At 41.8% G+C, this 72089-nt stretch overlaps 2 protein-coding genes across 2 annotated transcripts; one reads left to right on the top strand and one right to left on the bottom strand.

The window, feature by feature from the left end:
- Window positions 1–18415: 18415 nt before the first annotated feature.
- LOC138748122 (kinetochore protein Spc25-like) lies at window positions 18416–20143 on the top strand. Its single transcript, XM_069907815.1, is given in 2 exon segments — window positions 18416–18897; window positions 19842–20143. Coding segments are annotated over 2 exon segments (678 nt in total). The 3' UTR covers window positions 20038–20143.
- Window positions 20144–41932: 21789 nt separating this feature from the next.
- LOC138748308 (heterogeneous nuclear ribonucleoprotein L-like) lies at window positions 41933–71838 on the bottom strand. Its single transcript, XM_069908243.1, has 13 exons — window positions 71728–71838; window positions 62196–62320; window positions 60881–61118; window positions 59497–59582; window positions 58648–58744; window positions 58220–58292; window positions 53117–53176; window positions 51774–52057; window positions 50873–50994; window positions 49234–49435; window positions 48164–48221; window positions 43017–43112; window positions 41933–42243 (listed from the first exon to the last, which is right to left on the bottom strand). The coding sequence occupies exons 1-13, from the start codon at window positions 71797–71799 to the stop codon at window positions 42185–42187; spliced, it is 1572 nt and encodes a 523-aa protein (XP_069764344.1). The 5' UTR covers window positions 71800–71838; the 3' UTR covers window positions 41933–42184.
- Between the last annotated feature and the right edge of the window lie 251 nt (window positions 71839–72089).

Raw genomic sequence — 72089 nt, 5'->3', positions numbered from 1 at the left:
GCTGTCCTGGGATATTAACTTGCCTCTCCACTGGTCTTGGTCTCGCAGGCGGCTGTTCATAGGGCTTAGGGCAGCTGCTCCAGAAAGATTTGCTCCAAGAGCAGGCAAGGCTTGTGGCCCTCGGATAGAATGAGCATCTCGTTCATTATGGTGGATGGGGCCCTTCCCCCAATTCGTTTATATGCAGCAAACAGGCGGCTCTTTGAGGGTCACGTATTCATCTTGCTCTGGAAGTCACAACCCTTACCGCTGTGTCCTGATCGAGTGCGCTCATGATGTAGAATTAGTGGGTGTCGGTGGTGATGTGACGAAGCTGGAAATGAGCCTCGATCTGCTCAAACCACACATGTGGCTGTGACACTCAGAACATTGGGAGCCTGAGAGAGACTGTGAGGATGCTCGCTGGCTCCGCTTGATCTGTCACCTTCGGGTCCCACTGCTGGCTGCACCTGTCGGGGTCACCAACATACCATTTGCACTATGTGGGCTTGGAGAAGAACGACACACACTGAAGCCTTGGAAAACGAGACTGATTTATTGTTCTGCCCATTGCGTTTATATGGGCCCCAGGGCACCGTGCCATCAGAGCACCGGCCTCAAATTGGCCGGCGTTCTTGCTAGAGCTCCCCGTCTTCCTGCTATGCGGAGGTCACCTAGGATGACGGCTGGTGTCGCCCCCCCCCCCCAGATCCATGTGGTCGCCACATTCGTCGGCCATTTTATGGGCCAGTCCGTGTCTCCGTGTATGGGCTGCTACAGCAGGTCTTATGAGCCTGGAAGTACATTCTTGGATATTTAGCCCTTATCTTTACATGTACAGGGTGTATCTTTATATTTGTTTCATAAAGGACATGTTTGACCTGCTGAGCATCTGCAGACGTTCGTGTTTCATTACATACTGTGCATAATGTGTGAATGTGCTTGTGCACTGTGTTTCAGTGAAACGTTATTCAATCGTATGTAAAAAATCAAATGACAATGAACTTGAAATTCCAGAAACTCACAGAACCTGACTAGGAGGAAACAGCTTCATTGGAAGGGAATTTAACCAGTCACACAGACGTTTCCAGTTTATTTGTTGGTAATTATGGAGAGTCAGAGAAATCTGGTGACTCGGTGGAGAAACTCAGCAGTCCACGCAGCATCCCGGGGAGAGAAAGGCAATGATCATTTCGGGCCTGACCCCAACACTGTTGGGTACTGCCTGAGAGCCCAGCATCAGCAGATATCCTGCCTGCTTCCTGGTCTCTTCATCCAACAAGGATTGTACCATAGGGTTCAGTTTGCGAGGGAGGGAGGGCGAAAGAAAGATACGAGGGATTCAAACTTGGGCACAACAATGCATGAGCGGGGCTGGTCAGATCTGTGTCTGGTCAGCATGACATCTGTTATTAATGCCAGGTACAGGATGGTGAATTTAATTTCCTGCACCAACTATACCTCACACCACAAAAAAATTACCTAAATCTAAACCAGAAATCTCGGAAATGTGCTTTAGGTGTTGAGATTAGAACCTTTATCCATTCAACCTGGTGTGTACAAAGTTGAGGTCCTTCTGAGAGAACCTGGGAGGCATTCTGAAAAAACTATCCGTCCCAAATTCAGTCTGCAAAGGCCGCCTTGGCGGGAGCCAGGAAATGTATTGAGGCCACATGGAAGTCTGACTCCCAACTAAACATTACACGATGGAATTTGGAAATGCAGAGTTGTATTCCCCTGGAGAGAGTCGCGTACAATTTAAGGAGGAAATCTGGCACTCCCCCCAGAATCGCCGATTCGCCATCACATTCATTGGCCATTTTGTGTTCTGGGACCTGTCCTGGTTAGCAGGCCGCTACAATAGAAACTTTTCTTTGTTGTATTAGGGTATGGGAGGGAGGGGAGAAGGTAGAGAAAAAAATAGACTCTGTTGTACACCAGTGTTGAAAGTGATTGTGTGGCTTGTTTGGAATGAGAAGAACTTGTCATATAGGGTTAAGGAGAAGCCCAAGGGAATTTATGTGTAATTGAAGATCAGAGAGGTGATGAGAATGAAGGTGGGGCCACTAAAGAATAAAGGAGGCAACATGTGCCTGGAGGTTGGGGAGGTCCTAAATGAATACTTTGTTTCAGTATTCACAAGAGAAAAGGTCGTTGATCACGGAAAGGTGGAAATAGAACAGGCCTATGTGACTAGTGGGCCGCAGGGATCTGTTCTGGGACCCTGGCTCTCTGTGATTTTTATAAATGACCTGGATCAAGAGGTGGGAGGATGGGTCAATAAGTTTGTGGATGTTGCGAAGGTTAGAGGGGTTGTGGATGGAGCTGAAGGTTGTTGAAGGTTACAAGAGGATATAGACAGGATGCAGAGTTGGGTGGAAAAGTGACAGATGGATTTCAATCCGGATAGGTGTGAGGCGATGAATTTTGGAAGGTCAAACCAGATGGCTGAGTCCAGGGTTAATGATCGGTTACTTAAGAATGTGGATGAACTGAGGGACCTTGGAGTTCAAATCCAAACATCCTTCAATGTTGATTGGATAGTTAAGAAGGCCTGTCGCCACCCCCCCCCACCCCCCACTCCCAGGTGGTGGACAGTCCGCTCAGTTGCAAGCGGTCGTTGTTCTGCGAGGCTGCTGACACCGACGGAGAGGGGAGGTGACTTTGGGCATCTCGCTCTCCATCAGCAAGGCCTCCTCATCTGAAGGCAGAGAGGGCACTGGTCAGTGGGAGAGATCCACATTCCACCCCTTCCCGACTCCGGTCCCGACACCCCTCCCTTTCTCTGTAATCCCCTCTGGTCTCTGACGCCCCTCCGTCTCTGTAACACCCTCCAGTCCCCTACACCTTTCCTATCTCTAACCACCTCTGGTCCCCGATACCCCTCCCTGTCTAATAAAGAATTGACAAACCTTAAAAAAAGAAGGCCTGTCGGATGCTGGGCTTCATTAATAGGGGGATTGAGTTCAGGAGTAGAGTGGTCATGTTATAGCTCTACAAATCTCTGGTAAGACCACATTTAGAGAATTGTGTTCAGTTCTAGTCACCTCATTACAGGAAGGATGTGGAGGCTAAGGAGAGGGTACAGAGGAGATTGACCAGGAGTCAACGCCTAGGGAAATGCTATTACGGAGCCAGTGACCTGCATTTAAATCTAGAGCTGTCTGTAAGGAGTTTGTACGTTCTCCCCATGACCTGCGTGGGTTTCCTCTGGGTGCTCCAGTTTCCTCCCACTCTCCAAAGATGTACTGGTTGGGAGGCATTGGTTTCATGGCCTTTTACTGTGTACCTTGTTAAATTAAATTTTAAAAGATTCACTCTCCCCGTCAATATCCATGTTATCTGTAAATGATGGAAAAATACAGTGAATTGTAACATGAGAGAGAGAAAGAAAGGGGGAAGAATAAGAGAGAGGGAGAGAAAAAAGGGGAGGGAGGGGAGAAATGATGTGAGAAAGGTATATAGTACTAGGGAGAGGGAGATGTGTTGGGAGGTTTGTTGGAGTTGTCTTTAAATTTGAGCAGAGCACAGGAGCTGAGTGAGCAAATTGACCAGTGATTTCTGAGAGGTTTAGCCAAGCAGCCCTTATGGATTCTGTTATTCTTTGCTGAAAGCCTAGAGTCTGACTGGATTGGTAGCAAAATGTCAGGTCCCATCACACTTATACACATCAGGGCTCTGTTCTACCCCTCCTCCTCACATCTGCACCGCCAGACTCAGTTCCAACAGAATTATGTTTGGTGTGGATACAACAATGATGAGTCATCTTACAGAGAGGAGGCTGGGAGGCTCGTCAAATCGTATGATAACAACAACCTAGTCTCAACGTGGACTAGAAGATGATTGTTGACTTCAGGAGGACGAAGATTGACCACTCTCCACTGCACATCAACAGTTCCATCATGGAGAATTTTATATGAAATTATATACTTCAGAAGCTTTAGGAGATGAAGCTAAAAGATAACATTGCCCAGGCTAAGTTTTGAAGAACAGTCTGAACGTGATGTTCCATTTACTGAGGCAGAAATAAGAGCAGCTCTTTACAATCTCTCTTTTTTTTTAATTTTTTTTATTTTTCACACCATAAACCACATTAACCATGATACATACTTTTTCCTTTTCAAATATATACAGTGCCATTTTCTCCCCCCCCCTCCCATCCCACCCTCCCTACCTCCCCCCTCCCGTCCATTTAAAGTACAAAATATAGGATGCATTAAACCAGTCAAACAATGTTGTCATTCAATAAAAATAAACAAGAAATTCCACTGAGTCAATTCTTTTAATTTCCTTCTCCTTTCGTTAATTTAGGTAGTGAATGTCCCCGGTAGGTTTTCGCTATTGTGTTTCATGTAAGACTCCCATATTTGTTCAAATATTTCAATATTATTTCTTAAACTATATGTTATTTTTTTCAATGGAATACATTTATTCATTTCTATATACCATTGTTGTATTTTCAAATTATCTTCCAATTTCCAGGTTGACATAATACATTTTTTTGCTACGGCTAGAGCTATCTTAACAAATCCTTTTTGTGCATCCTCCAAATCAATTCCAAATTCTTTGTTTTTTATGTTACTTAGGAGGAAGATCTCTGGATTCTTTGGTATATTGTTTTCTGTAATTTTATTTAATATTTGGTTTAGATCTTCCCAAACTTTTTCTACTTTCTCACATGTCCAGATTGCATGAATTGTTGTTCCCATTTCCTTTTTACTTCGAAAACATCTATCAGATACTGTTGGGTCCCATTTATTTAACTTTTGAGGTGTAATGTATAGCCTGTGTATCCAGTTATATTGTATCATACGTAACCTCGTATTTATTGTATTTCTCATCGTTCCAGAACATAACTTCTCCCATGTTTCCTTCTTTATCTTTATGTTTAGATCTTGTTCCCATTTTTGTTTAGTTTTACCATTTGTTTCCTCATTCTCCTTTTCTTGCAGTTTAATATACATATTTGTTATAAATCTTTTGATTATCATTGTTTCTGTAATCACATATTCAAAGTTACTTCCCTCTGGTAACCTCAGACTGCTTCCTAATTTGTCCTTCAAGTAGGATCTCAATTGGTAATATGCCAGCACTGTATCTTGAGTTATATTGTATTTATCTTTCATTTGTTCAAAGGATAATAATCTATTTCCCCTTGGAAAAATGTTCATTTTAATACAGTTTATCCTTCCTATTAGTGTTAGTGGTAAATCTTTCCAATGCTCTAAATCGTCCTGTAATTTTTTCATTAGTGGATAATAATTGAGTTTATATAGTTGGCCAAGATTTTTATTTATTTGTATACCTAGGTATCTTATTGCTTGCATTTGCCATCTGAATGGTGATTCCTTCTTAAATTTTGAGAAATCCGCATTATTCATAGGCATTGCTTCACTTTTATTTACGTTAATCTTGTAACCCGACACTTCTCCATATTCCTTCAATTTCTTATATAATTCTTTTATTGATAGTTCTGGTTCTGTTAAGTATACTATAACATCATCCGCAAATAGACTGATTTTATATTCCTTGTCTTTTATTTTTATCCCCTTTATATTATTTTCTGTTCTTATCAATTCTGCTAGTGGTTCTATAGCTAACACGAACAATAAAGGTGATAGTGGGCATCCCTGCCGTGTTGACCTGCTTAAGTTAAATTGCTTTGATACATATACATTTACTGTCACTTTCGCCAATGGTCCCTTATATAATGCTTTAATCCAATTAATATACTTCTCTGGTAAACTGAATTTTTGCAATACTTTGAATAAATAATTCCATTCTACTCTGTCAAAGGCCTTCTCTGCGTCTAAAGCAACTGCTACTGTTGGCGCTTTACTCCCTTCTACTGCATGAATTAAGTTAATAAATTTACAAATATTGTCTGTTGTGCGTCTTTTTTTAATAAATCCAGTTTGGTCTAGATTTACCATTTTCGGTACATACTCTGCTAATCTGTTTGCTAATAGTTTAGCTATTATCTTATAATCTGTGTTAAGTAAAGATATTGGTCTATATGACGCTGGTACGAGTGGATCTTTCCCTTGCTTTAGTATTACTGTAATTATTGCTGTTTTACATGAATCTGGTAAGCTTTGTGTTTTATCAATCTGGTTGATTACTTCCAGGAGGGGTGGAATTAATAAATCTTTAAATGTTTTATAGAATTCTATTGGGAATCCATCCTCTCCTGGTGTCTTATTATTTGGTAATTTTTTTATTATCTCTTGTATTTCTACTATTCCAAATGTTTCTGTTAATTTATTTTGTTCCTCTATTTGTAGTTTTGGTAGTTCAATTTTAGTTAGAAATTCATCTATTTTCCCTTCTTTCCCTTCGTTTTCAGTTTGGTATAATTGTTCATAGAATTCTCTAAAGTTTTCCTTGATCTCCTTTGGATTATATGTGATTTGCTTGTCTTTTTTCCTTGATGCCAATACCATTTTCTTAGCTTGTTCTGTCTTAAGCTGCCATGCAAGAATTTTGTGTGTTTTTTCCCCTAGTTCATAATATTTCTGTTTTGTCTTCATTATATTCTTCTCCACCTTATATGTTTGTAGTGTTTCATATTTTATTTTTTTATCTGCCAATTCTCTTCTTTTAGTAATATCTTCCTTCATTACTAATTCTTTTTCTATATTTACTATTTCCCTTTCCAACTGCTCTGTTTCCTGATTATAGTCCTTCTTCATCTTGGTTACATAACTTATTATTTGCCCTCTAATGAACGCTTTCATTGCATCCCAAAGTATAAACTTATCTTTCACTGATTCCGTGTTTATTTCAAAATACATTTTTATTTGTCTTTCAATGTATTCTCTAAAATCCTGCCTTTTGAGTAACATGGAGTTTAATCTCCATCTATACATTCTTGGAGGGATGTCCTCTAACTTTACTGTCAATATTAAGGGTGAATGGACCGATAATATTCTAGCTTTATATTCTGTTTTTCTTACTCTATCTTTCATACGAGCTGATAACAAAAATAGGTCTATTCTTGAGTATGTTTTATGTCTAGCCGAGTAATATGAATATTCCTTTTCCTTTGGGTGTTGTTTCCTCCATATATCCAAAAGTTGCATTTCTTCCATCGATTTAATTATAAATTTGGTCACTTTGTTCTTTCTGTTAATTTTTTTCCCAGTTTTGTCCATATTTGAATCCAAATTCAGGTTGAAATCCCCCTCCTATTAATATGTTCCCTTGCGTATCTGCTATCTTCAAAAAAATATCTTGCATAAGCTTTTGATCTTCTTCGTTAGGTGAATATACATTGAGTAGATTCCAAGACTCCGAATATATCTGACATTTTATCATTACATATCTCCCTGCTGGATCTATTATTTCCTCTTCTATTTTAATTGGCACATTTTTACTAATTAATATAGCTACTCCTCTTGCTTTTGAATTATACGACGCTGCTGTTACGTGTCCGACCCAATCTCTCTTTAATTTCTTGTGCTCCACCTGGAGTATTGCGTCCAGTTCTGGTCTCCAAACTTGAGGAAGGACATACTAGCTATAGAGGGTGTGCAGTGCAGATTTACAAGGTTAGTTCCAGGGATAGCAGGGTTGTCATATGCAGCAAGGCTAGAAAAACTGGACTTGTATCCATTGGAGTTTAGAAGGATGAGGGGGGACATGATTGAGGTATATAAAATCATCAGGGGGATAGACAAGGTGAAGTCTGATTACTTGTTCCCAATGATGGGGGAGTCGAGGACTAGAGGCCATAGTTTAAGAATACAGGGTTGGCCCTTTAGGACGGAGATGAGAAAGCATTTTTTTACCCAGGGAAGTGTGAATCTGTGGAATGCTCTGCCACAGAGGGTGGTAGAGGCGGATTCGCTGACTATGTTCAAAAGAGAGTTAGATAAGACTCTTGTGGGTAACGGAGTTAAGGGTTATGGGGATAAGGCTGGAAAGGGGTACTGATGGTAATGATCAGCCATGATCTAAAATGGCGGTGCTGGCCCTACGGGCCAAATGGCCTACTCCAGCTCCTATTGTGTATTGTCAATTCAGTTAAATGTGTTTCTTGCACAAATGCTATATCAATTTTTTCTTTTTTCAGTAAATTTAGCAGTTTCTTCCTTTTAATTTGGTTATGTATTCCGTTAATATTTAAAGTCATATAGTTCATTTTATACTTTGTTTATCTTCCCTTTCCGTTTCTCCATCATTACCTTTCCTTCTTATCCATTTCTGCTTTCTTGTTTTGAACACTTTATAAGACAACATTTCTAAAACATCAAACATTTTCCCTATTCTCCTATTTAAAACTTCTTTAACCCCAATCTCCCCTCCCCCTCCTGAGTTGTCCTTTATCCCTTGTCGGACAACCACATCTCCCCTCTCCATTTGGATTTGCGAATTCACTCGCAAGCGTCAGCTGATTTTGCAGTGACCGTAACTCCTCCCCACCCAGCCCCCCCCAGAAAAGATTTCAATTTTCATATGTAACAAAGGTCACTCTTAATTCCCTCCTTATTCGCTCTATTCCATTTCCCTCCCTTATTAATTCTTGTCTATACTCTATATATTTTCCTTTAAATACGGATACATTCGTGTATGCACACTATATATATATATATATATATATATATATACACACATATACCCCTTTACACACATACATATAGATCGTGGTCATTTTTACTCTTATTACATGTCTTCATCTCTCTGCTTGTTTTGTAGTTGTTCTGCAAATTTCCTTGCTTCCTCTGGATCCGAGAATAGTCTGTTGCCCTGGAATAATTATTTTAAGTACTGCTGGGTACCTTAACATAAATTTATATCCTTTTTTCCATAAGATCGTTTTCGCTGTATTGAACTCCTTCAGGAGTTCAAAACTTATGTCTGGATAGAAAAAATTTTTTTGACCTTTATATTCCAGTGGCTTTTTGTCCTCTCTTACTTTCTTCATTGCTCTCTCCAATATATTTTCTCTTGTTGTATATCTTAAGAATTTTACTAAAATGGATCTTGGTTTTTGCTGCGATTGTGGTTTCGGGGCTAAAGTTCTATGTGCCCTCTCTATTTCCATTTCTTCCTGTAATTCTGGTCTTCCCAGGACCCTGGGGATCCAATCTTTTATAAATTCTCTCATATTCTTGCCTTCTTCATCTTCCTTAAGGCCCACTATCTTTATATTATTTCTTCTATTATAGTTTTCTATCATATCTATCTTCTGAGCTAACAGCTCCTGTGCTTCTTTAGCTTTTTTATTAGATTCTTCCAATTTCTTTTTTAAGTCTTTTACTTCCATATCTACAAATGTTTCTCGTTTTTCCATATTTTCCACTCTTTTTGCCAATTCTGATATGGCCACTTCCATTTTATTCATTCTTTCTTCTGCATTCTTAATTCTTCTTTTTATCTCATTAAATTCTTGTAATTGCCATTCTTTCACTGATTCCATATATTCTTTAAAAAAAGATACATCCGTTGTCTTGCTTTTCTCTTCTTCTTCCACTTCTTTCTGTTCTTCTTCTTCTTCCTCTGGGTTGACCATCTGTTGTTTCCTTGTTTTCTTTTTACCCTCTTCTTTCTTGTTCTCGTTATTGTCTCTGTTCTGCACCTGCTGCTGTGCTGCAGGTGTCTCTCTCAGCTGTGGAGATCGACTCCGCAGCTGTTCCCCCTCCCATCAGTGTGTTTTTTTTCATGCGCATCGCGCATGCGCGACTCCTTTTACTCGGCTCTGCGAGCCATTTTTGTAGTCCTGAGCCCGGGACCTCCACTGACCTGTGGGAGCGGGCCTCTCTCTCCGCGGCAGGCCTCTTCGGACAGGTAAGGCCTTCACCTTCTTCTTCTGACGTCTTTCCTTCTTCTTTTCTTCCCGTTGTTTTTGGTTTTTCTTTCTTCGCTGCCATTTTCTTCACACTTTTACTTTCACTTTGTTTTGGTTTTTAAGTTTGTGCCTTTGTTTTTTCTCTATCTTTTTTTAACTTTTCTGGAGAGGGCTGGAGTTCCCCTACCGGCCACTACTCCATCACGTGACTCCCTAGCTCTTTACAATCTCCAGGAGAAGATGGCTTTCTATCTGAATTTTATACAGAATTTAAGGATTTATTAATTTCTTTATATGTGCAAGTACTGGATCAAGCTTTTCAAACTTCTACCCTTCCAGAATCTTTTTTGACGGCAATAATTATTGTGATTCCTAAAAAAGATAGAGATCCTTAAAACCTTCATCTTATAGATCTATATCACTATTAAATGTGGATTATAAAATAGTAGCAAAAGATTTGGCAAATAGAATGAATAATTTGTTACCTAGATTAATTAATATAGATCAGACAGGATTTGTTTGAAAAAAGACAATCTTAGTATAATTGATTTAGCACAAAGCAGAGGTGACTTTGTGAGTGTTGCAGATGCAAAAAAGGAGTTTGATAGATTAGAGTGGGGCTTTTAATTTAAGATCATAGAAAAGTTTAGATTTGGATTAAATTTTTAAAATTGGATTAGAGCATTATATAATCATCCTACAGCAGAAACAAATGGACAAATGTCTATGCCATTTAAGTTAGCGAGATCAAGTAGACAAGGTTGTCCCTTATCACCAGCTTTATTTGTTTTGGCCATAGAAGCACTTGCACAGGATTTACAAATTAAGGGCTTTAGGGTAGGTCAGAAGGGAACATAAAATTAGTTTATTTGCAGATAATGTTGTAATATATTTGACTAACCCTGAGTCATCTTTACGAAGATTGTGTGCTCAACTGGAAGAATATTGAAAAGTTTTGGGGTACAAAATAAATTGGGATAAAAGTGAAATTATGCCATTGACAGCAGATTGAGTGCCAAAGGGATACTCAGTTGAAAGGTATCAAATATTTAGAAATATGTATGGATAGTAACTTGAAAAATTTATATACATTGAATTATTTATCTTTACTAAAAAAGATTGAGAATTTTAAAAAATGGATTAATTTACCTATAATATTTAGTTGGAATGGTGAATTGTATAAAGGTGAACATATTTCCAAGGATACAATATCTTTTTCAGACATTACCGATATTAATACCCCAAAAGATTTTTCAAGATTTAAATAAGCAAATAAGGACATTCCTTTGGAGAAGTTGACATGGAAATATGAATTGGGAGGATTACAGCTTCTCAATTTTTGGAATTATTATCTAGCGGAGTCCTGGCTTCTTGTTTTGAAAATAGAAAACCAACAGGGATTAATATAGAATTGGAAAAATAGAAGAAAAGAAATATTCATTATTACAATCAGGAACTCTTAAATTAGGATTATATAGATCTAGGCAGAGATAGGAAATAGGTTTGAATATTACAAATGTGGATAAATTTATGTAGGGATTGTATGACTAATACTATCAATGCAAGATATAGATTAGTTCAGTATGATTTTTTTCACATCAATTATATCTTATACCACAGAAGCTGAATAGATTGAAATCAGATTTTAGGTGTGGTGAAGATGTAGGATCTTTCATACATTCAATGTGGTCTTGTCCCAATGTGAGACCTTTTTGGGTGACTATACGTAACTTTTTGGAACAAGTTACAGGGGTTGTTTTTCCATTAAATCTGAACTATTTTTATTAGGAAATATTTGAGGTACAAATCCTAAATTGAAATTATCAATTTATCAATTGAAATTTGTTAAATTAGCATTAGCGGTAGTGAGAAAATGTATTGCAATCATTTGAAAATCGGATACATTTTTAACTGTGCCAAGGTGACAGGCTGAAATTCCTTCATAAAAAAATTAAATATGTTAGGAAATATATACTCTGTTTTACAAATCTGGTGCCCGTACACTCAAACAATGGGTTTGAATTGGTAATGATGACCTTTTACCCCTCTAGCCCTGCGAAATTCTCTCGATATGTTTTTATTAGAACTGATGACATCTCTGAAATCCAAAGAATCTTTTTTTACTTTCTCTTTTCTTTCTTCATATCTTTTTATACATATAACATTTAAAACTTTTTTTTCTATTTGTATATTTGTTGTTTTTGGGGAGGTTGAGTGGGAGGGAGGGGCTTTGGGGTGGGGTGAAAACCATCATGTATGTAATCAAGTTGCTCTTTTTTGATATTGGAATGATACTTGTAGTTACTGCATGTATGGAATATTAAATAAAATATATATTTTTTAAAGTTCCATCGTGGAGAGCACTAAATTCCTTGATGACCTGTCCTGGACCCACAACACCACTTCATTAATCAGGAAGACACAGTAGCGCCTACACTTCCTAAGAAGGTTTTTATTTGGGGGAGGAGGCTACCAGCCCCCATCTTGACAACATTTTACAGGAGCACATATGAGAGGGTTGTGTCTGGCTGGATCCCCATGTGGGACAGTAGCTGCAAAGCATCGGACTAGAAGTCAATACAAGGGGATCAAAAACAAGAATGTTTTGCAGGGATCAGTGCTTTAGTGGACCATTTGAATTGCAATTCATAGAACACTACAGCACAGTCCAGATCCTTTGGCCCTCAATGTTGTGCCAACCTATAAATTCCTACCAAAATAAACTAAGCTCTTCCTACCTTGTAACCCTCTAATTTTCATTTATCTATGTGCCTGTCTAAGAGTTTCTTAATGTTCCAGCCTCCATCAGCACCTCTGGCAATGCATTCCAGGCCCTCAGAACTCTCTATGTAAAAAAAAATGTACCCCTGATGTCTCCCCTAATCTTTCCTCTCTTCACTTTGTACAGAAGTCCCCTGGTGTTTCTTACTCCTGCCCTGGGAAAAGGCTCTGCCTCTCAGAATCTTATAGACCTCTATCAAGTCTCCTCTCAACCTTCTTCACTCCAAAAAATCCCAGCTCTGCTAACCTTGCCTCACAAGACTTATTTTTCAATCCAGACAACATCCTGGTGAATCTCCTCTGCTCCTGCTCCATGGCTTCCACATCTTTCCTGTAATGAGGTGACCAGAACTGAACACAACACTCCAATTGGGGTCTCACCAGAGATTTGTAGAGTTGCAAAAGGACCTCTCATCTCTTGAACTCGACCCCCCATTAATGAAGCCCAGCATCCCATAGGCCTTCTTGATTATCCTATCAACCTGCACGGCAACTTTGCAGGTCACAGGAACAAATAAAAGTCAAGCAGACACAAGCAGAGTGGCCATTGTGTGGTTGGGTCAGTGTAGGAGTGAGACCTCTGGGTTTTGGCTCAAAGGGCTTCGTTGAGGAGGCAGAGGTGAGCAGCAGGTAAGGCTTTTGCAAAAGTGAAATAATCAGCTATTTCCCTTCAAAAACTGTGGCCAGTGTGCAGGAGCAGGGAACGTCAGCGGCATCAGCAGGGAAGCAGGTGGAGCCTTCAAACGCAGTGAGTTCTATCTCCTTTCATGGAGTTTTCCTTATTTTTTTTTACACAAACCATAAAAGAGAGGCAGTGTTTAATGGATCGACCATCTTTGAACCGGCCAGAGTCAGATTGGGAAATTGGAGTCTTTGTCTCGTGAGGCTTACAATGAGAAAAGGCCGAGGCCAGCGAAGCAGGTAACAAGGGTATCGTGTAATAGTCGATCCCATGTAAAATCAACCCCACCCCTATTTTTGGCCCTGTCGCCTGCCCACCGAGCTCCCAACACCCCGACCACAGACGCTCACCTGGACCCTGACCACCTGCCCTCTGGCGCTCCTGACGCCCTGAACTCTCGCCTCGGCCCTGGCCACCCGCCCATCCATTCCCAGTGCCTCAGCTGCGGACTTACCACCCATCCCTGGCCATTTACCTGCCCACTGGAGGTCAAATGATACAGACCCTACCGTGGTCAAAAGTGGTATGCATGTAGTTGTCGACCCCCTAAATTTTATCCTAAGCATTGGTTCACACACCGACTATTAAGCGCATTCATACGGTTGGTTTTCATTAGATGGTTTCTCATTGTGATACAGTGCCAGAGTGATGGCAGGCAGTGGGATGCTCCTGTAGGATGTGGGAATTCATGGAATCTGATGACTCCACCTGAGGGAAGTGCAGCCAACTCCAGCTGACAGACCTATTAAGAAACTGGAGCTGGAGTTAGATGAACTGAGGGTCATCCAGGAGGCTGAGCAAGTCATGGATAAGATTGGTGGTTAGTCTCAGTAGATCGGTGAACACTGAAAGAGATAAGGGGAAAAAGAGGTCAGTGCAGGGCCACCTCCTGTGGTCGTTCCCCTCAGCAATGTCTACCCCTTTGGGTATAGTTGAGGGGGATGGCCTATCTGGACCAGGCAGCTGCCAGACCAATAGCCCTGTGGTTGGCTCTGCGCCTCAGAAGGGAAGGGTGAAGTCCGGTAGAGCGATCATCACAGGGACTCAATAGTCAGGGGAGCAGACAGGGGATTCTGCGGCTGAAAAAGAGACTCCAGGAAAATGTGTTTCTCCCCAGGTGCTCGGATCCAGAATATCTCCGATCGGGAACAGAATATTCTTAAAGGGGAGGGTGAGCACTCTGAGGTCATGCTACAAATAGGCAGGAATGGGGTAGAGGTCCTGCAAAGTGAGTTTAGGGAGTTAGGAAAGACACTGAAGAGCAAGACCTCCAAGGTGGTCATCTCCAGATTGATTCCAGTGCCATGAATTAGGACAGAACAGGAAGATGGTGCAGATATATGTGTGCCTGAGGGGGCAGGGTTTCAAGTTCTTGGATTATTGGAACCTTTTCCGGGGAAGGATGACCTGTACAAGAAGGGCGGGATGCACCTGAGCTCGAGGGGAATCGGTATCCTGGCAGGGAGGTTTGCTAATGCTATTGGGGTGGGGGGAAAGGGTTTATCTAGATTTGCCGGGGGCTGGGAATCAAAGGGAAGAGGCAAAGGGAGAGGCAGTTGGCACAGGTAGGGATAGCTGGTAGGGGGTTTGTGTGGAAGGACAAGCAGATAGGGCAAAGTTGCAGCCATCAGGATGTGTTGCAATGTAACAGGGACACAGAGTCGAATGAAACAAATAAAGGGCTAAAGGTTTTGTATTTAAATGCCCGCAGCGTAAGGAATAAAGTGGATGACCTTGTAGTCCAGCTACAGATTGGCAGGTCTGATCACGCAGTCGTGGGAGAAGGATGGATGTCATTGGGAGCTGAATGTCCCAGGATACACAGGGTGTGGAAAGGATAGGCAGGTGGCTCTGTTGGTGAGGAACAACATTACCTCATTAGAAAGAGGTGACAGGATCAGAAGATTGAGAATCACTGTGGGCGGAGTTCAGAAATGGCAAGGGTAAAAGGACATTGTTGGCTGTTATATACAGACCTCCAAACAGTATCTGGAACATGGACAACAAATTCCAACAGATAGAAAAGGCATGTCAGAAGGGAATGTTATGGTCGTCATGGGGGATTTTAACATACAAGTATATTGGGGAAATCAGGTTGGGACAGGATCTCGAGAGAGAGGTTTTGTAGAAAGCCAACGGGATGGATTTTAAGAGCAGCTTGTTGACTAGCCCACTAGGAGATGGGCTGTTGTGGATTGGGTGTTGAGCTATTCTGGATTGGATGTTGAGTAATGCACCTGAGGTAATTAGTGAGGTTAGAGTAAAGGAACCATTAGGAGGCTGGAATCACAATATGATTGAGCCCAATTTGAGATTTAACAAGGAGAAACTAATGTCAGCTGTGTCGTGTTTCAGTGGAGATTACAGCGACGTGAGAGAGGAACTGGCCAAGGGGCAGAGAAATGAGGAAGGTGCAGGATAAATCCAGACCAAAAATGAGGAAATATTCCAATGGGAAAATGTCACAACTGTGGCTGATGAGGGACGTCAAAGCCAACGTGAAAGCAAATGAGAGGCTTTCAAGAATGCAAATATTAGTGGGGAGGTAGAGGAGTGGGAAATTCTTAAAAACTTACAGAAGGTAACTAGAAAAATCAAAAAGGGGAAAGATGAAGTATGAATATTGTAAACCATGGCAAACCTCTATGGATGTATAGTGGAATGTGTGCCGACTGACTGCATCACAGCCTGGTATGAGGGCACCAATATCTCAGAGTGGAAAAGCCCTGCAAAAGGTCATGGACACAGCCCAATACATCTTAGACAAAACCCTCCCCACTGTCAATAAAATAGGATTAAGGAGAACCTAATTGAGTCTTGAGGAGGTAACAAAAGAAATTGATGAAGGTAAGGTGGTAGATGTAGTCTACATGGATTACAGCAAGGCATTTGACAAGGTCCCCCATGAGAGACTCATCCAGAAAATCACAAGGCACGGGATCAGTGGAACCTTGCCTGTGTGGATGAAAATCGGCTTGCAGGTAGAAACCAGAGAGTGGTCGTGGAAGATAAGTATTCTGTCTGGAGGTCGGTGACGTGGAGGGGCCGCAGGGATCTGTTCTGGGACCCCTGCTCTTAGTGATTTTTATAAATGGCCTGGATGAAGAGGTGGAAGGATGGGTCAGTGAGTTTGCAGATGACACAAAGGTTGGAGGAGTCTTGGATGGCGCGGAAGGTTGTCCGAGGATATAGACAGGATGAAGAGTTGGGCAGAAAAGTGGCAGATGGATTCCAATCCAGATAAGTGTGAGGTGATGCATTTTGGAAGGACAAATCAGATGGCTGAGTCCAGGGTTAATGGTCCATCGGTTCAGAGTGCGGATGAACTGAGGGACCTTGGAGTCCAAATCTATACATCCCTCAAGGTCACTGCACAGATTGATAGGATGGTTAAGAAGGCCTTTGGGATGCTGGGCTTCATAATAGGGGGATTCAGTTCAGGGATCATGTTGCAATTCTACAAATCTCTGGTCACTTCATTGCAGGAAGGATGTGGAAGCTGTGGAGACGGGCAGAGAAGATTTCCCAGGATGCTGCCTGGATTGGAAAATAAGTTTTGAGACAAGGTTAGCAGAGCTGGGACTTTTCTCTTTGGAGCGAAGAAGAATGAGAGGAGACTTGATAGAGGTTGACAAGAGGCGTAGATAAGGTGGACGGTCAGCTCCTGTATCCCAGGGCAGGATCAGCAAATACTAGAGGATGTCTGTTCAAAGTGAAGGGAGGGAAGTTTAGGGGAGACGTCAGGGGTAGTTTTTATTTACCTAGAGAGTGGTGGGTGTCTGGAATGGATTGCCTGGGGTTATGGTGGAGGCTGTAATATTAGGGACATTTAAGAGACTCAGGCACCTGAATGGAAGTAAAATAGAGGGTTGTGAGGGAGAAAGGGTTTCGTACCTTTTTTTAAAAAAAATATAGGGGCCAGCAGAACATCTACAGGGAACGCTGCCGCCGGAGAGCAGCAGAGATCATCAAGGATCCACATCACCCACCACACGCTCAACATCGAAAGGTCTGCTCTGTACTGTGATCTAATATCTACAGGGAACTGTGCCATCGGAGAGCAGCAGAGATCATCAAGGATCCACATCACCCAGCACACGCTCAACATCGAAGGGTCTGCTCTGTACTGTGTTCTAATATCTACAGGGAACGCTGCCATCGGAGAGCAGCAGATCATCAAGGATTCACATCACCCAGCACACGCTCTGTTCTCGCTGCTGCCTTCAGGAAAGAGGTATCGGGGCCACAAGACTCGCACCACCAGGTTCAGGAACAGCTGTTCCCCCTCCACCATCAGACTTGTCAGCGACAAACTCAATCAGGGACTCGTTTAAGGACCCTGACTTTCCACATAATTTATTATTGAATGTTTTCCAGTCAATTTGTTTACATTTGTATCTTTCTTCAGTACAGTTTTTTGCCTTGCTGATAAATGGAAATTCTGCCTGGCTCTCAGGAGAAACAATATCAGGTTTGTTTGTGATGTCATGTATGTACTGACAATAAATCTGAACTTAAAGTAATATCAAAGAGGATGCAAAAGGCTTCAAGTATGTAAAGAGTAAAAGAGTAGATGTAGGACCATTAGAAAATTATGCTGGATACATAAAAATGGGAGAGAAATAGACGGCCGAGGAACTAAATGAGTATTTTGCATCATTCTTTGGATGCTCAAGGGTATCAGGGAAGGGAAGTGAGTGCAGCTCCAATTGCAAGAGAGAAGGTGCTCAGAAAGCTGAATGGTTTTGGGGTACCTAAGTACCCGACCAGATGGATTCTATCTGCATGTAAAGCGGGGTTTGCCTGTCTGTCCATAATTTGGATTGTGGAATGAACGGCTTTGAGGCCAAGTTTGCAGATGATACAAAGGTAGGTGGAGGAGCAGGTGGTGTTGTGGAAACAGAGAGGCTGCAGAAGGACTTCGACGGATTAGGAGAACGGGCAGGAGTAGTGGATAATGTCAGAAAGTGCGTGGTCACACACTTTGGTAGAAAAAAATAAACGGGTGGACGATTTTCTAAATGGAGAGAAAAGTGAAAATACCCAGATCCAGAGGGACTTGGGAGTCCTCGTGCAGGACAGCGTCAAGGTAAACCTGCAAGTTGTTTTTTCGCGACACTGGTGAGCAATGTCTGCGCAAGGAATGCAAAGAGCCACAAGGAAAACACGGGCTGATTTCATCAATGGATAACTTCAAAGAAGATTAATCAAATCAGCTGAATGACAAGCTCAATGAAACCAGGATGAAATTGTTTAATATGTGGGAGAGCTGTAATCTAACAGGATTCAAACAGAAATATGGAGAATCTTTGAAAATGATAAAAGACAGATGTTTTGAAATATATGAAGAGGAGAAAGAGATGCACGATAAAGTCCAATTAGCCAAAATGGCCATTGCTGAGCAGAATGCATTGATAGAGAAGATGCAAGAAGATATACAGGTCGCAAACCAAAAATTTGAAAGTGATGTAAAACAAAAACAAGAAGTGTTAGAAAAAGTTGAGCAACTGAAGGAAGAGTTTGCCAAAAAGCAGGAAAGAATCTACACGCACAATCAGGAAAATAAAGCAAAATTGAAAGAATTGACTAGATCAGCAGAATTGTTCAAGAAGCGAATGGGTCTGGAAATTCGAAGGGTCTACGGAGAACAACTGCAATTTATTTTAACATAACATAACATAACAATTACAGCACGGAAACAGGCCATTAGGTCCTTCTAGTCTGCACCGAACCAAACACCCCTTTCTAGTCCCACCTCCCTACACAATGCCCATAACCCTCCATCTTCTTCTCATCCATATACCTGTCCAACCTTTTCTTAAATAATACAATTGACTCCGCCGCCACTATTTCTCCCGGAAGCTCATTCCACACGGCTACCACTCTCTGAGTAAAGAAGTTCCCCCTCATGTTATCTCTAAACCTCTGCCCCTTAATTCTTAACTCATGTCCTTTTGTTTTAATCTTTCCTCCTCTTAACGGAAATAGTCTATCCACATCCATTCTGTCTATCCCTTTCATAATCTTAAATACTTCTATCAAATCCCCTCTCAACCTTCTACGCTCCAAAGAATAAAGACCTAATCTGCCCAATCTCTCCCTATACTCTAGATGCTTAAACCCAGGTAACATTCTGGTCAACCTTCTCTGCACTCTCTCCACTCTGTTTATATCCTTCCTATAATTAGGCGACCAGAACTGCACACAGAACTCCAAATTAGGCCGCACCAACTTCTTCTACAATCTCAACATCACCTCCCAACTCCTATATTCCATGCAATGATTGATAAAGGCCAGCATACTAAAAGCCTTCTTCACCACCCTATTCACGTGAGTTTCTACCTTCAGGGAACGATGTACCGTTACTCCTAAATCTTTCTGCTCTTCTGTATTCCTCAATGCTCTCCCATTTACCACGTATGTCCTATTCTGATTCTTCTTACCAAAATGAAGCACCTCACACTTATCAGCATTAAATTCCATCTGCCATTTTTCAGCCCACTTTTCTAAGCAGCCCAAATCCCTCTGCAATCCTTGAAAACCTTCTTCATTATCCACTATTCCACCTATCTTAGTATCGTCTGCATATTTACTAATCCAATTCACCACCCCATACATCAACAGCAAAAATCCAGAGCAACTATTTACATTCTTACTGAAATTTAATGAAGAAGGGAATTATGAAGTTATGTCATGTGACCCACCACTGGAATGTATACCTCTGTTGCAAGAGAAACTCAAAGAAACCAACAATTTCCCTGCATTTCTTGCAAATGTAAGGAAAGCCTTTATCGCACTAGTGTAACACAAGGTACATTCCTCTGTTTTGTGTTGAACTAAAAGAAATGTAGTTTTCCATCATTACATTTTTTCTGATTGTGTGATAGCTATTTTTTTTAAAATGCTTGAAATTGGTTTACTTTTGATCATAAACATTTCTCTTTGCAAAAAAAAAGGTAAACCTGCAAGTTGAGTCAGGGGTGAAGAAGGCAAGTGTGATGCTGGCATTTATTTCAAGAGGAATAGAATGTACGTGCAAGGATGTTGAGGCTTTATCAGGCACTGGTGAGACCTAATTTGGAGCATTCTGAGCAGGTTTGGGCTCCTTATTTAAGGAAGGATGAGCTGGCAGTGGAGAGAGTCCAGAAGAAGTTCACTAGGATGATTCCAGGAATGAAAGGATTATCATACGAGGAGCGTTTGTTGGAATTTAGGAGAATTTGGGGGGGCGGGGGGGGATCTCATTGAAACATTTTGAATGTTGAAAGTCACAGACAGAGTAAATGTAGAAAGGATTTTCCCACAGTGGGAAAATTTAGAGAAGAGGGCACAACTCCAGGATGGAAGAGCATCCACTTAGAACTGAGATGCAGAGGAATTTATTCAGCTGGAAGGTGATGAATCTGTGGAATTTGTTCGCAGAGTGGTTGTGGAGGCCAGGTCATTGGATGCATTTAAACTGAGATTGATAGGTTCAAAGGTTATGTGGAGAAGGTCGGGTAGTGGGAAAATGGACTCTCCCCATCCCCTCCTTCTCCTCAATGGATCCTTGTTACCTCTCCAACATCAGAGACTCATTTAAAGACTCTTACTGAGAACATTATTTAATACTGAATGTTTATTTTCTCTGTAATCCAGTCCGTTTGTTTACATTTCTCTTTCTTGTGTGTTATGTAGTGTTTATACTTCTGACAAATAGAAATTCTATGTGGCCTGCAGGAAAAAAGAATCTCAGGATTATATGTGATGTCATGCACAGACTCACAATAAATCTGAACTTTAGGAAGTCACGTGATGGAGTAGTGACCGGAAAGAAAATACCAGCCCTCTCCAGAAATGTAAAGAAAAAGCAAAGCCACAAACACAGATACGACAAATTAAAAATAAAGGTGTGGAGAAAATGGCAGCAAAGAAAGAAAAACCAAAAACAACAGGAAGAAAAGAAGAAGGAAAGACGTCGGAAGAGAAAGGTGAAGGCCTTACCGGTACGAAGAGGCCCGCCATGGAGAGAGAAGCCCGCTCCCTGAGGTCAGTGGAAACCCCAAGCGCAGGACTACAAAAATGGCTCACGGAGCCAAACAGAAACATGCCATGCACACGACAAAAACAACACCGACGGGAGGGGGGACCAGCTGAGGAGTAGATCTCCACAGCCGAAACAGACAAGAATAACACGACAGCAAGAGGAAAACATAGAAAATAACGGGAACAAGAAGGGAGAGAATAAAAATAGGAAATCAAAGAAACAACAGATGACCAACCCAGAGGAAGAAGACCAGCATCAAGACACTTCTAGTAAAAATAAGAAGACCAAAAATACCCAACAAAATAAAATAAACAACCCAACAAGAAAACCAGAAGAGACAGAGGTAAAGGACACAGATCCTGGAATGGACTCAGAAGAAGAGGAGGAAGAACACAGAGAAATGGAAGATGAAGGGAAGGGCAAGTACATGGATAAAATATTTTTTAAAGAATATATGGAATCAGTAAAAGAATGGCAGTCACAAGAATTCAGTGAAATAAAAAGAAGAGTAAAAAGTACAGAAGAAAAAATGAATAGATTAGAGATGGTCATGTCAGATATAGGAAAAAGAGTGGACAAGGTGGAAGAACGAGAAACAGCCGTAGAAATGGAAGTAGATGACTTAAAAAAGATTTTAGAAGAATCTAATAAAAAAGTTAAAAAGACACAAGAGCTGTTATCTCAGAAGATAGATATAATGGAAAATTATAATAGAAGAAACAATATAAAGATAGTGGGCCTTAAGGTAGATGAATAAGGCAAGAATATGAGAGAATTTATAAAAGAATGGATCCCCAGGGTCCTAGGAAGACCAGAATTACAGGAAGAAATGGAAATAGAAAGGGCACATAGAACATTAGCCCCGAAACCACAACCACAACAAAAGCCAAGATCCATTTTAACAAAATTCTTGAGATATACGTCAAGAGAAAATATATTGGAGAAAGCAATGAGGAAAATGAGAGAAGACAAAAAAACCACTGGAATACAAAGGTCAAAAAAATTTTTTCTACCCAGACATAACTTTTGAACTCCTGAAGAAGAGGAAGGAGTTTAATGCAGCAAAATCGACCCTATGGAAAAAAGGATAGAAATTTATGTTAAAATATCCAGCTGTGCTTAAAATAGTTATCCCGGGGCAGCAAAGCAGACTGTTCTCGGATCTGGAAAAAGTACGAAAATTTGCAGAACACCTACAAAACAGACAAAGAGATGAAGAGATGTAACAAGAACAAAAATGACAACAAACTATATATAAAGAAGAATAAAGTATAAGTAAGAACTAAGAAGGGAAAGAAAGGGAAAAAAGGAAGTAAGGAGGGAATTAAGAGAGTGACCTTTGTTATATGTAAAGATTAAAATCTTTTTTGGGGAGTCTGGGTGGGGAAGAATAACAGTCACTGCGAAATCAGTTGACGCTTGTGAGCGGGTTCGCAATCCGGATGGATTGTCCCGACAGAAAGAACAAAGTAACCAAATTTATAATTAAATCGATGCAGGAAATGCAACTTTTGGATATATGGAGGAAACAACACCCAAAGAAAAAGGAATATTCATATTATTCGGGTAGACATAAAACATACTCAAGGATAGACCTATTCCTGTTGTCAGCCCATATTCAAGGGAGAGTTAGGAAAATGGAATATAAAGCTAGATTGTTACCGGATCACTCACCCCTGTTATTGGCAATAGAGCTGGAGGACATCCCACTGAGAATGTATAGATGGAGATTAAACTCCATGCTACTTAAAAGACAGGATTTTAGAGAATTCATTGAGCAACAAATTAAAATGTACTTTGAAATAAATACAGAATCAGTGAAAGATAAGTTTATACTATGGGACTCAATGAAAGCGTTCATCAGAGGGCAAATAATAAGTTATGTAACTAAGATGAAGAAGGACTACAATCGGGAAACAGAACAGTTGGAAAGGGAAATAACAAATACAGAAAAAGAATTAGCAATAAAGGAAGATACAACTAAAAGAAGAGAATTGGCAGATAAAAAAATAAAATATGAAGCACTACAAACATATAAGGTGGAGAAGAACATAATGAAGACAAAACAGAAATATTATGAACTAGGAGAAAAAACGCACGAAATACTAGCCTGGCAGCTTAAGACAGAACAAACTAAAAGAACGGTATTAGCATCAAGGAAAAAGAACAAACAAATTACATATAACCCAACAGAAATCAACGAAAACTTCAGGGAATTCTACAAGCAACTATATCAAACTGAAAACGAAGGGAATGAAAACAAAATGGATGAATTTCTAACTAAAATTGAACCACCGAAATTGCAAACAGAGGAGCAAAATAAATTAATAAAACCATTTGAAATAGAATACAGGAGATATTAAAAAAACTACCAAACAATAAAATGACGGGAGAGGATGGACTCCCAATAGAATTCTATAAAACATTTACAGACTTATTAATTCCTCCTCTCCTGAAAGTAATGAACCAGATTGAAAAAACACAAAACATGCCAGATTCATGCAAAACAGCAATAATTACAGTAATACCAAAGACGGGGAAAGATCCACTAACACCAGCATCGTATAGACCAATATCTCTACTTAACACATATTATAAGATAATAGCTAAACTATTAGCAAACAGATTGGCCGACTGTGTACCAAATATAGTAAAACTAGATCAAATTGGATTTATTAAAAAAAGATGAACAATGGACAATATCTGTAAGTTCATTAACTTAATCCATGCAGTACAAGGAAACAAAACTCCAACAGTGGCAGTTGCTTTAGATGCAGAGAAAGCCTTTGACAGAGTAGAATGGAATTATTTATTCAAAGTACTACAAAAATTCAACCTACCAGCGAAATATATTAATTGGATTAAATCATTATATAAGGGACCATTGGCGAAGATGACAGTAAATGGATATATATCAAACCAATTTAAATTAAGCAGATCAACAAGGCAAGGATGTCCACTATCTCCCTCACTGTTCGCTTTAGCTATAGAACCACTAGCAGAACTGATAAGAACAGAAAATAAAATAAGGATAAAAATAAAAGAGAAGAAATATAAAATCAGTCTATTTGCAGATGATGTCATAATATACTTAAGAACCAGAAATATCAATAAAAGAATTACATAAGAAATTGAAGGAATATGGAGAAATATCGGTGTACAAGATCAATGCAAATAAAAGTGAAGCAATGCCAATGAATAATGTGGATTTCACAAAGTTTAAGAAAGAATCACCATTTAGATGGCAAACACAAGCAATTTGATACCTAGGTATACAACTAGATAATAATCTAGGCCATCTATACAAACTAAATTATCAGCCATTAATGAAGAAATTACAAGACGATTTAGAGCACTGGAAAGACTTACCACTAACACTGATAGGAGGGGTAAATTGCATTAAAATTAACATCTTCCCAAGGATACAATACCTATTTCAATCCTTACCAATTCACCTAACAGAGAAATTCTTCAAGGAGCTAAAGAAAATTCTTATGGAAAGGGGGGAAACCGATGATAGCACTAGATAAATTTACAAAATGGTACAAACAAGGACGCTTACAGCTACCAAACATTAAGAATTATTATAGGGCAGCACAATTAAGATCCCTTTCAGATTTTTATCAAACAAGGGATAAACCAGATTGGACCAGATTAGAGCTAGATAAAATAGGGGAGAAGGTACCTGAACATATACTATATAAGTGGGATGAAAAGTTGGTACAACATAGGAATTCATCAGTACTGCACCGTCTGCTCAACATTTGGAAGAAGATTCACGTAGAAAGAAATAAAACAAATTATCAACTACCAAAATTAATATTGACGCAAAATCAACTAATCCCTTTCACAATAGATAACCTTTCCTTTAGAGAATGGGAGAGAAAAGGGATCAAAAGAATAGAAAACTGTTTTTCAGGAAATAAATTATTATCTTTTGAACAAATGAAGGACAAATATAACTCACGGTACAATGTTTGCATACCACCAATTGAAAACCTACTTGAAGGACAAATTGGGAAGCAGGCTGAGATTACCAGAAGGAAGCAATTTTGAATATGTGATTACAGACACAATGATAATTAAAAGATTTATAACGAACATGTACATCAAACTGCAAGAGAAAGAGAACGAGGAAACAAGCTGTAAACCCAAACAAAAATGGGAACAAGATCTAAACATAAAGATAAAGAATGAAACTTGGGAAGTTATGCTCCGGAACTATGAGAAATACAATAAACACGAGGTTACGCATGATACAGTATAATTGGTTACACAGGCTATACACCACGTCCCAAAAGTTAAATAAATGGGACCCGACAGTATCAGACAGATGTTTTCGCTGTAAGAAGGAAACGGGAACAACAGTACATGCAATTTGGGCATGTGAGAAAAGTGGAAAAGTTTTGGGAAGATCTAAATCAGGTATTAAATAAAATCACAAAAAGCGACATCCCAAAAAATCCAGAGATCTTTCTTCTAAGTAATATAAGAAGTAAGGAATTATACCTCAAACTGGATGAAGCGCAAAAAAGATTTATTATGATCGCCTTAGCTGTAGCAAAAAAATGTATAATGTCAACCTGGAAATCAGAAGAGCGCCTGAGAGTACAGCAATGGTACATAGAAATGAATAAATGTATTCCATTGGAAAAAATAACATATAATTTAAAAAATAACGTCACAGATTCGAACAAATTTGGGAACCGTACATGGAAGATAACAGAGAGGTCCTACTGCGGACCCCCACCCCCTGAAATGATAGAATGAGAAGACAACAAAATGAACTGACCCAGTGTGTAAAAGTAGAGGACACAAATTTCTTTTTCATTTTTATTAAATGATGACATTGTTTAACGGGTTTAATTTATCATATAGATTGAACTTTGAATAAATGGGGAGGGAGGGGTGAGGGAGGGAGGGGGGGGAAAGGGGAGAAAATGACACTATATATTCAAGAGAAAAATGTCTATGTATTTTGGTCAGTATGGTTCATAGTGTGAAAAAATTTTTAAAAATTAATAATCTGAACTTTGAGTGCCCTGTGTTCCACTGCACTCCGGAGTATCTCTCTCCCCTCTCCCTCCCTCATTCCATCTTTCTCGCTCTCCCACTCTCCTCCTCCCATCCTCTCCACCTCCCTCCCTCTCCCACTTCCCCTCACTCTCCCTCCCTCCCTATATTCTTATATCTTTCTCCCCCTCTCCCTCTCTTTCCCACCCAACCCCTTCCCCTCAATGGAACTGCCCCTGTGCTATAATATCATGCTTTGGAAACACCCCCATCTGCAGACTCAGTGCTCTATCCCTGGAACCGGGATTGTCTCAGAAACTACAAGGGGACCCACAGAAATTGGTTCATTTGGGGGGTGGGATGGGGGAAAATAATTTAATAAGAAAGGAATTTAGCCTGTCACTTCAAACAGGAATTTCCAGTTTGTATGTTGTTAACTGAGGAGAAATATGATGTCTTGATGCAGACAAGGTCATACAGGAGCCACAGGAGATCGTATCGGGCCTGACCGCACCCCCCCCACCCCCCCCCCCCCACACCCAGCACTGCAAGGGAGCATACCATTAGCAGATCATCCTGTTTATTCCCTGATGTCCTCGTCCAACAATGTTTGTACCACAGGGTTCAATTCACTTAGGGGAGAGGGAGAGAGGAGGGGAGATAAAAGGGGGAGGGGGAGGGAGAGAGTGCAACAGAATTGGTGTCAGAGTGAGAGATAGTTGGGAGAAAGGGGAAGGGAGATAGAGAAAAGGAAAAATGGAGGGAGAGAGAATGGGGAAGGGGACAGGACAGAGAAAGAAGGGGCAGTAATAAGTAGCAAGAGAGGGGGAAGAGAGATTGGACAGAGAGAGGTAGAGAGCAGACAGATAGTGTAGGGGAGAGGGAGAAAGAGGAAGAGAGTGGGAAGGTGATAATGAAAGAAAAGATGAGGGATGAGAAGATTGAGGACCATGAAAGGGAGAGGGAAGGGAAAGAGGGAGAAGGAGAGAGAGTGAGAAACATCAAGGAGGGGGAGAAAAAGAGAGAGAGAACAAGAGGGGAGGGGAGGGGATGGAGGAGAGAGTGAGGGAAAAAGGATAGAGTGGAAGGGAGAGACTGAGGGGCTGAAAGAAGGAGAATGAGAGGGAGATAGATGATTGGGAGGGAGAGGGAGAGAAAGGGAGGGAGAATAGGTGAGGGTAGGGAGGGAGAGGGAGAGGGAGGGAAGGAGAAAGGGAGGAATAGAGTGGGGGAGAGGCAAAAATGTCTCAATGCCAAGGGAATGGCCTCAGAGGAGGTTCCTGCTATGCTCCCTCCCCCTCCAGTAGTTCACTCAGCTCCTCCCTGTCTTCACATCCACCACTTCCCCAAGGCCAGAGACACAGACATACAGGCCCTTCAGCCCATGACCCCATGCTGCCCAAACACCCAAATGACCAACAGCACCTGGTACGTTTTGGAGGGTGGGAGGAAACCCACGCAGACATGGGGAGAACATACAAACTCCTTACAGACAGCGCCCGATTCAAACCCAGGTCACTGGCGCTGTAACAGTGTTGCGCTAACCGTGCAGTCCTGTGAGTATCTCAGCAACGGCTTCCCACGAGGCCTGAGGACACCCCATCAGGCCCTGGGGATCTTTCTACTTTAATAGACTCCAAACACCAACGCCTCCTCCCTGGTTCTTCCACCATGTTCGGAGACCTCACCTCCTCCAGTTCCTTGACTTCCTTCATCTTCTCTGCAGTCAGTATTTCCCACCCCCCAAAATCTCCTGTAGCTTCACTCCAACACGGGACCTTGTTGATCTTTAACAGGACTAATTCACCACCTTTTTACTCTTAATATACCTGCAGAATCTCCTGGGATTCTCCTCATCCTGGTTGCCAACGCCACTGCTCCCTGCCTGAATACCTGTTCAGGCATTCCCCCTCCATTTCTTAACTCATCAAGGGATTTGTTCCATCTCAATTTCTTAACTGACCAAGCACTCAATATCACAGAAAGGTTAAACAGGTTAGGACTTTATTCCCTGGAGTGTAGAAGAATGAGGGGAGATTTGATCGAGGTATTCAAAATTATGAGGGGGACAGACAGAGTAAATGTAGGTCGGCTTTTTCCACTGAGGGCAGGTGAGATACAAACCAGAGGATGTTTGTTAAGGGTGAAAGGGGAATAGTTTAGGGCACACATGTCAAACTCAGGCCCGCGGGCCAAATTTGGCCCGTGATATAATTATATTTGGCCCGCAAGATCATATCAAATATGTATTAGAGCTGGCCTGCTGGCCGCCGCGCCAGTATAGCGCATGCACAGCTAATACTACAAATCCCAGAATGCTTTGCAAATGCGTTGGCGCCGGCCCGTCAGCCCGCTAATCGCCCCCACCTCCTCTCTTTACTTTCATTAGGATCTGCGACCTGTCGCCTAACTCACATGTAATAAACCCCTTACGAAAAATGGCCAAACGAAAGACAGAAAATAGGACCTTTCAAGACAGGTGGGAGGCAGACTCTATGTTCATCATCTACACAAATAAATAAATATGAGAGTCTCCAATGTGAACATTTCCTTAGGTCGTTCACCAAAGTTACCCCTCAGGTTCCTGTTAAATTTCTCCGCCCACCCCCTCACCTTAAACCTCTGTCCTCTGGTTACTGATTCCCCTGCTCTGGGCGAAAGACTTTCTGCATTTTGCAGGAACAAGGTACTGGATGATCAGCCATGATCTCAATGAATGGTGGTGCTGGCTCGAAGGGCTGAATGGCCTACTCCTGCACCAGTTGTCTATTGTCCACCCGATCTGTCCCTCTCATAATTTTGTCCCTCTCTGTGAGGTCACACCTCATTCTCCTGCGCTCCAAGGAATGAAGCCCCCACCTGCTCCACCTCTCCCTGTAGATCTGGCCCCGAAACCTGGCAACGTCCTCGTCAACCTTCTCTGCTACCTCTCCAGTCCAATCTTTCTCTATAGCTATTTTAAAATCAAATGGAGGCCTGGTCACTGGATGCACAGCCCCCTCCCCTCTGTCACCGGGTCACTGGATGGACAGCCCCTCCCCTCTGTCACCTTCTCACTGGATAGAGAGCCCCCTCCCCTCTGTCACTTCACTTATCTGCCCCATCTTGTTCTCTGAGAGGGGCCTCTCTTGGACAGACTGAACAAATTCCACCCGGTCTGAGCCCTTTGTTCTCTGGACCCCTGGCCAATATTCAGGAAGTTAAAATCTCCCGGTTATACATCCCTATTGTTCATTGAGCTAACAGCTCCTCCAATTCCGGACTTTGAGGCACAGCCCCATGGGTGTCCAAATTCTACCCATTCATCTCCACTGATCTCTCAAGAATGTCCTCAAGATGTGAACAAATTTGGGAACTGTACATGGAACACAACAGAGAGGTCCTACCGCGGACCTCCACCACCTAAAATGATAGAAGGAGAAGAAGACGAAATGAACTGACCCAGTGTGTAAAAGTAGAGGACACAATTTTCTTGTTTATTTTCATTGTGTGATGACATCGTTTAATGGGTTTAATGTATCATATATGTTGAACATTTAGTGGGTGGGGAAGGGGGGTGAAGGAGGGAAGGGAGGGGGGGAAAGGGGAGAAAATGACACTGTGTATATTCAAGAGGGAAATGTTTGTGTGTATTTTGGTCAATATGGTTCATAGTGTGAAAAATATTTTTTTTTAAAAAAAGAGATGTCTCCCCTCATCAAAAAAGCAGCCTCTCCCCACCCTCCCCCCTCTCGCCTGCTCCTCCATCACACCTGTATGTCTGTCCTGGTGCCTAGCCCCTCCCTCAGTACTGTTATGGCTACAATATCCTTATCTCCTGAGCCAGTCCACACTCTCATTTCCTCTGCCTGACCTGTTATACCTGTTCAATTTAACTTCATTTAAAAAATTTAGACATACCGCACAGTAACTGGTCCTTCCGGCCCACAAACCTGTGCCACCCAATTACCCTACAACGCCTGTATGTTTTCTGAGGGTGGGTGGAAACCGGAGTTCCCAGGGAAAACCCACGCAGGCACGAGCAGGGGAGAAGGTACAAGCTCCTCACAGACAGTGCCGGAAATCTTCATTGAAACAACTACTGTTTAAACTCTCTCTTTGCCGCACTCTTGCCTGTCCTGTCCTCGACTCTGAGCTCAGGATCTACCTCAAGTCTTCATCCTCCTCACCTCTGCTCGAAGCTCCAGTCCCCACTCCCCACCCTCAATCTAGTTCAAACTTTCTCCATGCACCCTCTCTGACAGAAGTTTGCTTCCCATCAGAAACAGGAGGAGGAGGTGGCCATTCGGCCCATCAAGCTTGCTTCCCCATTCACTGGCTGATCTGATGATCGGCTCATCTCCACCCGCCTGCCTTTTCCCCATATCCCTTAATTCCACACTATGTAAAAAATCTACCCAACCTTGTCTTCAATCTATTTACTGAGGTCGCCTCCACTGCTTCAATGGGCAGCGAATTCCACAGATTCCCCACCCTCTGGGGATAGCAGTTCCTCTTCATCTCCGTCCTAAATCTACTCCCCTGAATCTTGAGGCTATATCCCCTAGTTCTGGTCTCCCCCACCCAAGGGAACAACTTCCCTCCTCGATCTTATCTCTGCCTTTCATAATTTTATACATTTCTATCAGATCCCTTCTCATTCTTCTGAATTCCGGTGAGTACAGTCCCAGACGACTCAATCTCTCCTCATAGGCCAACCCCCTCATCCCTGGAATCAACCTGGTGAATCCCCTCCAAAGCCAGTCCATCCTTCTTCGAGTAAGAAGACCAGAACCACCCGCAGTTCCCCAGATGCGGCCTCACCAGGACCTGGTCCAGTTGCAGCATAACCTCCCTGCTCCTAAATTCAACCCCTCCAACGTTCCATTTGTCTTCTTGATAACTTGCTGCATCTGCAAACCAACCTTTTGTGATTCATGCACAAGCCCTCCCATGTCCTTCTGCACGGCAGCAAGCTGCAATCAATGGCCATTAATAAGACTATAAGATAGGAGCAGAAGTGGGCCATTCTGCCCATCATGTCTGCTCTGCCATTCCATCATGAGCTGATCCATTCTCCTACTCAGCCCCACTCCCCTGCCTTCTCCCCATAAATATTGATACCCTGACTATTCAGATACCTGTCAATCTCGGCCTTAAATACACCCAATGACCCGGCGTCCACAGCTGTCCTTGGCAACAAATTCCAGAAGTTTACCACTCCCTGCATAAAGAAACTCCTCTGTTTTAAATGGGTGCCCTTCAATGCTGACATTGTGTCTTTGATGCCCATGTGTAGCTGAACACTGCCTCACACCATCCTGAGCAACACTGTCACCCGGCCTGTCTCCATCCCCACACCAGCTGGCAGCTCTGGAGTCACTCCAGAGATCTCTCCCCTCCAGGACCTGATCCTTCTTCACTCCCTGGACTCACTCCATCGCACCCCAGCCCTCTCCCTGTTGATGCCATTATTACCAATGTACACAACGACCTCTGGCTGCTTGCTCTCCCCCATAAGAATGTTCTGGAACCATCCTTGACCCTGGCACCAAGGAGGCAACACTCCTTCTGCAAGAATGATCTGGATCAGTGGTTTTCAACCTTTTTCTTTCCTCTCACATCCCACTGTAAGTAATCCCTATGCCATAGGTACTCTGTGATTAGTAAGGGATTGCTTAAGTGGAAAGAAAAAGGTTGAGATCTGGTCTGGATGATAATCTGGTAAATTGGATCAGCAAGTTTGCAGATGACTAAGATTGGAGGCGTTGTGGACAGCGAAGTTTTTCGATGTTTCCAGAGGTATCTGGCCCAACTAGAAAAACAGGTTGCAAAATTACAGGTGGAATTCAGTGCAATCAAATTTGAGTGAGAGTGTGGTATGATCTTCTAGCTGAGGTGGTGAATGCGGGCTCAATTTAACATTTAAGAAGAATTTGGACAGGTTCATGGACGAGAGCAGTATGGAGGGCTATGTTCCGGGTGCAAATCAGTGGGACTGGGCAGAATAATATTTGGCACATTCTAGAAGGGCCAAAAGGCCTGATTTCCTCTGCTGTAAGTTCTGTGGTTCTAGTGCGAGATGTTCCATCTTGGAAGGACGTACACGGTAAATGGTCGGGCACTGAGGAGTGCGGTAGAACAGAGGGATCTGGGAATACAGAGACATAATTCCCTGAAAGTGGCGTCACAGGTGGACAGGGTTGTAAAGAGAGCTTTTAGGACATTGGCCTTCATAAGTCAAAGTACAGGAGTTGGGATGTTATGGTAAAGTTGTTCAAGACATTGGTGTGGTGAAACATGTGACTTACATACTCACATGTATGGCTGGCCTGCCTTCCCTTGGTAACTCCACCTCCTGGAATCCTCTAATAAAGGCCATTAAGCCAAGAACCTCCCTTAGTGTGAGACCTGGGATTGGGCCAGAACAGGGGCATGGTCCAAGTCTTATGGTATTAAAAGCCTGTCATCCTGCATCTGCAGTATTTTGGTATTATTGATAGTGAATCAATTAGTGAGGCCAAATTTGGAGGATTGTGTGGAGTTCTGGTCACCGAACTACAGGAAGATATCAATAAGATAGAAAGAGAGAAGATTTACTAGGAACTGAGGTACAGGAGAAGGTTAAACAGATTGGGACTTTATTCCCCAGAGTGTGGGAGAATGAGAGGAGATTTGACAGAGGTATTTAAAGTTATGAGGGAATAAATAAAATGTAAGCCAGCTTTTCCCACCGAGGTTGGGTGAGACAAGAGTGAGAGGACATGGGTTTAGGGGTTAAAGGTGAGATGTCTGAGGGGAACATTAGGGGCAACATCTTCTCCTTTACCTCATCACTCCAGTCCCAGGAACGTCCTCGAGAATCTGTTCTGCATCATTTTAGATTTAATCATGTCCTTCTGACAGCTGGCTGACCAAAACTGCCTTAAGTGTGGTATCCCTGATGTCCTGTGCAGCTGTAACAGGACATCCCAGTCTGGACTCAGTCCCTTGACCAAGGCAAGGGTAGCAAGTGGCTGGTTCACTGCCTCATCGACCTGTGTCCCCGCTTTCCGGGAGCGATGATCCCTCTACCTTGATGTCTCTCCATTCCACAACACAGAACCCTCTCATAGTGAGGAGGCAGCAGGGGAGGGAGGTGTGAGCGAGGGGGCAGGAGAGGCTCCGCTGATGACTGTGCAGGTATAATAGGGTTAAAAATGGGTTTTAATAATTTTTATTCTCAATTCTGTATTTGTGAATTTTATCTCAATGAAGTATTTGCATTTAATGTCATTTTAATAATGTTTCCGGTGGGAATGAGTTTTGCAGTGCACACCTCTTTGGTACCTCCTAAGCCCCTCCCCTTCCTGTTCCTCACCTGGCTTGTTACTTGCTAAGGGTAAGTGTGGGGGAATTTAGCTGCTGGGAAATGAATTGTTTATGTTATCAATCTGTTTGTTGCTAATATTAATATGTTTCTTAGTTGATTTTGAATTGTTTTAACCATTAATATAAGTTTTATGATGTTTTTATTTTACTGGTCTTTTAGTTCCATTACCATGTGATCAATATAGCATTGGTGAGATTTCAGAGTGTAAATTCTGTTATTTTGCGTCTTTAGGAGAAAAGGAAGGAAACTCAAGAAAACAATGGTTGTGTTATTTTGGCCAGTTAGTGCTTTATCAGTGCCACTGATTTTCACTTTGTCTATAGTTTATACATAGTTTGAAAGGATTTTAAAATGCGAGATATTTTCCTGGGCAAATTTTAAAAGCTCTCAGCCAATACCATATACATTGAGTTGAGTACATACTGAAATGTTAGATTAAAGTATATGTGTGTAGTTGAGGAAAAGACTGCAAACACTGCTTGTTACTTGCTAAGGGAGAAAAGGAAGAAAACTCAGAAGGCAATGGTTCTGATCATTTGTCTTCTACAGGGAGTGAATAAATGCTGGAAAACAGCTCCGGGAATCATCTCTTTTTCTGCGCCCTCTCCAAACTCATTACAGAGGGCAGATCTGATGCAGGGTCAGGGCAGGTGGTACAGCCACAAGCCACACAGCTTCATGTCCTCTGACCCTCCCAATTGAGAATGGACCTGTGAACTCTGACCCTCCCCAACCTACACTTCCTCCACTCACATCTTTAGTACAAGGTCGTGACACCCCTACCTGTCCCAGTAGAACTATAGAGTGCTACAGCATAGAAAACAGGTCATTCAGCCCTTCTAGTCTGTGCCAACCATTCTTCAGTTAGTTCCAATAACCTGCTCCCAATCTATAACCCTCCAGACCTCTCCCATCCATGGACCTTAAAACTCCAGATTGAGTCTGCACCCATCACATCAGATGGCAGCTCATTCCACAGTCCCACCACTCTCTGAAGAAGTTCCCCCTAAACCTTTCACCTTAAAGCCATGACCTCACGTATTTATCTCTCCTAATCTCAGTGGAAAGAGCCTCTGTCTATGCCCCTCATAAATTTGTAAACCTCTATCAAATCTCCTCTCATTCTTCTTAATTTCAAGGAATAAAGTCCTAACCTGTTTACTTTTTCCCTGTAACTCAACTCCTGAAGACTTGGCAACATCCTCATAAATCTTCTCTCCACTCTTTCAATCTTATTCATATCCTTCCTGTCGTTTGGCGACCAGAACTGCACACAATATTCCAAATATGGCCTCACCTATGTCTTATATAACTTCAATATAACATCTCAACTCCTGTACTCATTATTTTGATTTATAAAGGCCAGGATGCTAAAAGCTTCCTTTACAACCCTGTCCACCTGCGATGCCACCTTCAGGGAACAATGTTCCTGGATCCCCTGGTCTCTGCATCTCTGCTCTCCTAGGTGCCCGACCATTTACTGTGTGCATCCTTCCTTGGTTTGCTCTTCCAAAATGCAACACCTCACACTTGTCTGCATTAAACTCCATCACTCATTCTCCCAATTGGTCCAGATCCCTCTGCAAACTTTGAAAATCTTCCTCACTGTCCATTACGCCTCCAGTCTTAGTGTCATCAGCGAACTTGCTGATCCAATTTACCACATTATCATCCAGATCATTAATATAAACAGCAATGGTCCCAACACATCTGTCCCCTGAGGGACCCCACTCGTCACAAGCCTCAGTCTGAGAAGCCACCATCCTCTACCACTCTCTGTTTCCTCCCACACAACCAATTTCAAATCCAGTTTACAAACCCCTCTCTGGGTACGTAGTGTCTGAACCTTTTGAACTAACCTTCCATGTGGGACCGTGTCGAAGTCCATGTAGGCAACGTTCACGGCCTTTCTTTCATCTACCTTCTTGGTAACTTCCTCAAAAAACCCCAAGATTTATTAAACATGACCCACCACTCTTCTTAATCAGCCCATGTCTGTCCAGACATCCTTTCTCTCAGAACTCCTTCCAATAATTCACCTACTATTGACGTCAGGCTCACTGGCCTATAATTACCTGGTTTATTCTTGGAGCCCTTCTTAAACAGCGGGACAACATGAACCACCCTCCAATCCTCTGGCACCTCCCCCATGACTAAGGACATGTTGAATATATACATCAGAGTCTCTGCAACGTCAACACTTGTCTCCCTCAAGGTGCAAGGGCAAAATCATCTCCAGCCCAGGGGATGTGTCTACCTTTATTCGCTATAAGGCAGCAGGTACCTTCCCTCTCCCTTAAACTCCATGTGTTTCACGACACTTCTATCCATTTCCTTCCATCCATACGCACTGTGTACCAGTTTCCTGAGTAAATACTGATTGAAAAGATCTGTTTAAGATCTCCCCCATTTCATCCATACATAGTTGACCGCTCTGATCCTCGAGGGGACCATTTTGTCCCTTGATATCCTCTTAATATACTTGTAGAAACCCTTCGGATTTACCTTCACATTTTCTGCCAGAGCCCCCCTCCAGGATGTCTTTTTGCCTTCCTGATTTCTTTATTATTCTCTTACATTTTCTATACTCTGCAAGAACCTCATTTGTTCCTTGTTGCCTCGACCTGTTATGAACCCCTCTCTTCTTAATCCTATCACCCGGTTCCCTATTAACTTTGCCTTTAATCCTGGTGAGAACGTGCAAACTCTGCACTCTCCAAATCTCGCCCTTGGAATGGACTTGAACAATCAGATGACGATAAACTTTTTTTTAAAAATTTTTTATTTTTCACACCATAAATCACATTAGCCATGATATACACTATTTCTTTTTCACACATATACAGTGCAGATGACGATAAACTTGAACTTGACTTCTATGCCTTTCACAGAACTTTTAAGAACAACTCCTTGGATTGTACAGCATTCTCACTGCTTTTGTAGTTGGTCTTTGTTGCATCCTGTGTGGCTGTTGCATTCAGGGTCTCTTCAAACATTGAAGCAATGGTTGAACACTGCCCAGCTGTCTGATGGCCACTAATGGATCAATGTCGCCATCTGGTGGGCACGGCCACTTACTTCAATGCCATTACACAAGGAAGTCTGCAGTCGTGGGTAGTGCAGAGGGAGAACCTCAGCAGGTCATGCAATGTTTTGGGCCTGGACCCTTCGTCAGGAACGAGAGAAAAAAAAGGCAGGTTTTTGAATAAAATTGTGGGGAGAGGATGGGAGGGGGAGAGCGCAGGAGAAAGAATCTCAGGGTAGCATGTCATATCAGGTATGTACTCTGGCAATAATCAACTGTGAATTTGGGAGGTAGGGCAGCAAGGGCTAAAGAGGGTAGCTCTCAGATATGGGAAGAGGGTGGGGAGCTGGAAGAAGGGAGACAGGGGGGGTATAGGGGAGAGAGAGCAGGGGAAGGGGCTTAACAGAAATTGGAGGTCAATGTTAATGCTGTGTGGTTGGAGGGTGCCCAGGCTCCAATTTGTGGGTGGCCTCAGTTCCTTGAGGAACACCACTGGTTAAAGGGAATGATCCACCTCTGGCCTCTCCCATAAAACTCATGTCCAAAGCAGTTCACTAAGAATACCAAGTATCTGAACCTTCCTGACCAACCTCCCATGTGGGACTTTGTCAAAGATCTGACGAAATCCATGTGGACAACATCCACATTCATCAACTTCCCTGGCAACCTCCTTAAAAAAAACTCTACAATTGGTTAAACACAACCTACCCCACGCACAAAGCTATGTTGATGATCCCTAATCAGTTTCTGGCCATCCAAATAATTGTGTATCCGATCTCTTAGAACACCTTCCAATAATTTACCTACGACTGACGTCAGGCTCACCAGCCTATCATTTCCAGGGTGACTTTTAGAGCCTTTTGTAAATGAAACATGAAGTATCCTCCATCATCACACCTGTGGCTAAGGAGATTTGCAATTTCTACACCAGCCCCTTCAAGATCTGAGGGAATATCTTGTCAGGCCCTGGGGATTTATCCACCTTTATTTGTTTTAAGACAGCAAGCACTTCTCTTTAATCTGTTTCGATTCCATGACCTCACTGCTTGTTTGCCTCACTTCTATGGACTTAATTTCCTTACTTCCAACGACTCTGTGCCCATTTCCTGAGGGAATACCGATTAATAAAATTTTGGTGAATTGGATTAGTAAATATGCAGACGATACTAAGATAGGTGGAATAGTGGATAATGAAGAAGGTTTTCAAGGATTGCAGAGGGATTTGGGCTGCTTAGAAAAGTGGGCTGAAAAATGGCAGATGGAATTTAATGCTGATAAGTGTGAGGTGCTTCATTTTGGTAAGAAGAATCAGAACAGGACATACGTGGTAAATGGGAGAGCATTGAGGAATACAGAAGAGCAGAAAGATTTAGGAGTAACGGTACATCGTTCCCTGAAGGTAGAAACTTACGTGAATAGGGTGGTGAAGAAGGCTTTTAGTATGCTGGCCTTTATCAATCATTGCATGGAATATAGGAGTTGGGAGGTGATGTTGAGATTGTATAAGACGTTGGTGCGGCCTAATTTGGAGTTCTGTGTGCAGTTCTGGTCGCCTAATTATAGGAAGGATATAAACAGAGTGGAGAGAGTGCAGAGAAGGTTTACCAGAATGTTACCTGGGTTTAAGCATCTAGAGTACAGGGAGAGATTGGGCAGATTAGGTCTTTATTCTTTGGAGCGTAGAAGGTTGAGAGGGGATTTGATAGAAGTATTTAAGATTATGAAAGGGATAGACAGAGTGGATGTGGATAGACTATTTCCGTTAAGAGGAGGAAAGTTTAAAACAAGAGGACATGAGTTAAGAATTAAGGGGCAGAGGTTTAGAGGTAACATGAGGGGGAACTTCTTTACTCAGAGTGGTAGCCGTGTGGAATGAGCTTCCGGGAGAAATAGTGGCGGCGGAGTCAATTGTATTATTTAAGAAAATGTTGGACAGGTCTATGGATGAGAAGAAGATGGAGGGTTATGGGCATTGTGCAGGGAGGTGGGACTAGAGAGGGGTGTTTGGTTCGGTGCAGACTAGAAGGGCCTAATGGCCTGTTTCCGTGCTGTAATTGTTATGTTAAAGCCGACAACTCTGATCTTCAAGGGGACCAATTTTGTCTCTTACTACCCTTCTGTTCTTAATATACCCGTAGAAACCCTTAGGAAAGAAATCAGGAAGGCTAAAAAGAAATCACGAGGTTGCATTGGCGACAACGTGAAGGAAAATCCTGAGGTTTTTCTTACATTTTTTATACTCCTGAAGTACTTCATTTGCTCCTTGTTGCCATTACCTGCTAAACACCTTCTGTACCAGATCCCCAAATCCCACAAAAACCAAGGTTCCCTTTGCCTTCTAACCTATTCTTTAATCCTGACACGGAACATACAAACTCTGTACTCTCATCGTTTCACCTTTGAAGGTCCTCCTCTCACTTCAAACATCCTTGCCTGAAAACAACTTATCCCAATCCATGCATTCTAGCTCCTTTCTCCTTTCCTCAAAATTAGCCTTTTTCCAACTTAGAAAATTCACCTGAGTCCCAGACCTATCCTTCTCTATAATTAACTTGAAACTAATGGCATTATGGTCACTGGACCCTAAATGTTCCCCTACACAGACCACTGCCGCATGTCCTGTCTCATTCCCTAATACGAGATCGTGTTGCCCCTCTATATATTGATTTAGAAAACTTTACTGAATACATTTGACAAACTCCAAGCCGCCCAGCCTTTTTACAGTCTGGGAGTCCCAGTCAGTATGTGGAAAGTTAAAATCCCCGACTATCACAACCTTCTGTCTGCTCTCTCTCTCTAGATTTGCTCCTCCAATTCTCATTGACTATTGGGTGATCTATAATACAACCCCATGAGAGTGGTCATACCTTTCCCGTTCCTCTGCTCCACCCATGTAACCTCAGCAGACGTGCCCTCTGGTCTGTCCTGCCTGAGCACAGCTGTGAGATTTTCTTTGACGAGCAATATTACGCCTCCCTTTCATCCCCTTGTTCTATCACATCTGAAGCAACCTCCTGCAACCACGTGCCAATCCATTGCTTTGAGCTTGTCTGCCTTTCCTATAGTATTCTTTGAACTGAAAATGCACTTTAGAAAATTTCCAACACGTACAACCTGTGGACTTCTAACGGTGCATGCGATTTTCCCATCCCCCTCCACATCTAGTTTAAACCCACCAGACCACCACGAGCAAACCTTCCCGCAAGCATAATAGTTCCCATCTTTTCTTTTTCAATATTTTTATTAGTTTCATCATATAAATGTTACATCGATACATGAGAATAAAATAGATGGATAGTAATCGTCCCCGTCCGGTCAGAACAGGTCCCACCTTCCCTGCAGCCCTCCTTAGTGCTTCATTCCCTCACTCGTATGTAACAATCCTGAGATCACAGCCCTGAAGGTCTTGTCCTTCAATGTAGCACTCCTTGAACTCTCCTTCCAGGACTTCCTCACCTTGGCCCACAGGATAAAGAATCTCAGAGTTGGATATGATGTTATGCCTGTATTCTGACAACAGCTGCAGAGGAATGGACTCAAAAGTACCTGCTTAATGAACTTTACTGCTTGAATAATGGTCACGAATTATTATTACAATGGCTGCAGAGGAACTAAGGCTGAGGTGCTCAAGATTGATAAAGGACATGCCTGCAGCACGAGGGAGCTGTGAACCCCTGATCAATGGTACCTGGCTACTTGTACATGTGGACCTGACAAGTGCGGTCCAAGCAGTAGCCTCCAACCTTGTTCAGGGTGCTCAGATATCAAACCTGTATATCAATCGTGCAATGCATGCTTGGGCATAAAAGAGGTATGGTTTCAAGTTTGTCAGCTTGTTAAAATGAGGGGATCTCACAGAAACAAACAAGGGTTAGGCAAACCCTTATATCCAAAGACATAGACATGATAAGAGGTGGGTAAGTTGAGACCAGAACTGGAGTACAAAACCTCAAAATTGAGGGGAGTGGATTTTGGACAGAAATGAGGAGGAACTACTTTTCCCAGAGGGTGGGGCATCTGTGCAATTCACTGCCCAGTGAAGACAACCTCTGTGAATATATTTAAGGCTGGATATATTTTTACGTAGTAAATGATTAAGTTCTAGGTCTGAAGTTATTCTGAGATGACAAAGCCCCACAAACACACGGCACCACTGCTCACTCTACGCAGTTAGTAAAAACCCTCACCTGTGCCTTCTCACTGAAGCCCGTTTCTCCCCCCCCACCCCGTAGGGCTGTCACCTGCACCATTGCCTTTTACTCCTCTCTCCTGGTGAGTGGAGGCTGAGGAAGTGGGAAGGGCAGTGGTACCGTTTGTGGGGCTTCGTCCTCTGGTACAGAATAACTTCACAGCCACTCCCATCTGCTGTCTCAATCTCTCTCTCTCTCAGGAACCAACTGCCACTCGCTGAGTCCCTGCTCCTGACAATATCGACAGGTGAATTTTCCAGAAGTGAAAGGTAACAAAAGGTGAATGAAAGGGGTCTCCTCTCCCTGAGACTATTGCAGGGCAATGGGACAATTCGAGTGGCTAAATGCCCCTCCGACCCAGGAACACTTGTGAATCTGTTCTTCCCTTCTCTGCTTAACTACATCTTTCCAATTGTTCGGCAACCTGAACTGCACAGGATATCCCACCTAATGTTCTGTCTGGCCACTCTCTAACCTAGTTTCCCACTGCCTCCTTTCCTCCAGTTCCCCTTCCCTCTCTGTACCCCGTCACGACTCAGCCTTCTCTTCCATCCTCTTCCCATGACCACCTTCCTTTCCTGCCCCCCATCATTTTATTCAGATGACTGCCTGCTTTTTGATCAGACCTTGATGTTTGCCACCCTTTATTTCCTGTGGATGCTGCTCGACCCGCTGGGTTGCTCTAGCACTTGTGTATGGGAGAGGGTCTGAACAGCCTTGCTGAGGTACTCTCTGTACAGGGCGAGAAGGGACCCAACGCCTGGCCTGTCACCCATCTCCCCATGGATCTGCTGGGCTCAGATGCAAGGGTGAATGGGAATGGTGAGGAGGGTGTGGCAACAAAGTCCAGATTCAGCACCCTCTGGATGAAGCAATTCCTTTAAATGGATGCCCTTCAATCCTGAAGTTGTGCCCTCTTGTTCTACTCTCCTACCATGGGAAACCAGCTTTCTGTCCAACATTAAAAATATTTCAATGAGATCCTCCCTCAATTCCAACAAGTCCAGGCTAAGACCTGTCAACATTTCTCGTATGAACGTTCTCGTCCACAGAAAGTCCTTCCATTGCAGAATGAAATAAAGAGGGGACACGGCACCAGGTCAGTTGGCTTTTATTGAATCAGCACTGGGACCTCCATCTAATCACAGTCGAACAATGAAGGAAGGGTATTTCACTTCTACAATATGGATTCACCTTTTAAAAAAAGTTAAACAAAAGTAAAACCTGGAATACTCATTGGAAACAGTGGCTCATTACTCCCGTATGAATGAAAAGTTCACTGCACCTTACAGTGTAAAAATGTCACAATAACTGAGACTGACGAGCAACCCATCGATGTTCTGAGCTTTATGCTGCGTGTTGTACGGTGGAGAAGCAGAGCTTCAGGGTGTAGGGATAAGGCCCACCTAGAGAGGAGTAAAGAAAAGACAAATCAGCCATGCTAGCACGGTGCCAGTTACCTGGGTTCGAACCTGCCACTGCATGTAATGAGTTTGTGCGCTCTCCTCGTGTCTGCGTGGGTTTGGTGTATTTGGGCGGCTCATGGGCTGTAAGGGGCTCTATCACCAAATTAAAAGTTAAACTGCAGCAACATCCCTGGCTTGAAGCTTGTCCCAGAGGAGCCCTTGGACATCCAAGAACTCTGGTCAGTTTAATTGAGAGCTGCACTGCCAGTGTGGTGTAAACCCCAACCATGCAGAGTCCACCTGGAGCACGGCATGTGGGAAAAAAACACCATCACAAACTCTACAATACTCTCTTCTCCACAACCCCCTCAACGGGTCAATTTGGTTGTTCAAAACCACAGTTAGTGTAAGGCCGTTACAGTGCCAGTATTCAGGACTGGGGTTCAATTCCTGGGGACTCAGCAGTATTTGGAATGCAGATAAAATTGGATTATCGGGGTCAACTTTTGATAGTATGTAATTTAAAATTGTGTTACAATGGGACTGTTGGCAATTACATACAGTTTGGAGTTTATTTGTGCTGGCAATGTACTGTAATATGGCATCAAGGCAAATGCATCTGGCCAAGCAGTCCCATGGAAATTTATAGAAGCCATTTCTGCAAGGATTCACCCCACGTACATTCCTTCAAACTAACACCAGCAAAATCATTATGCAACTGAACATGCCAGGCACTGGAAAGGGGCCTGAACACCAAACAAGTGATCACCTACTTGGGTTTTTCATCTGATAGTGATTCAGTAGGGACAACGACTCCATGGCATCATTCTTTGTGTCCCACTCAATCAGGCCAGAGGAACTTCTCTCACCTACAAGAAGAATTTAAAAAGTCAAACCAAGCAGGAAACAATACAGACGAGCAGCTGGGTCAAATCATCCAGATCCCAAAGTTACAATAGCTGTATCATTCGACAACTGCAGTACACTTGACAGCAATCGTCCGCTGTCATGCAGCCGCCAGGTTATTTGTGGCTACCGAGGAAGAGACGGTCACATCCACACAAGGAGGAAATCCACAGTCAGTCAGGCTAGATTGCCTGCAACCTGATGACGGATAAACTGCTCATACAAACCTTCTTGACGTGGCCTTCTTTATATCAGACTGGGCACAGACCAGGAGATCGCTTCGCTGAGCATCTTTGCTCCGTCTGTAGCAGTGACAGAGATTTCCCAGTGGCCAACCATTTCAGTTTTGCATCCCACTCCCATACCTACATGTCTGTCCATGGCCTCCTCCTGTCCAACCAAGATCACCCATAAATTGGAGGAATAACACGATTTTCCGTCTGGGCCCTCTCCAGCCGGATGGCATTAATATCGACTTCTTCCATATCTGCTAACCTGCTCTTTTTTCTTTTCCCCTCCCTCCTCTCAGCTCTCCACACCCTTCTCTCTCTATTCACCTAGCCATAACTCCTACCCCACTTTCTGCTGTGCCCTGCCTCCCTTCACCTATTTCCTCCTGCCTTTGGGTCCATGCTCTTCCCCACCCCTTTCCTTCAGGCACCTGCCTACATTTTGCTCATAGCTTGATAAAGGGCTCAAGCCCAAAACGTTGGCGAGGTACCTTTATCTTTGCACCGAGATTTTAACTTTCTACGTGACTGTAAATGGGCCAGATGGCTTGGAGTTTTGTTAAATGTGTGCAAGATAGTTTTCTACAGAGAGAAAATATGGCAGAAGGGGGCAGAATTGGATCTGCTATTAGGAAATGAGATGGGTCAGGTGGGAGGTGTGTGTGTTGGGGAGAACTTTGGATCCAGTGGTTTTAAAATAATTACGGAGAAAGATAGGTCTGGATCCAGGGTTGAGATTTTTGATTGGAGAAAGGCTAATTTTGAGATGAGAATGGTGTGGACTAGGACAAATTGTTTTCTGGGAAGGATGCAGAAGGAAAATGGAGGGCATTCAAAGGGTACAGAAATGGTGTGTTCCTGTTAGGATGAAAGGAGAAGCTAAAAAATTTAGGAAGCCTTGGTTTTCAAGGGCTGTTGGAAATATGGTTCAGTACAAAAAGGTATAGACAGCAGGAAGTAAATGAGGTGTTAAGAGGATGTAAAAAGAATCTTAAGAAGGAAATTAGAACAGTTAAGAGATACGAGTTTCTTTGCCAAGGAAGGTGAAAATAAATCCAATGTGTTTCGGGAGCAAAAGGATAGTGAGGGATAGAACTGGTCCCCTGGAGGTTGAGAGTGGGTGGAGCTGAACGAGATGGGGGAGATTGTGTTATTCCCCTCAGGTATTTACTAAGGAGAAGGATATTGATCTGTGTAAGAGAAATAAGTAGGAAAGTTATTGGAAACGATGATGATTAAGGAAGAGGAAGTACTCGCACTTTTAAGGAAAATAAACATGGATCAGTCTTGTTGGAATCTAGGGGTTAAAACAGTATGAAATAAATGATTAATTAATAAGTGTATATTTACTGCATGGTTCAGGGAAAAAGGAATGTGATTAAGTGGCAATCACAGCAGGGAGCAAAGTTGGCTGAGCAAAATTGTCTCTCCAAAATACAGGGAGAGGAAATGCATAAAACAATTTAGGAGGAATGCTCAAACTAAATGAGGTGGTGAGTAGCACAGGAGACACAGGCCAGATCAGAACAAAGAATGGCCTGTAAGAAACAAAGGGAATGGAAAACAAGTCTAGGAGGAAGATTAAGGCAGGAGAAGGTGTTAAAGAGAACAGCAGAAATTGGCAGGACAAGAACAGAATGGTGATTAGAGATATCTGGGGATGAATTAATTTCTGATCAACACAACGGGATAGTCTGGCCAGGAGGATTAACATGGGAGTGCTACACCCCAGATATCTGCAAAACAGGAGATGACTTGTGATAACCCTTATGCAAAAAGATCTAGCAAAGGAAGATAACTTTTGTTCTGTATGATAATGAAATCTAGCAAAGGAAGCCAACTTTTGTTCTGTATGATAAGGTTGACCTATATAAACTGAACCAACTGGACAATAGGGGTCAGTCTTGGGGAGTAGCTCACTGTGCAAGTGACCTATGAACTAATGAGTGACCCAGAGCTCTGTTAAGTTTTATTCTTGTGCTGTGTAATAAATTGACTGTTGAACCGAATACCTTCTCCTATCACTTCATTCAAAGAACGCGCTGGACTCAGACTACACATAGACTAACTTAAGAGTAAGTTAAAGCCAGAGTCCGACAGTCTCCAGATCCTGACAAGATGTTCCCTAGGACCCTGAGGGAGGTTAGTGTAGATATAGTAGAGGCTTTGACAGAGATACTTAAAACGTCTAACGGGAATGGTGCCAGAGGTTTGGAGGGTCGCTCATGTAGTTCCATTGTTTAAAAAAAGGTGCTAGAGGAGTCTATCTCGTAATTCTACGCTTGTAAGTTTGATGCCAGTGGTGATGACGTTAATGGAAAGTATTCTTGGAGATGGTACAAAGAAATATTTGGATAGGCTGGGTTTGATTAGGAACAGTCAACATGGATTTGTAAGGGGGAAGATCATGTTTGACAAATCATTGAATTTTTTGAGGTTACTAGGAAAGTTGATGAGGGCAAGGCAACGGATGTTGTCTATATGGACTTTAGTCAGGCCTTGATAAGGTTCCTCAGGGAAGGTTCAAACATTAGGTATTAACATTGAAGTTGTAAAATGGATTCACCAGAGAGCAGTGGTAGATAACTGTCAGATTGGAAGCCGGTAACTGGAGGTGTGCCTCGGGGTTCAGTATTGGGTCCATTACTATTTGTCATTAACATTAATAATCTGGATGATGGTGTGAGAGATGAGAAAAACTGACATTGCAATATGAACATGAAGAAATGAAGAAAATAAAATTGATACATAAGTAAATGAATGAAGCCAGTGCAAACAACATGAGACATGGATATTAGAAGGCAGGAAGCTGACAGTGTCTGAGTAAGATAAGAATCTCCTACAGCAGCAAGTTCACTGAATGAAGGAGAGAAGGACAGACAATTCAGAATAGAAGTAGAGTTAGTCTGAACGAGATAAGGGTCGCCAAGCCCCAGATAGAATTAGCAAGGCTTGCATAAATAATTAGACCTTAGACAGTATTAGCAAGTTATACATATATAATTAGTAAGCCATACAACAGATTTTTCAAGTATGCATATTTAACTAGTAAACCCTAGACAAGATTAACGAACCCTGCAGATGAAGGGACTGTAGCCCTGAGAGTCGGGAAGGTGTGAATGGGGACAAGGGCTAGGATGTGAATAAGGACAATGGGAATAATGGCATAAGAAGACACCGACAGGATACCCCCTGGTCCTCCAAGTCTACTGAAACTGCACGTAGGCAGGAAGGATTGCCTCTGCCACACCCATCCAGGGGGCAGAAGAATGTAAGGGGGAGGGTATTCTGATACTGAAATTTACAGTATAAAAGTTGGGTGAGCCCCAGTGTATGTGTGTATTCGCAGGGTAAGGGGAAGCACCCAACTTTGCATTGTTGTCGTAATAAATGTTCTTTGTTCTCAATATTTGTCTCGAGCAATTTCTTTAAAGGTACTTCTATTTCTAACAAAGGGGTGGGAGATTGGATTAGTAAGTATGCGGATGATACGGAGATAGGCGGGGCTGTGGAGGGTGAAGAAGGGTTTCAAAGTTTGCAGAGGGATTTAGGAGTGTGGGCTGAAAGATGGCAGATGGAGTTTAAAGCAGGAAAATGTGAGGTGTTACATTTGTGTAGGGCTAATCCAAATAGGACATGTATGGTGAATGGTGGGGCATTGAAGAGTGGAGCAGAACAGAGGGATCCAGGAATAATGGTACATAGTTCTCTGAAGGTGAAGTCCTATGTGGATAGGGTGAAGAAAGCTTATGGTATGTTGGCCTTCATAAATCAGAGCACTGAGTTTTGGAACCGGGACGTTACGTTAAAATGTTGATCCAATTATTTCTTATTCCTGCATTGGCAGAACACTCACATCCAAAACCCATGTGAACAAGAGACCAAAGTTACCATCTTACTGCGAAACTAGTAAAACTTGTAAATATCACAACGATGGTTAGTGAAGCAACAGTTAGATCTGGCCACATAACCAAGCACATCTTGATGAATTGAATTTGAAAGCAGGGAGGTTATGCTGCAACTGTACAAGGTGAGGTCGAATCTGAAGTTCTACATGCAATTTTTACTTCAGGATGTATTGGCTTTGGAGGTGTAGAGAGGGTTCACCAGGTTGATTCCAGAGATGAGGGGGTTGGCCCATGAGGAGAGATCGAGTCGTCTTGGACTGTACTCATTGGAATTTGGAAGAATGAAAGGGGATCTGATAGAAACAATAAAATTACAAAAGGCAGAGATAAGATTGAGGCAAGCAAATTGCTCCCATTAGTGGGGGGTGGGGAATATGGCCTCAAGATTCAGGGTAGTCGATTTAGGACGGAGATGATGAGGAACTGCTTTTCCCAGAGGGGGGTGAATCTGTGGAATTTGAAGTAGTGGAGGCAACCTCTCAATTTAAGGATTTATAGATTTCTACATAGTAGGGGAATTAAGGGATATGGGGAAAATGGCAGGTGGGTGGAGATCAGCCATGATCTCATTGAATGGTGGAGCAGGCTCAACGGGCCGGATGGCCGACTGCTCTTATTTTTTATGAAGGGCTCAAGCCGAAATAGCGATTATGAATCTTTATCTTTGCAATATAAAAAAAGTAGAGTCTTTGACCTACCGTGTTTCTCCAGCTTTGTGTTTTTATGTGACACACAGCTGATTAGTTGACGGATTTTTAATGGACAAAACAGAGCCCATTCACAGACACCCTGGCAGCCAACTGCTTGGAGGCTTCATTCATGATGTGCTGACCCCCCCCACCCCCAGCTCCATACCTACAAATAGCGACTACTTACTCTTTCCAGAAAACAACTTGAAAGCAGATGGTCTCTTCAAGCCCAGCTCATCGCACACCTGAAACAAGAGCACCACGTTTTCCGGTGAAGCTAAAGACGACTAATTTATCTTATACTCTCACATCGTACAATCCCAGCTTCCAATCAAAACCTCACTTCATGTTTAAACTTGGCATTGAGATCCAGTATTGTAAACTGCTGGTACCTCTAAGCAGCACCTAGAGATTGCAGTCACAGCTTCATCTTTGCTAAGTTTCAGTGAAGAGTCTCCAAGTAAAACCACCGTTGGCCAAAACATTATTCAATGAGCAGAAACTAACAACTGCACATGTTCCCTAAACCAGACGACTCTGCTCAAAGTTTATGGGCCCCCTTCCCTGTGAAGGAGTCAAGTTTAGTTGATTTCTTCCTTACTTCTCTCCTACGAATGAAGAATTGTGCAAAAGAGCCAATGTTCTACTTTAAAGAAATGAGGAATTGTGTAAAAGAGAAGGAAAGATTGGGATGTGCTTAAACTTGTTTGCAGCCTTTAAATACCCATTATCATGAACTTTACTATGTCCATAAGTCACAAATTATGAGGGCAATGCCTGCAGAGAAACTGACGGTTCCATCCCAATTACTGACTGCTGGGCTGATCAAGGCTGCAATGCTCAAGATGACTGCAACATGAGGTCATTGTGAACCCCTAATTAATGGTGCCTGGCCGCTGTACACAAGTGTACCAGACAACTAAGCATCTTGTTTGGGGCTCACCTGCTCAGAGCTATCAGCACTGAGTGAAAATGTATATTAACTAAGCCACACAAGCTAGCGAAATAAAGGTATTTGATTTGAAGTACTTCAGGTCTGAACTTAATCCCTCGGACTGAACTGAAAGGAGGATTGGAGCTCCACACCAACTGCATCAAAACAAAAAAAAATTGATTTCATTCCGTGGCACCCCCGCCTTTAATATGCTGTGCCCCCAGTTTGGGGTGGGATGGCCCCCATTGAGAATGGCTGCCCAAAACAATGATGAAAAACATCAGAGCCAACTGGTAGACAGAAGGAAAACATTAACCTAGTACCTCGCAGAAGGCATCTTCAGTCACTTCAGGCGGGGCATTGAAGTAATGCAAGACATTGCTTGGGTGCTGGATCCGGTTCTTGCTTGCCTGCTCTGGAGTGGTGAAGCGATTGTTCCTCGAGCCAGAGAAATCTTTAAAACTGCAGGAGCCATCTTCAAGTTCATACGATTGACCCGCCATGATCGCCTGCTGCTTCGATACGCTGAACAAAGGGAAATGCATCACAAGCACACAGTTATTTCCAAATCCAAACCCCCACACTGCAGAGAGAAAAGAAAATATCTCTAATCACTGTCAAAAAATGTGATGACCAAATGCGGGTATTTACATTAATGATATACCATGCCCAAATGGGTGGAAAATAGAATACCCTGCTTCCAGAATCCTCAGTACAGGGTTAAAGGTGGGGTACTAACAGTGTGGATGAACTGAGGGACCTTGGGGCCCAAATCCATACATCCCTCAAGGTTGATAGGATAGTCAAAAAGGCCAGTGGGAGCTGGGCTTCATTAATGGGGGATTGAGTTCAAGAGTTGAGAGATCATGTTGCAGCTCTACAAATCTCCGGTGAGACCACACACACCTCAGAGTACTGTGTTCAGTTCTGGTCACTTTATTACGGGAGGGGAGTGAAACCTAAGGAGAGGGTGCAGAGATTTACCAGGATGGATTGGAAAATAGGTCTTATGAGGCAAGGTTAACAAAGCTGCGACTTTTCTCTTTGAAGTGAAGGATAAGGTGGACGGCCAGTATCCTTTTCCCAGGGCAGGAATAGCAAACACCAGGGGACTTCTCTACAAAGTGAAGGGAGGAAAGTTCAGAGGGGACATCAAGGGTAAGTTTTTTTTTTAAAAGTACAGAATTGTAGGTGCCTGGAATGCATTGCCAGGGGTGATGGTGGAGGCTGAAACATTAGAGGCATTTAACATACTCTAAGATGGAAGAGGGTTATGAGGTAGGGAGAGTTTAGTACTTTTTGTGGTAGGAACAACATCGAGCACTGAAGAGCCTGTACTGTGCAGTAATGTTCTAAGACAAGATAATAGGAGCAGAAATAGGGCCATTTACCCCATCAAAACTGCCCCACTATTCAATCAAGAGCCGATCCATTTTCCCATTGCCTGGCCTTCTCCCCATAACCTTTGATACTCTGGCAAGTCAAGAACCTATCAATCTCTACCTTAAATACACCCAATGACCTGGCCCTCACAACCGCCTGTGGCAACAAATTCCTTTACAAACCAAGGATATTTAAGGTGTCAGATGCATCAAAGGAGACTTTATAACTATTTTAACTCCCTTGATTTTGGATCACTGTGCATTTGTGCGTCGGATGCACAGTGTCCTTGTGCACACTATAGTCTGGACATGTGCGGTTTCGTTGGGGTGACAAACTTGATCACAGCTTCAAATTCGTCACACCGGCTTACGAGACTCCAAGCCCTCTTATCACATGACCTCCCAGTGCTAACTACATCTGAAAGATAAATGAGACTTTCCAACCGAGATCAACAGGAGAGTGTCAATCTGAGAAAACCTGGCTCCAATATAATGGACAACGTTTAATTACACACTTGGCCTCGGCCGGGAGTCCTGGGGAAAAAAATCAACCTTCCTCCATTCCCCCAAGGAAACGTACCACACATTTAATTTCTGGTCAAACATGTACGTATTATTCAAATGGCTGATGGCGCGGTCCACAGCAAAGCCATCTCCCATCTCTACCATGGCAGCTCCTGGCTTACTCTTCATGAATTTCACCTGAAAAGCAATAAAAAAACAATTACTTTGAAAGAACAGAACTAAGAGCTGACGGCTCTCCTCAAAATAAGTTTCAATCAATTCTGTACTAACAAAGAATAATTGAGCTACAATTTGCACGAATGAACAAGGCCTCACTGGTAGATAGGGTTAGAAAGAGAACTTTTGGTATAAATCAAAGATTGAGCACAGAAGATGGGATGTTATGGTGAAGTTGTACAAGACATTGGTGAGACCAAGTTGTTTGCAATTTTGGTCATTAACCTACAGGAAAGATATCAATAAGATTGAAAGTGTGCAGAGAAGATTTACGAGGATGTTGCCAGGACTTGAGGAACTGTGTTACAGGAAAAGATTAAACAGGTTCAGACTTTATTTCCTGGAGCACAGAAGAATCAGGGAAGATTTGATCGAGGTGTTTAAAGGGTAAATGTAAGCAGGTTTTTTCCACTGAGGGTGGGTGAGATATAAGCCAGAGGACATGGGTTAAGGGAGAAAGGGGAAAAGTTTAAGGGGAACTTCACACAGTAGTGGCAGCGTGGAACAAGTTGCCAGCTGAAGTGGTGAATGCAGGCTCAATTTTTACATTTAATAAAAATTTAGATGGGAGAGGTATGGACTGGGTGCATGTCTGTGGGGCGAGGTAGAATCATAATCCGGCAAAGACTAGAAGGGACTGTTTTCTGTACTGTAATGTTCTATGATTCTACTTACCCAATATGGTTACTCAGTATTTATTTACAAATTTAAAACCTAATTCAAACATTAATTTTCCTCACCTTCTCCACATTTCCATACAGGCAAAAGATGTTGAACACTCGGTCACAGTTCATCCTGCAAGGCTCCAGTCCATAGACCATCAGCACTGGGCTCTCTGCTTGAGGCCCATAATCCGGAGGCGGAGGTGGAGGAGGAGGGCCGTACTGTGGCCCGTAACGTTGATTGGGTGGGCCTCGGTGAGGACCGCCCACTGGAGGTGGACCTCCCATCCTGCGGCGCTCGTAGTGGGCCGGAGGGCCATAGTCATCATCTGGATAATGGCTGTATCCTCCCTGTGGGGTACCTTTGGAGGGAACCAAAGTGGATTTGGAAGGATGGGTTTCTCGTCAGGAATTAACACTCCAAAAAAAAACTACAAAACACCTTCTAATTCTGCCGAATGCTCAGAAGTGTTCAGCTGACAAGAACCGATCTTAAGTTGGGACAAAGGACAGTTGAAATGGTTGTCAAAAAAAGGTTCCAAAGGGGGAAAGTGTGTGGGAAAGTCATCAATCTTAACCTATTAAATCAGGAATGATCGAGTTAAGATTCCCAATTTAGTTAGATAACCTGCATTTGAAAATGAACTTAAATTTAGACATACAGCATGGTAACAGGCCCTTCTGGCCCATGAGCCCAAATACACCAATTAATCCGTAAACGCTGTACATTTTGAAGGGTAGGAGGAAACTGGTCCAAATGGAGGAAACCCAAGCAGACATGGGGAGAACATATAAACTCCTTAGAGAAGGGGTGGCCAACCTTTTAATTGTAATTTTTAAAATTTAGACATACAGCATGCTAACAGGCCATTTCAGCCCACGAGTACACGAGTTAATTGGGTGGCACAGACTCATGGGCCAAAATGGCCTGTTACCGTGCTGTATGACTAAATTAAAAATAAAAATGTTGGGCACCCCTGCCTTAGAGAGAGTGCAGGATTTAAACCCTGGTCGCTGGTGCAATAATAGTGTTTCACTAACACCACACTAACTGTGCCGGCCTCAAAAAATAGTCAATTTAAATGTGGGAAAATGGGATTAGCGTAGGATTTGTCCAACACGTCCTTGAGGTGTGGTGTGGACCCCATTTGCTGAAAGGCCCACTTATGCACTGTTTGATCACAACTCTACAAAAGGGGTAGACTGACTGCCAGTGAAATCTCACCCACTGATTTATAATCGAGTGTTGGCCACATCCAAACCAAATCAGGGTCATGTTCACCGGACCAGTTGGCCAGAAAATATTAACTGGTCTGATAAGAAGCAGACAATGCAGCATCTTCATTGAAGCTTTTCCAAAACAATTCAGAATAATTTAGAGGATTCAAGGCTTTCACCAGCCACCTTGTTCCTATTCTTACCATACTCAGAAGGATGATCTCCGAGCAAAGCTGGTTGTCGCTGTCGCTTGTTGGGATCTCCTATAAACGGTGAATGGGCGCAGGAAAAAAACAAGTTAAAAATCAATTTCAGGTTGCCACTGGCACCCAACAATACTTACAATAGAACAGTAACAGAAAAAACATTTGAAAGGGAACAAAATCAGCATCGAGTACATTAAAAGAACAATTTCTTTCCACAGTACAGAGATACATATTTAAGGCTTCAGGTTTGAATTTATACAACATTGTAGTCTAATAGATCTAATGCACAAAGGTTCAAGCATAAAAAGGTCTACTTACAGCCAGAGTTAGAGAACAACGTCCATGTGCACAAAATTTCTGCATTTTTTCCTTACCACCCAATGCTTCAACAGCAACTTATTGCAGTTTTGACAGATGGCGCCCCAAACATATGCTTCAACCCTGCATTACACGTTTTACAGCAATGAATAGAAATTTTTTACAAAGTCAGTACTAGCTTCTAACAATTGCATCTAGCAACAATTTCTTAACGTTCACAGTTCAGGTAAAAGATTCTTCACAGATGTCAAATGGTTCAGTAACAGTGGTGAATATGAAAACCCAATGTTCCTCCATGTCGCTCTCCTGAGAGTAGTGTTGGATGTGTTGGTCTTTGGCTTTGTGGTAGCAAAGGCTTACTTGGAAAGGATCTGTGTACATCTCCCACATACGTGTCCAAAATGCAGTGGTGTACCATTGGTAATGTATCATTTATGCAGCAAAATGGCTGTACTGATGTGCCTCAATGTGTCTCTTATCCCTCCTGTTGAAGCTGCATGCTGCCGAATATCATCTGTTTATGGCAGATGTCTGAATGTTCTCTGAAATGTAGGAATGTAGAAAACTGGTGTCTCAACAGGTTGGGTCGACGGGTGGAAGGAATTCGGCATGTACTTCAAGAGCGTTGTATGAATGCACTTGTCTTATGACGAAAACTCCTCTAAGCAAAGTGAGGGGAAACCCCTGAGAACATTCTGTATCAGTTCGGATGAGGCAGTGTTTCTGACCTTTTGAAGAAATCTTGAAAGTGAAACCATTACGTCTCTGGCGGATATGCCTCATTTTCCCTTCACTTCAGAAGTCTATGAAAATGGTGGTTTGCCTCACAGTATGTAAGTCATGGCATGTCGGATCGCAATGGCTGCAGGGTAATCTTGGGTCAATGTATGACTCTCGATGTATTGGATCAGGATTTTGTTCTTGTTCAATAAGAACTCTGTTTGCTTCTTCAGAAAGATCTGCCTATTGCTCTCGCACTGTGTGTGCCCTTACCCAACAAATACTTGGATTATATAATGCAAAAGCAGAGTTTAAAATGAACAGACTACAAACACAGTTCAACATTTAACTGAAAAAAAACCACTCCAGATTACTTTATTTTAATTATACAAATAGCCACAGATGAACATATTTAAATTATCAGAGACCCCTAATTAGAATGGAATCCAAAAAGTTACTTGCAAACTTTTTAGATGCTGTTAATTTTAAGCTACGCATATTCATTACCCAAATAGTGGGTCACACACATCCTTCCTCCCCATTATATGATTAATGCTGCATTACAGGTGAGTTGTGCAAACCATAAGATTCAGGTCGTCTTCATTATACCCAAATCGAATTCCATTATGCATCAAATGAAGGAATTCCATGAAGTAATTATACAAAGTTGGTTACATACATGCTGTCACAATTTACAGTCATCATTTGGGCTGCCAAAATCTCAGGTTTGACTTTCCTCTTCTGTTCAATGCAATGATGAAATCCATCATCGCGAGGTGCTGTCACGTGCAACAAAGCCCAACACACAACTACTACTGGACACACACCGCAGATTCCATCAAGAGGCCAAATATGAACCAGAGGCTTGTCACCCAGCCTCTCTTGCCATATCGAAAACTGCAGATTAATATCGAGTATCGACGCAGGTGGCTCTGTATTCAGCCTCGCATTCATGTGGATTGATTTTATACAGTAAAATGAGATCAAATCTTAAATTAGAAAAGTCTGCCACTATTTTGTAGAGTGAAAAGATGCCTGAATATTTATTTCAAGCAATAGAAGACTTTAACAAAACATGGCAAAAAAAGTAAAATAGTCAAACACAAAAATACCGGACGAACTCAGCTGGTCTTCCTGTATGTATAGGAGGTAAAGATAATATAGGGCGTTTCAGGCTTGAACCCTTCTTCAAACTATGGCTCAGCACTGAAAAATTGGTAATATATCTTTACACCTATGGACACGGTGGGACTTGCTGAGTTCCTCCAGTATTTTTGCTACAATCACAGCATCTATAGACTTTAATGTTTCACAGGTAAAACAGGGAGGATCTTTTTAATGCTTGGTTACCTGTCACAATGTGAAATCTACTTACAAATTGTTACTAACCTCTGCCTACACTTTAGTGAATAATGAACAATGGTAAATTATTTGCAACAGCCAGATTTTTCCCGTTACTGTGTAGTAAATTTTAGTTGTTACAGCCCAATTCAAATAATCATTTTATTTTATTACCTAAGTGAATAAGCCCAGTCCAAAGATTGCGGAGGGTCAATGCAGATATCTCATTAACTCCTTACTATCTCTGAACATCAATCAGAAGATTGAATGGAAAGTCAAACCTTGTGGAGGGCACAAAAGATGGAAAACTTCCAGCAACATTCTGCTTTGACACAAAGTGCAGTCACAGAATAATGAAAGTAAGACATTTATCACATTGGCCCTTGCCCGACAAGCACATTATATATTATAAATTGCATTCCACCACAATTTAATTCAAAAAACTCACTGAACTTTTCAAAAGTCAGATTACCCATTTTGGAAATTGCCCAGATACATCAGTAGACTGAGGCGACTTGAAGGAGTCTTTAACCAGAATATACAGAGAGAGGCATACAATGTAAATAACAATGAGTGTAGAATTTTTCAGTAGATTTTCAATTAGATATTTATAGCTCGAGAAAACCGTTCATTCTACTTGCTCTTTCATACCTGAGAAACAATCTTTATCAGTGATTAAGTCACGCTTTCAAAACTATTGACCGGTGGACTAGCAAAGCAGTCAAATAAAAAGCTGCACAGCATTAGTCTGGACATCATTTGTACACAACGTTTTTTGTTTGGGAAAGAGTTGAACAATTACCCATGAATGAAATGAGAGATTGAGACTCCCCCGCCCCACCCCCCCACAAAAATATGCTGTATATACAAGGTCACAATTTTTACTAAACTAACAGAAAATCTTGTGCATGAGCAATGATGAAAATCTAGATATTAAAGGGAATTCCAGTGACGTGGACTTAAAACTCTGTGTATTTTTGACATTCCAAGATACCACCCTAGTCCACACTACAGCCAATCAGTGGACTGGGGGGGATTGAAACTTTGGCCTTCACTGTCCTCAAAGCCACTGATTTTATCTCATCACATTAATACTTGGTGACATTTGACGGAGCATCGAAAATGGAACTTTTTGTACATTTCTGGACTGTAACGATACAGAGTCCAATAATTCAAAATCATTAATGATTAAGAAAGTCAATCCTAGAACCACCCACAGCACCAAGATTTAACGAGAACATTCAAGTTGATTTTAACTATAAATACACAAACAAGTATCCACAAGAAACACGTGGACTGCTTGGTGGGTTAAAACTGACAAGTTCAAAGATGTAAATCTTAATCCAATGTTCAATTGTAATAACAAGAGATTAATGGGAAAAAGGCAAGCAATTATTTGAAGTAATTGCTGTGGATTCTTCGAAGCTAATACTTCAAGAACACCTTGATACAAAAATATAGGGAAGTATGCATCCCTTAGGAAAAACCTCAACAAAGACAAATCAATCTTCCTATCTGCAATTATTTTGCATGGAATAAGCAGACAATAAAATTCCATTATAGAAGTGAACACCAGCAGTTCTATAAACCAGAGGTTCTGCAAGATGTTACTAAAATGTCTCTACTTTCCACCCAGGCATCAGAAACTCAATCAAAATACAGTGCAGAGAATGCTGTGGCCGTACTATAAATATTACACTGGAAGGCCAAGCACCGCTTGCCGATTAAACCCAGGCCAACAGTTGCAAGGTTGGCGATGCCGATATTATGCTTTCACAATATGAAAAGTGAAACCAACAGGCTGGCACAAACAAACCACTTTGCAAATCATGATGAAGGAGGCTGCTAAGGGATAAAAGCATCATATGAATAAGCTTGACACAATCAAACTGAAGTAAATTAGTTACACAGAAACACAATGGAGTAAGTAAACTGCTCTGGCTTTACAGCGCCAGTTCAAAATGGAGATCTGCTGATCGATCCGCCCCCAGAAACCCATACAAATGTGCTGTAAAAGCAAGGACCCCCTTTTTATGGCACGGTAAGCAAAAGCCCAACTGTCCCACTCCAATAAAAAAAGCTGGATATTTTCAATCAAAATCTGAAGCCCAAGATCACAAACATAATTGGGATGGTTTTATTGTGTGATATAACCACATCAAAGCTCACCGGCAGTTCCAAGAGGCTGTTAAGCCAGTTATCAATAGACCAAGTCTAACCCAAATGCCTGTGGTATCCAGCACCTACGGGGATTGGTAGTTGCTGGATAAGTAAATTTTCCAGTTACTTGAGATTGTGTGGATTGTCAAACCAACTGCTCGGGCGGGGCGGGGGGGGGGGGTGTGGGTGGGGGGCTCCACTGTTAAACTTTTTGTTTTTTTTTAATGAGAATTTTCACCCCAGTGGCTTGAATTCCGGATAATGGGGTATTTTACTGTACGTCTGAGCTTTCACATCCATCCTATGACTGGAAATGAAAATCATTTACCATCAGCACCCACCACCACAAGTCAGGTTGACCAGTTCTTAGAAGCCTACAGGGTGCAGTATTCCAATGTTGCTGGAAGCTTTACTGAGTTCCGTTAATTGACAGCACCAAAGTTATAACTGTAAAATATGGTGTAGGGTTAGATGGAATGTAATTTACAGGACAAGCAGAAACGTGTAAAACTTACAAAATCCACATGACTTTAAATACATATAATACCAAATTTATATTACCTTGTCCTCCCAAATTAGGATTGGTATAGTCCCAAGTATCCGGATCATTTTTGAAGACATTCAAACGAGTAGGCTATAGAGTAGAATTCAAACTATATTAGTTCAACAAATTAATCTAGAACATTGCCCTTCTAGAGAACAGCGACAGATCAAGACAATAAACTTGGCATCCATATCCAGTACAAATCAACCTCTGTGCACATGGTCCTCAGGGTCAGACAGAAAACTCTAAAAACTTCATCTTTACCTCATAGTGACATCATCTCAATCATAACCTTGTTTATTTGAAAGCAGTGACGTGACTTTATATGGGAAATGTAGATTATCCGCTTGAGGTTTGGGAAATAAGAAGTGAAATTCAGCCCGTCATCTCTTCAGTCCTTGCATTCCTCGTTAGTCAAGAGTACCAATTTTAACAAGCAACTTACTTTTGCGTACTCGATCTTCAAAGTGCAACATCCAGAATAAATGTCTGCTCCGTTCAGAGAGGCTTTTGCTCTCTGAGCACTCTGGACAGAGTCAAATGTACCCAAAGTTAAGATAAACCGGATTAAACAGAAGGATCAACTGCCTGTCAATCACCTGTTTGATAAAATGGCTTGATCCAAATAATCCACATTCAACTCTCCATTACATCCCCTAGGTTATTTCAATGCAGTTCTACCATTTTTCTTTGAAGAGCACCAGTTAATTACTGGGATTTTCGAAGCTGTATTTTGGGGAGGGGGAAAATGGCCACGAAGCAGCCACTGGTGCCTGCCTACATTTTGCTGCTATCTTGATCAAGGGCTCAGCCCGAACCAATGATCATGAATCTTTATCTTTGCTAAGGGACACTCTTTGACCTGCTGAGTTTCTCCAGTATTGGGGCTTTTACTTCAACTACGGTGTCAGCAGACTTTTATGTTTTATGCCAATTAGAGACGGACAGGAGACCACTAAATGCTGGAACCCGAAGCCAAGCACAATCAGCCAGAGCAGGTCAAGCAGCATCAGTGGGAGAAAAAGAATGGGTGACATTTATTTTGTGTCACCCACGTAACTGAATTGATTCTGCACTATTTTGCTCCTGGCTCCCTGACCGAGCTGCGTCAAACCTCTAAGTAACTGGTGCCGTCTCCTCGTTGTTCAAAAGCTCAGTTAATGCAGATCCTCAACATACACCCATTTCACACGGAAAGCTATGGGACTGTGCCAATCTCTCCATTACAAACTTACAATACTTGAAAATGTAAACTCCCTTCATATCTTTTCTACATTAGCATGGAAAAGGATATTCCACCATCGCCTGCACTCCATTCTTTCTGAATATCACAATTCTTTGTACAGGTCCGCATGGATTGCAAATTGTGTACAAGACATCCTGTAGAATAAAAGTTGGTCTGTTAAAATGAGCTTGTCATTATACATTTGTTCAACACTGTCCTTTCCCATAAAAATATAATGCAGAAGGTACAAGTACAAAGAATCCGATTTATCGTTATGAACACGTCACAAAATTTGTTTTGAGGCAGCAGTATTATGCATTACAGGTGCAACAATCGCTATAAATTACACAATAACAAAAGCTTATTCTGAGGGAGCATCCCATTTCCAATTGCCCACAGAGCCTGCACTGACCAGGACTTTAATGTCCTCGTAGTACCATAAACTCCTTCCCCTCCCCCTCCCACCCTCCAAGATTCTATCACTTAAATGCACAAGGGCCAAATCATTTACTAATGCACATGTCCAGCATGGAGGAGGAAACTGGAGCAAACAAGGAAAAGCCATTCAGTCACAAGAAAAACATGCAAACTCCACATGGAGAGCATGGAATTGAAACCAGATGGTCACAGCTACAGGGAGTGCCTCTATCAGCCGTGCCCCAGGATAGCTGATAATCCTATATGCTTGTAACTGCAATGTGGAAATTGGGATCTTAGTGATTCAGAAATTAGTGAAAGCTTGTACAGTGAATCCCTGATTTTATGCGAATTCGGATATAACGCGATGAGTCATTGGACACAGGCATCAAGTTCCTGGGCAGGAGCAGGGACCTCGGGATCCTTGGGATAATGTTCTTTATACAGCAAATATCAAGATAAAAAAACCCAAAATGTATACATTTTGCTCTTACTTTGACGAAGGATTCAAGCCTGAATAGTTGGATATGTATCTTTCTCTGTAGCATCCGAATTCAGGCAGCTGCCTACATTTTGCTCATACCTCGATGAAGGGCTCAAGCCCGAAACATTAGTTTATCTTTGCTAAAGGACACTGTTTGACCTGCTGAGTTTCTCCAGGACTGTGCTTTTACTTCAACCACAATGTTTGCAGACTTTCGTGTTTTATTGTAAGCTTCTATCTAATGGGTAATCAGACCAATTACCCAATGACCTTCAAGCACCTGTCTGTATAAGCATCCATTAATCCCATCATATTCCTACACCCTTCCAAACAACCCTCCGCCGCACATCATGGGGGGGGGGGCAACACAATTCAAAAAGGCAGCATCCATGGCCAGGTTTGGCAATGGAGTCGCTGGGGGGGGGGGGGGGAAGCAGCACCACAACCGCAGCATCTCAATTTCCCAGGCTCTCCTCTGATAGTCACCTTCAACTCGCCTCACCTTGTGTCACTTTACACACCACACAATATGATAGAGAAATGATAACCCACCGTTGTAATTGGATAGATGGGGTTCATCACAGTGAAGAGCAGTATGTTATTCACATTTCTGGCGTCATCAGAATCCCCAGGCCTGGAAATTTTCTGACTTGTGGAGTAGTTAACAAAAGCCGGCTGTGCACCCACATAGATCTGACTTTCAACTGCAAAGTTCACACAAGCACATGCACCATTCAATTCTTCAAATTCCACCAAGGCCTGCCTCTTCTTGGGCATCATCACCACATAGCTGCAAAGCCAAAGAAACACTGGTGTCGATTTTTGTGTAAAATGTGAACAAAATCAAGTATTTTAAATAAGGGATTCCCAGGAATGTGTTCAGAAAGCTCACAAGCTTAATTTTTTAAACCAAGTTCACAGTGGTATGGATTCCTTCAAGTTAGTATTTTATATTCAGTTTGGTTGCCCATTGTTGAAATTCAATATGAAAAGATCTGAGGCATAATGAGCAATGTTGGCAGAATAATCAAACCCAAAACAGTCTATCAACAATCCATGATAGTGGCCATTCTATCGGTTCGGACAGTGACGGTTCGCAATACTGCGCTGTGCGCCCGCTACAACTTAGTCTTTCAAGTCCAGTAAGACATGTCATAACAGTCTGTAATTTCTGTCCCCTCCTCCCTTGAATAATAAATTCAAAACACCTCAGTAGCTATGCTTTTAAATGAACACTATAAATTGATGCCCGTGCAAAATTTGTCCGTCTTAGACCCATCGAACTGCTGGAAATCCTCGAGAACAAGCACATTTTGAATCGTGGCAACAATTTCTCACAAACTACACCTAAAGTTTGTGCTGGTTACAAAATTAAATCCAGAAAGCAAAGGAACTTCCAAAATGAACAGTGTATTTATTCAATGACTATTTGTCACACTCGATGAAACAGTCAAATCTGATCTATTTGTAAATGCTTTTCCAGAAAAATTAGGATTTGATATTACCAAAGGTAAATGTTTGCATTCTGAATTTCACCAAAATTTGTGCTGTATTTGATTTCTTTATCATTTTTAGCAGACAAATGAAGCTAGGCACATCTGACTTTGCCTTGAGGCAATTAGTTGAATTCACATCAGTCAGCAGGATGTAAGCTCTAATTATAAACCTGAGGAAGCACATGGGTACCAGGATCTGAGAAACTAGGTCATGACGCAATTCTAGGAGAGGTTATCAAATTCAAGCAACAATCTGACCTTTGTTAAGTTGTTCCCATTTTTAATAAGCTTCCAAAATCACCTCTCAACAGCCAAGTTACAAATATGGCATTTCCAATCGACAAACGGGCAACTTGCCTGAACCCACTTACCTGATGGCACCAAACTCCTGCAGTGCTTCTACGAGGTCGGCCTCCATCGCCCCGTCAGACAATCCTCTGACATGTATCACAGGGGATGGAGATGGCTTGTGAGGATCTTCAAGATAGCTGCCATCCTATTGATGCAAAAAATAAAGTACATTTAATGTGATCTATTACTCCCATCTCCTTCACCACCCCATTTGCTAAAGGACAAGGAAATCTTCTCGAAGAATCGACCCACAATGAAGTATTGACCCATTCCATCCACCAGTTTTTAGATAACATCACACGCCCTCAGTTTGCTGCTAATTGGGTCTCTTTAAAGAGCTAGGGGAATACTTGCATAATTTCTGGACTGGCTTTTCAATGTTCCAATTAGCTTTCTCTGCTTTATTTACAGCTTCGTTAAGTTGTATTTTTGTAAGGTCAGTGTAATACATATACCTGTTCCTCCCGGGCAGATGCAAGACAAAATTAATGATAATGAAAAGCTGATAAAGTTGCTTCTGAAACAGCGATACATTACCCAATCCATGTCAGTGCTACATCCCAATCCAGTCTTATTAACTCCTGGTGACATACCACCAAGACAAAACACTACCATTTCCATTGCTGGAGAAACATGTCGTTTGGACATTTTCCCATCTCTGCACAGGTTTTTCCTCCCATTGTTCAAAATAAACCAGAGGTTGTCGGTCAATTGGGTGGCATGGACATGTGGGCCAAAAGAGCCGGTTACCGTGCAGTATGTCGAAAGTGTTCAAAAAATTTTTAAATCGTTTAGGGCGGAAAAGTGCAAGGATGAGGCGATTCTTTTTAAAAAAATAGGGTTTAAATGATTCAATTTGAATTAATTAATTTAGCGAAGACCAAAATCTGCAGATTCTCTTGCAAATATCTAGAAACCAGGAAAGGGTCTGAAGCCCACAATACCTCTTAAGCCTATTTGACCTGTCTTTGAAATGAGAAGTGAGCGGAAATTCTATTCAACAATGACTGTCAACTTTCTACTGATGAGAATACTCAAGAGTGAGGGAAAGATTTTTTACATCTTGAATATCCAAGAAACCTTTCACAAAAGCCACAATATTATGTGAGCCACCAAGGCTCAATGGACTGGTGGTCAAAACTGAAAGGCTGGAAGAACTTGGCTGGTCTCGCAGCGTCCACAGAAGGCAAAGAGGTGCATCTTTCCCTGGGAGACTGGCTGAGTTCCTCTGGCCTACTCTTGATCCTACTTCTGTTCAAACCAATTACCTTGATCCGTCAGGCCTGAATGGGCACACAATTGCTCAAGGACAAATATATTTGAAAATGAACCATTACACTCCACAACCTAGAGCCTGCACTCTAATTATGTTCAAAATCCTCACGTACAGCCCCTTAATGCCCTTCTGAAAGTCCAAATATATTAGGCCCATTGCCTCCTCTCATCGATTCCAATAAAGATGTCTACAAGTGTTTGACTTTCTCTAATCCAGATTCCCACCCTCTTACCGTTCAATCTGTATCAATGGAACTTTGACAGATGATAACCACCATCTCCACAGGCAACTCTTTCAATACTTTTGAGGTACAGATTTATCATTTTTAAGCTCTATTGCTTTCCCAATATTTGTTTCCCACCCAAGATCATTTCTATCAAGTCGTCATTCATTCAAAAACTGTAATTCTCCACTATTTCCAGATTTTTTTAAAAATTATTTAGAGATACAACTTCTGGCGCACAAGATCAATTAACCAAACCCCACGTCTTTGGAAGGTAGGAGGAAATGGGAGCACCCAGAGGATACCCACACCAACACAAGGAGACATACAAACTCCTTACAGATAGCACCAGATTCGAACCCCAGTCACTACCACTGTAATGGTGAAGTGCTAAACTCTGCCACCCTGCATCAGTTTTGTGCAGTCAAACAGAACTGTAAACGTTCATTTCCCAATTGATCTTTTCCTCTCAATTAATGAAGATTTTACAGATTTCTTTTCTTGCTTCAGGCTTCTACTTTACCTGATACCATTAACCGCACATTAGGGTTGTCCCACTATTCCTTTTTTTTAAATTTTTTATTTTTCACACTATAAACCCATATTGATCAAGATACATACATTTTCCTTCTTGAATATACAGTGTCGTTTTCTCCCCCCCTTCCCATCCCACTCTCCCTACCTCCCCTCCCATTTATTTAAAGTTCAGAATATAAGATACATTAAACCTGTCAAACAATGTTGTCACTCAATAAAAATAAACAAGAAATTCCACTGAGTCAATTCTTTTCATTTCCTTCTCCTTCTGTCATTTTAGGTGGTAGACGTCCCCAGTAGGTTTTCTCTATTGTGTTTCATGTATGGCTCCCATATTTGTTCAAATATTGTAATGTTATTTCTTAAATTATAGGTTATTTTTTCTAATGGAATACATTTATTCATTTCTATATACCATTGTTGTATTCTCAAGTTATCTTCTAATTTCCAGGTTGACATAATACATTTTTTTGCTACGGCTAGGGCTATCCTAACAAATCTTTTTTGTGCACCATCCAAATCAAGTCCAAATTCTTTGTTTTTTATGTTACTTAGGAGGAAGATCTCTGGGTTTTTTGGTATATTGCTTTTTGTGATTTTATTTAATATCTGGTTTAGATCTTCCCAAAATTTTTCTACTTTCTCACATGTCCAGATTGCATGAATTGTTGTTCCCATTTCCTTTTTACAGCGAAAACATCTGTCAGATACTGTTGGGTCCCATTTATTTAACTTTTGAGGTATAATATATAGCCTGTGTATCCAGTTATATTGTATCATACGTAACCTCGTATTTATTGTATTTCTCATAGTTCCTGAGCATAACTTCTCCCATGTTTCATTCTTTATCTTTATGTTTAGATCTTGTTCCCATTTTTGTTTAGTTTTACCATGTTTCCTCATTCTCCTTTTCTTGTAGTTTAATATACATGTTTGTTATAAATTTTTTGATTATCATTGTATCTGTAATCACATATTCAAAATTACTTCCTTCTGGTAACCTCAGACTACTTCCCAATTTGTCCTTCAAGTAAGATTTCAGTTGGTAATATGCCAGCACTGTATCTTGAGTTATATTGTATTTATCTTTCATTTGTTCAAAGGATAATAATTTATTTCCCGAAAAGCAATTTTCTATTCTTTTGATCCCTTTTTTCTCCCATTCTCTAAAGGAAAGGTTATCTATTGTAAAAGGGATTAGCTGATTTTGCGTCAGTATTAGTTTTGGTAATTGGTAATTTGTTTTATTCCTTTCTACATGAATCTTCTTCCAAATGTTGAGCAGATGATGTAATACTGGAGAATTCCTACGTTGTACCAATTTTTCATCCCATTTATATAATATATGTTCAGGTATCTTCTCCCCTATTTTATCTCGTTCTAATCTAGTCCAATCTGGTTTTTCCCTTGTTTGATAAAAATCTGATAGGTATCTTAATTGTGTGGCTCTATAATAATTTTTAAAGTTTGGCAGTTGTAAACCTCCTTGTTTATACCATTCTTAATTTATCGAGTGCTATCCTCGCTTTCCCCCCTTTCCATAAAAATTTCCTTATTATTTTCTTTAACTCCTTGAAGAATTTCTCTGTTAAGCGTATTGGTAATGCCTGAAATAGGTATTGTATCCTGGGAAAATGTTCATTTTAATACAGTTTATCCTTTAATCAGTGTTAGTGGTAAGTCTTTCCAATGCTCTAAGTCGTCTTGTAATTTTTTCATTAGTGGATAATAATTGAGTTTATATAGATGGCCGAGGTTTTTATTTATTTGCATACCTAGGAATCGCATTGCTTGCGTTTGCCATCTGAATGGTGATTCTTTCTTAAATTTTGAGAAATCCGCATTATTCATTGGCATTGCTTCACTTTTATTTGCGTTAATCTTGTACCCCGACACTTCTCCATATTCCTTCAATTTCTTATGTAATTCTTTTATTGAAATTTCTGGTTCTGCTAAGTATACTATAATGTCATCTGCAAATAAACTGATTTTATATTCCTTGTCTTTTATTGTTATCCCTTTTATTTTATTTTCTGTTCTTATCAGTTCTGCTAGTGGTTCTATGGCTAATGTGAACAATAAGGGCGATAGTGGGCATCCCTGCCTTGTTGTTCTGCTTAAGTTAAATTGTTTTGATATATATCCATTTACTGTCACTTTCGCCAATGGCCCCTTATATAATGCTTTAATCCAATTAATATATTTCTCTGGTAAGCTGAATTTTTGTAGTACTTTGAATAAATAATTCCATTCTACTCTGTCAAAGGCCTTCTCTGCGTCTAAAACAACCGCTACTGTTGGAGCTTTATTTCCTTCTACTGCATGAATTAAGTTAATAAATTTACAGATATTGTCTGTTGTTCGCCTTTTTAAAATAAATCCAGTTTGGTCTAGATTTACTATTTTTGGTATATAGTCGGCTAATCTGTTTGCTAATAGTTTAGCTATTATCTTATAATCTGTGTTAAGTAAAGATATTGGTCGATATGACGCTGGTGCGAGTGGATCTTTCCCTGTCTTTGGCATTACTGTAATTATTGCTGTTTTGCATGAATCTGGTAAGCTTTGTGTTTTATCAATCTGGTTGATTACTTCCAGGAGGGGAGGAATTAATAAATCTTTAAATTTTTTATAGAATTCTATTGGGAATCCATCCTCTCCTGGTGTTTTATTATTTGGTAGTTTTTTTATTATCTCTTGCATTTCTACTATTTCAAATGGTTCTGTTAATTTATTTTGTTCCTCTATTTGTAATTTTGGTAGTTCAATTTTAGTTAAAAATTAATCTATTTTGTCTTCTTTCCCTTCGTTTTCAAGTTTGAAAATTCAGAATTCTCTGACATTTTCATTAATTTCCATTGGATTATATGTGATTTCCTTGTCTTTTTTCCTTGATGCCAATACCATTCTCATAGTTTGCTCTGTCTTAAGCTCCCATGCTAGGATTTTGTGCGTTTTTTCCCCTAGTTCATAATATTTCTGTTTTGTCTTCATTATGTTTGTAGTGTATTATATTTTATTTTTTTATCCGCCAATTCTCTTCTTTTAGTTGTGTCTTCCTTCATTGCTAATTCTTTTTCTATATTTACTATTTCCCTTTCCAACTGCTGTTTCCTGATTGTAGTCCTTCTTCATCTTGGTTACATAACTTATTATTTGCCCTCTGATGAACGTTTTCATTGCGTCCCATAGTATAAACTTATCTTTCACTGATTCCGTATTTATTTCAAAGTACATTTTAATTTGTCGTTCAATTAATTCTCTAAAATCCTGCCTTTTAAGTAGCATGGAGTTTAATCTCCATCTATACATTCTTGGAGGGATGTCCTCTAACTCTATTGTCAATATCAGGGGTGAGTGGTCCGATAATAGTCTAGCTTTATATTCTGTTTTCCTAACTCTGTCTTGCATGCGAGCCTGATAACAGGAATAGGTCTATCCTTGAGTATGTTTTATGTCTACCCAAATAATATAAATATTCCTTTTCCTTTGGGTGTTGTTTCCTCCATATATCCAAAAGTTGCATTTCTTGCATCGATTTAATTATAAATTTGGTTACTTTGTTCTTCTTGTTAATTTTTTTCCCAGTTTTATCCATGTTTGAATCCAAATTAAGGTTGAAATCCCCTCCTATTAGTATGTTCCCTTGCGTGTCTGCTATCTTCAAAAAAATATCTTGCATAAATTTTTGATCTTCTTCGTTAGGTGAATATACATTGAGTAAATTCCAAAACTCCGAATATATCTGACATTTTATCATTACATATCTCCCTGCTGGATCTATTATTTCCTCTTCTATTTTAGTTGGTACATTTTTACTGATTAATATAGCTACTCCTCTAGCTTTTGAATTATATGACGCTGCTGTTACATGTCCTATCCAATCTCTCTTTAATTTCTTGTGCTCCATTTCAGCTAAATGTGTTTCTTGCACGGATGCTATATCAATTTTTTCTTTTTTCAGTAAATTTAGCAGTTTCTTCCTTTTGATTTGGTTATGTATTCCATTAATATTTAAAGTCATATAGTTCAACATAGCCATTTCATACTTTGTTTATCTTTCCTTTCCGTTTCCTCATCATCACCTTTCCTTCTTATCCATTTCTGCTTTCTTGTTTTGAACACTTTATAAGACAACATTTCTAAAACATCAAACATTTCCCTTATTCTCCTATCTAAAATTTCTTTAACCCCACTATCCCCTCCCCTTCCTGAGTTGCCCTTTATCCCTTGTCGGGCAACCACATCTCCCCTCTCCATTTGGATTTGCGAATTCACTCGCAAGCGTCAACTGATTTCGCAGTGACCGTAACTCCTCCCCACCCAGCCCCCCCAGAAAAGATTTTAATCTTCATATACAACAAAGGTGGTTGTCCCACTATTCCTGATGGTGCTGTGTGCTTTAAAAGGAGATTAATTTGTTGTAAGATTCAATTAAATGTTAACCACTGTTTGTGTTTCCAGATAAACTTTTAATGTAGTTTCTCATATCATTGGGCAACTCACACTGCGTAATTTTGTTGTTGCTTTATATGCTTGTAAGAGCCATCATTTTATATAAAATTCTACATTCATATCAATTTCTCAAAAGACTCCTTTTAGAGTTCATATTAGATCAAAATGATCTGTTTCCGAACAATGATTTAATAAAACTACTTCATATGCACTTTCAATTCATCCACCACACTCTTCATACTAATTTAGTTTGCCCATGCCTTCAAGTTCCACCATAACCATTTAGATTTATTCATGGTTCAGGATCTGGGTGTTGCTGGGCAAAATATGTGTTTAGTGACAACCTCTGGGCTGTTTTGCAGAGAATTCTAGGATGTTGACTCAGTGACAATAAAGGAGCAGGAATTTACTGAATTACCCATGTTCCATGCACCTCTGAATTCATGACTTGAATTAAGATGTTTATTACCATTACTGGTTGAGCCGCCTACAGACAAGTACGAGCAATATTTTTTTCCTGCTTGTGGTTTCATATTTGTACCCAATGTGAATCTACTCAATGTACACTTCTCTCCATTGCCTTTATATCGTTAAATGAAGGTTTCCCCACTTCTTTTCAGAATGCTTCTATTGGGGAACTCCCTCATTCTGAACCTTGTTCATTTTGCAACTACAACTGCAAATTGATCATTATCATATCATTAACAATATTAGTTGAAGATACCAGCAGGATGCTCAGTGTTATTCTCTACAAATAAATAGAGGACAAGAACATGACAGCAGAGTTCAGGCCTTTCAGCCCTCAATGTTGTGCCAACCTATATATTCCTACCAAAAATACAAAACCCTTCACACCTCATAACCCTCTAATTTTCTTTCCTCTATGTGCCTGTCTAAGATTCTCTTAGATGGCCCTAATGTTTCAGTCTCCACCATCATCCCTGGCAAGGCATTCCAGGCACCCACAATTCATTGACCCCTAATGTCTACCCTAAACGCTCCTCCCTTCACGTTGTCCAGATATCTTGTGGTGTTTGCTATCCCTGCCCTGGAAAAAAAAGTGCTGGTTTCAGATGGTGTTTGACCCTAGAAGACTTTACACCAGCTATGTCTGAATTGAAATGAACAACCTCAACAAGAGCATCCATCTCCTACCATATTTATGCAAGTCGACACCATCCGTAAAAAAGCAGCAATTAGCCAATATTTGCTGCTTCCAACCTCTACTGCACTGGCAATCTAAGACCCAATACACAGTCATTTCCCATCACCATGATGGACAATGGAGACATTTTCGTAACTTTTCTTACAAGAGGTCATTGAGTCCAGCCTGACAATCTATGAGATTCCATTCCTCCTGTCATATTTTCACATACCCATCAAAATTACCCAATCATCCACCCAACACTAGGGTACCAAATAACCTATCACCCCACACATCATTAAGTGAAACTGGAGTACACAGCAGGGGAAGAACTTGCAAAATCCACACAGGAAGTGCCACAGATCAAGACTGAACTTAAAATTACTGGAACCATGATGCTCCAAATTCTCCTCCAGGTCACACACCGCACAAAGTTCAACAAGAATCCTCTTTCCTTCATTCTTTCCAGGTCGAATGCTGGAACTTACCACTACCTTCAAATGTGAGGGGATATTGTATTGTATATATTGAATATTTATGGGTTTTGGAGGGGGGTGGGTAGATGGGAGGGAGGGAAAGGGGAAAAAAGACCACTGTGTAAATTTAATGAGATATGTTTGTACATATTTGGGTAGAAATGGTTCATAGTGTGAAAAATAAAAAAAATCTTTTTTTTTAAATTGTGGGGATAAAGGTAGCATCCATGCTAAAGAACAAGAATTAATACTACAATTCACAAACATACCCAACAGGTACACAAGTGAAACATGGAAGTTTGCAGTTGCTGTAACTGTAATAAAAACACACAGAAATGCTGGATCTTAGCTGGTGTCGCAATGTCCATAGGCGGTAAAGATACACCTCCTTTAGGCACTGCAATACTGTCCGAGTTCCTCCAGCATTTCTGTTTTGACCAATGAACTTTGCATATGGGTGGCTTTTCTGAAAGGTTTTTATTGGATACTCAGGACGTCAAAAATCTTTCCCAGTCTTGAGTATTCTCACCAGTAGAAAGTCGGCAGTTCATTGTTGAAAAGAATTTCACTCACTTCTCATTCAAAGACACAGGTCAAATATGCACACAAGGCATTGATTGGGCTTCAGGCACTTCCTGGATATTTGCAAGAGGATCTGCAGATTTCAGTCTTCTCTAAATTAATTCATTTGACCATTTTCTGTAACTTAAATGGCCATCTTTCTATGTAGAAAGATTGATAAAGCCTCCCCCATCACCCCCACTAGAAGGGAGGGCCTCCCTGACCCCCTTCAATCCCTTTGCGCCTCCCACGTCGAGCCGGACCCCCCCTTTACTAGGAGGGAGGACCCCCCCCCCTTTACTAGGAGGGAGGACCCCCCCCCTTTACTAGGAGGGAGGACCCCCCCTTTTACTAGGAGGGAGGACCCCCCCTTTTACTAGGAGGGAGGACCCCCCCCTTTTACTAGGAGGGAGGACCCCCCCTTTACTAGGAGGGAGGACCCCCCCCTTTTACTAGGAGGGAGGACCCCCCCTTTTACTAGGAGGGAGGACCCCCCCTTTACTAGGAGGGAGGACCCCCCCTTTTACTAGGAGGGAGGACCCCCCCTTTACTAGGAGGGAGGACCCCCCCTTTTACTAGGAGGGAGGACCCCCCCCTTTTACTAGGAGGGAAAGCCTCCCCCATCACCCCCCACTAGAAGAGAGGGCCCCCCACTAGAAGAGAGGGCCCCCCATCACCCCCCCCCCCCGCTTGCTGCCCCCAACCCTCGCCCCCTTCGAGCCTCCCACGTTGGGCCGGGCCGGGCCTCGCCGCTCCCAGGCCTCAGCCCCGACCAGACGGGCCGCGCCGCCATTTCCCGCCCCCGCGTGACCCATCTCCCCCGGCCCCGCCCCCGGCCGAACACGCGCCCCCTGCCCCTCCACGGCCGAGCCCCCCTTACCCGGCCGCCGTCGTTCTCGGTGCGCTGGCGCTTGGCCGCCCGTCCATCGTACACCTGGTGTCTGGCCGCCATCTTAATGCTGCCGCTGCCCTCTGACCACCGTCGACAACATGGCGCCCGCCCTTAAATAGCCGCGCCGCCGTCCAATCGGCCGCGAGCACCCGCCTCTCACTCATTCCCATTGGCGGATTCGAACAAAGGAGAGTGGATGTTCATCGCAAACGCCCGCCTTCTCGAAGAGCCATTTGCTAATACCGCTTCCCTCCCTGCGCGCCTATTGGTCAGAGGACTGCCTGTCAAATGATTGACACCGATGGAAAGGTCCCTTCTGTGCTCCACGTGGTCCAGGCCAGGCCCTTGTC

Source organism: Narcine bancroftii, chromosome 13 (assembly GCF_036971445.1).
Source record: "Narcine bancroftii isolate sNarBan1 chromosome 13, sNarBan1.hap1, whole genome shotgun sequence".
Lineage (NCBI taxonomy): Eukaryota > Metazoa > Chordata > Chondrichthyes > Torpediniformes > Narcinidae > Narcine > Narcine bancroftii.
The sequence above is the reverse complement of the archived record's forward strand: the minus strand, read 5'-3'. Positions and strand labels throughout refer to the sequence as shown.

Excerpts from the sequence above, each read along its gene's own strand:
- LOC138748308 (XM_069908243.1), bottom strand. The coding sequence starts at position 71,799 with ATGGCGGCCAGACACCAGGTGTACGATGGACGGGCGGCCAAGCGCCAG. Across the intron at positions 59,583-60,880 it reads CCATCTATCCAATTACAACG|GATGTCTTGTACACAATTTG; the intron begins GTGGGTTATCAT and ends TTTATTCTACAG. Across the intron at positions 43,113-48,163 it reads CAAGTTGTTTTCTGGAAAGA|GTGAGAGAAGTTCCTCTGGC; the intron begins GTAAGTAGTCGC and ends TTCTTCTTGTAG.